Here is a 71911-nt window from a genome sequence, read left to right on the forward strand (position 1 = left end):
CTGCAGTGCGGCCACAAGAGGGAAAGAGAAAAGGAGACGCCCGTACCCAGGTCAGTATAAGTGGGGGGACTATATAATACTGGGGGAGCACACAGGGGGGGCTATATACTACTGGGGAGCACAAAGCGGGGGTCTTTATATTACTGGGGGAGCGCACAGGGGGCTATATACTACTGGGGAGCACAAAGCAGGGGGCTATATACTACTGGGGGAGCGCACAGGTGGGCTATATATGACTGGGGAGTACACAGGGGGCTATATACTACTGGGGGAGCGCACAGGGGGCTATATACTACTGGGGGAGCACACAGGGGGCTATATACTACAGGGGGAACGCACTGGGGTCTATATACTACTAGGGGAACCTACAAGGGGGCTATATACTACTGGGGGAACGCACAGTGGGGCGATATACTACTGGGGGAGCGCACAGTGGGGCGATATACTACTGGGGGAGCGCAGAGGGGGACTATACACTACTGGGGGAGCACACAGGGGGGCTATATACTACTGGTGGAGCACACAGAGGGGCTATATACTACTGGGGGAGCTCACAGGGGGGCTATATACTACTGGGGGAGCGCACAAGGGGGCTATATACTACTGGGGGAGCGCACAGGGGGGCTATATACTACTGGGGGTGCGCACAGGGGGACTATATACAACTTACCTCTCCCTGTGCCTCCTCAGTGCTGCATCGCTGATACGGGACCCCCACTGGGTTTGGGGATTTCAACCAGAGCTGACAACACGACACGGTCGATTGGCCGGCTGCTCAGCCAGTTAGTGACTGGAGAGGGATGGCGCTGCAGTCACTGATTGGCTGAGTTCACAACTCGAAGGAAAATACCTTGCATTGGGAGTCCCGGGACCCTCCCCCCCCCCCCCCCCCCCCTTAAAAAAATAAAAATAAAATACTTGGCCAGACTTCTTTAAAGCAGAGCACAGGCAGGGTGGGGGAATATAATAAAGAAGGTATATTTACCTGACCCAGTACATGCGTCCTGGTCCTGGACCCCATCCAGCAGTTTTTCTAGCTCCCCTGCAGCTGTGTCACGACCCCGCTGACTGCAGGCACTGATTGGCTAAGCGGGCTAAATCCCACCTGTTTGTGATGAGTCGTGACATACCCTGAAGCCAAGAGAAGATGACATCCGGCGGGGTATAGGAGCCCAGTGATGCAGCGCAGACATGGGGGCCAGTAGGCATACTGTCTTTATTAGGTTTCTCCCACCCCCTGCGGGTAATAATTTTTTTCTCTTTTTTTTAAATCTTTAATCTCATTACTAGATACTAGCAGTAATATACAGGAGACTGGATACATACATGGGGTTTATATTATATAGGCTCTAGGTTTCAGGGGGCCCTTGAGCGACAAAGCCTTATTGGCCTCTTTACAGTACAACTTATGCAGTGGAAGGGGAAAAAAAGCAGAAACTACAGACACCAAATGTGATTGCACCATCCTGCAGCTTTGCATTGCAAAGGGTAAAAGCAGTAGATGAAACCCACAAGAATAGCTGGCAAGCTTTGGTAAAACCTGCAGTGCATGTCACCCTGCACTGTGGGGTTTGGTTAGTGGCAGCACTACGCTGCTACTGTAGATTACAGGTGGTTGCTTACTGGCAAATTCAGTATACCAGGTCCGTGTACAAGGGGCAAATATTCCACCGCACTATGACCACTGACATTACCATCATACTGTTCCTAAATTAAGTCCTATACTATGCTATATCCCCCTATACAGTGACCATATATTGGGAGATACCAGCTGTACACAGGCTCTACAGTCTATACAATTGATGACTTACATCCAGTGACTCACAGGGGGCATCTGCTTTGATTCATGTTTCTTTTCCATCTGGGCCTCGATTCTCTGCAGAATCTGCCAGTGAAACTATTTATGTCTTGTACTTCAGTACAATATATTATTAGGCCCCTCTGTACCCCTATATATTAGTTAGACCTATAGTAGCAATTACCTTAGGTAGGCAATCCCCTGTGTAGTTAGCCTCCCATGTTCAGTGTTTAATGGACAACACAGATGTGGAAGGCCTGTAGTGGATTCCCCCTCCTCCAGCCCCTTTGTCTCTAATATGATATTAATATGTGCGGCACTGTAATGAAAAAGTAGTGTGGCGGAGTCATTACAGCGCAGAGCATATTCATAGTTTCCCCGGGGGAGGGGGGCTGGTGTTCCACTACAGGTCTTCCAAGCCTGTGTCGTCTGTAAAACACAGAACATGGGAATAAGGCCTAAGGGCCCTATTCCACCGGACGATTATCGATAACTATTAACGATCTCAAACGACCGCTATTGCGAAAGACCTGAAAACGTTCACTCATTTCCATGGAAGGATAATCGTTACTTATGATCGTAATTGCGATCGTTTTTTCTTCGCTATTTATTCGCTATTGCGTTAGTATCTATTGCGAACGACCGAACGACGTCTTATTCAATGCGAACGTTTTGCGAACGAGCAACGATAAAAATAGGTCCAGGTCTTATAAAGCGATCAACGATTTCTCGTTCGGTCGTTAATCGTTAACTGCATTTCAACCGAACGATTATCGTTTAGATGCGAACGATTTAACGATAATCTGAACGATAATCGTCCGGTGGAATAGGGCCCTAAGGGTTAAAAGGAATTAGATAGCTGTTAGGTGGAGACACATGGTACCTTTCATATTTCCAGCTGTGCTTCCAGGATGTAGAGGCATGCTTTTATTCTCTGGTACAAGGAGTCAAAGAGGCTTTTCCAAGCTCCTGAAAAGCTACAAGCTCCCTTCCCCCTTGTTTGATTGACACCTAGAAGCTGAGTCCCAGCAGGATCAGGGATGGGAGGGAGAGTAAGGAGGTGTTACAGCTTGCTGCCCTTCAGGAGCTTAGGAAAGCCGCTTTGACTCTTTTTACTATATGATAATAGCATTTTCCTACAACTTGGAATCACATAGAGATATATGAAAAGTATCATGTGGCTTCCTGACCTAACTGCTATCTAAGGGTATGTGCACACTGAGCAATTCTTGCAGAATTCTGCGGCAAAAAGCGTGCGGAATTCAGTCCATTTAAATGCAACATTACTCCTTTCCATAGAGCAAAATGGGATTTCTGTCTGTCCGTGCACACAACGGAATTTCTGTGCAAAATTTTCCGCCGCGGATCTGCATCCCACTTGGAGAATTGCATGGGTAGAATGCACTGGCGGAATTCCATTGAACTCTATGGGATTTTCCATGCGGAATTCCACGATCGAAAAAATGTGTGGAATTCTGTAAGAATTGGTCAGTGTGCACATACCCTAACAGTGTCAGCAGTTTGGAACGTCAATAGCAGCTGACAGATTCTCATTAAATAAATAGATGAACACTTTAGACCCGTAGTGCCATAGACCAAAAATTTTAGATGTAAACTTAAACCCGACCGTAAATCTCAAAGAATTAGAATTAGGAGTAAACCCAAACCCAAGCTATGCCAATTAGGAATACAGTGGTATCTTGGTTTAAGAGTAACTTGGATTAAGAGCGTTTTGCAAAAAGAGTTCAGTTTTCCAAAATTGTAACTTGGTTTAAGAGCATTGCTTTGGTTTAAGTGGTTCCTGGTACTGGGTGGGAGGGGGAGTGGAGGAGGGCCATGGTCTGCATAGCATAGTCTCTACAGCCCTATACTCTGATCCAGGAAGTCTCCCTAAGCTTCCAAATCATAGCAGATCCACTTCAGGCTGGGGCTTACTTAAGAGGACAGGACTGTGGAGGTAATCTCTTCATAGCTGTAACCCCTCTCTCCCCAGACAGAGTGCTGCATGTATGTGCCCACATCTGCCCTGCTCATTCCTTCATGGAGTTTCTGTTAGCCCTTGTGTTTCCCATCCTCTTCATTCCTGCTATAATTTTCCTGCACTTATACTCAGCAATAAACACTGCTGCTATAATGTGCCTGCACTTACACTCAGCTATACACACTGCTGCTATAATGTGCCTGCACTTACACTCAGCAATACACACTGCTGCTATAATGTGCCTGCACTTACACTCAGCTATACACACTGCTGCTATAATGTGCTTGCACTTACACTCAGCTATTTACACTGCTGTATAGAAAATGTCCTCCTGCACAGCTCTGATTGGTCCATGCTGAACACACACCCCTTTCCCATTGCTGTCATGTGACCACACAGACCTCTGACAGCAGCCCTGCTTCTCTATTCTAGCCTGTTGTACTACGCCGCTCCATCCTGTATCTACAAACTGCTGCTGTGTTATCAGATTTATGCAGTTACTATACATTATACACCACATGCTGATTGCTATACTGTACAGTAACTTATATATCACATTCTGCTGTTTCTCAGTTTGTTTCATCTGTTCTATGTGTTTTTCAAAATGTAAAAATCATTATTTTTGGAGCGTGGAACAAATTGTCTGCATATCAGTGATTTCTTTGGTAAAAGAGTAGATTTAGATTACAAACAGGGTCCTGGAACGAGTTATGCGCGTAATCCAAAAAACCGCTGTATTACTAATACCCACTCAATGAAACCCCTGGTATAATATAAACCCTGGAAATGGGAGCATGGCAAACAGAGTATCTATGTGAGCACTTCCCTCTTACCTGGCAGGTAAATAATTCATGGTCAGATACGGCTTATTTCACATCATATTTCCCTCTCTCTGTACCAGGCGAGATAAATATTATATGAACAGGCCGAGCAGAGCTCACATATTAACCCTTACTGACCCAAGCTTTACATGTTGAAAACCAAGCAGTCAGTAATTAGTAAAAATCTATTGTTTTACCACAGAAAATTCAGTATAAGGGTCCTATTACACGGAGCGATTTTTAACAATTAACGACTAACGATAAACGGTCGCAAACGAGATTGTTTATCGCTAGCCTGAAATAGTTCATTATAGTACACAGAACGATGGTCTTTAGTTACGATCGTTACTATGATCGTTTTCCTTCTGATCTCAGCAAAACAATAACCAATGTGCAATTACACTGAGCGATTAGTGAACAAATGCGGAACTCGAGCGAACGAACGTGGAATTACAGCGAACGTTTAGCGAACGATTAATGATAATTTTAGGGTCAGATCTAAATCAATGACCAACGAACGATTTTTCGATCGTTGCCTGCAATTACACAGAACGATTATCATTTAAGTTAGAACGATATAGCGATTTTTCGCACGATAATCGGCCCGTGTAATAGGGCCCTAAGGCTATGTTCACGCTTTGTAATGACAGCGGCCATTGTTTGAAACGGCCGATTCAAACAACGGCCTCTGTCTTACATGTTTACTCAGGTGATACCGCAGTATCAGCCGGATGGACATCACTTTCTTTTATTTGGATTGCGGGCACATTTGGGTGTGTCTGCAATCCAATTAACCTCAATACAATGTATGGCCGTGAGCACAGCCATACATGTGAGAACACACTGTGAACAACGGACATTCACAGTCTGCCGGACGGAAATAATTGACAAATCAATTATTTCCACAGCCGCAAGGGAACAGCGGCCGTTAAGCCTAGTATTTTACAACCAAAACCCGGAGTGGATTGAAAACACAGAAAGGCTATGTTCACACACTGTTGAAATGCATTGGATAGCCGTCGTTTAAAGTCCGTTATTTTAAAACAAGACCCATAATTATTGTAAGTAATTTGTCAAAAAATGGCGGCCATCCACTAAATTTCCACAGTGTGTGAACAAAGTCTTTATGTGTTTTCAATCAACTCACGTTTTTTGTTGAAAAATACTGTGTGAACATAGCCTAAAAGTATATACTATAGCTTTTGATAATATGAGGCAGGATGCCCCTGTCCATATCCCGCTCACGTCCTGTGGGCTACTGATGAGCTGCAGATACACCAATGCTTATGCTACTGCATGTAAGCGGGATATGGACAGGGCTCAATGCAATCCAGGCCAGAGGCTTTACCACAATGGAGAGGAGCGGGAAAGAAGAGCAGTGAGGTGTAGCAGGCCTAGTAGATGGGAACCATAGGCCCTGCCTCTAATACTGGGGGCACAGCTTCACTTTTAAGTACAAGAAAATGTCAATCAGCAGCAGGCAGGTAAGTGAAATCTTGAGTAGTTCATCCTAAAGAAATACTTAAAGGGGAATGCCGAGCAGGAACAGTTATCTTAAATTGTGCTCAGCTCAGTGGATAATAGAAAAACTAAAAACCATTTATCCACCCTCCTCACTCGGAAAGGCAATTCAGAGGTGGAGGCGGGACACTGCTACAGCTGCTGATTGGCTGAGTGGGCAGTATCATGTGCTTACCCAAAATACAAGAAGCACGGTCTACTGGGACTGACTCTTTGTTACCCGTAGTGGAACAAGGATGGTAAGTATGTGGTTTTTTTTTTTTTTTTCTGGAACACAATTTTAGATAAATGTTCCCAGTAGGAATATCCCTAATGATAAAAGTAAACAGTATATGGGATGTTCTGAATGTTTCTGATATAGTTTTTCACAAATGTAGTTAATTTCCCACTGATCACTTAATTATTGGCCGATGAATCAAATTGAATGGTAATCTACCTGCAGACATTGCAGAGGGGTAAAGAAAGGGGTGGTGGTGGGGGGGGGGGGTTATCATTCCATAGTATTTTATGGTCCTACAAATGGTTTGATGAGCGGTAATGAAATGTACATGAGAACACTGCTCTGGCTAGTGATGGCTGTTACAGTAACAGCTGTGCTGGGCCTAGTTATCCCAGAAACAGGGTCACATAATGGATGAGGTACTGCTTATGGGGAAAACTGGGACAAGGGCAAAAATGGCATTAATACATACATAGCGCTCCCTGAACACTGTGTGTATGAGAACAGTGGAGACTTAGGGCCCTATTCCACTGGACGATTATCGTTCAATCGTTCGGATTTAAACGATAATCTTTCGTTTGAATAGCAGTTAACGATTAACGACCGAACGAAAAATCGTTGATCGTTTATTAAGACCTGGACCTATTTTTATCGTTGCTCGTTCGCAAATCGTTCGCATTGAATAAGTCATCGTTTAGTCGTTCACAGTAGTGACGAACGCAATAGCGACGACAAGACGACCGCAAGAACGATCATAAGTAACGATTATCTTTCCATGTAAATGGGCGAACGATTTCAGGTCTTTCGTAATAGCGGTCGTTTGAATCGTTTATCGTTAACGATTGACGGTGAGGGGGGGGGGGGCATTAACTATGGTTTTTATTATAAGCTTCTCTTTGTTACATTCTGCCACTTTTATGCTGTGCTTGCTATATGTCAAAAAGTAGGCGGGGCTTACTAAAAAAAAAAAAAAAAAAAAAAAGGGAAGGGAAATGGCCCAACACATTTACTATAATTTACACCCAAAACTAGCATAAACTGTAGCTATAATCTACACCTGCTGATCACCACAGATGCATCAAACTGAATAAGACATTTTCAGAAATTTCTGCCATCAGTCTTCAGCTAAATAATGGCGTGTAACTTAAAAATGCGCTTACTATAGTATTGAGCTATACATAGCCCAACATTCATCTGCAAGCAGCCATTGTTGGGCTAGATTTTGCAAATGAACGCATGGGTACAGAGGCAGCACTACCAAGATTATTGTGGTGTATTTAAAGGGGCACTCTGGTGAAAATCTTTTCCACAAATCAAGTGGTGTACAGATTTGTAATTTACTTCTATTTAAAAATCTCAAGTCTTCCTGAACTTATCAGCTGCTGTATGTTGTGCAGGAAGTGGTGTATTCTTTCCAGTCTGACACAGTGCTCTTTGCTGCCACCTCTGCCCAGAGCAGGAGAGGTTTTTTTTATTGGAATTTGCTACTGCTCTAGACAAATCCTGTCTCGGACATGTCAGCAGAGAGCACTGTGTCAGACTGAGAAGAAAACATAATTTCATGCAGGACATACAGCAGCTGATAAGTATGGGAACACTTAAGATTTTTAAATAGAAGTAAATTACAAACCTATAACTTTCTGAAACAAGTTGATTTCAAAGAAGATGATTTTTGCTGGAGTACCCCTTTAAATAGCCCCTTGTCCCATCCACCTGCTAATGATTGTGGTAAGGCCAGCAGCCCGATGGGCAAGATTAGCTATAAAATTTCCCAGACACCTAATCCTGCAGTGCCATGCATGCACTGTCTACTTCACCAGGTGGGTTCTCAATAACTACTTAATGAATCCTAATAAATGACAGACTGCTGGAAACAGCATGGGCAGCATTAAATTATGGGACATGTTCCCTTTAAAGTGTACCTCTCCACACAGCACAGTGTGCCCCACCCATTTTGTGACGTTATCTAGTCTAGGCCCCTCCCCAGTAATTGGAATGGGCCAACCGGGAGACACAAAGAACTTCCCAAAGGGGGCGGGGCCTATGGCACTAATGTGGACGGAGATATGGGGAACCACATCCATTAAGTCCCGCCCCTAATACACTGTTCACCAACAATAACATGCATCTTATACAGTAAGATATGAAATGTCCAGAATATAAGCTTGAGAATGGTGCTGAGAACTCCTTATATGGAAAGGGGGTGGGACAATATCACTTTAAGGCACATCGGTGTATGCATTTTGCCATGTTGGGCCCTTTAACTCATTTGCTCTTGGGCAAATGTGTTTGGGCTACTTTTGGGGTGGTCTACTCACATAAACCATATGTCAAGAGTAATTGCTGATGTCAGCGTGTGAGTACTAAAGATAAATAAGCTGATAAGTACTGAAAGATGAGTTTGTTGTTTTTTTTACTTGAAGTAAATTTCAAATCTCCGTTGATTGGAAACAAAATTTTTGTTGGCGTACCCCATTAAAACCGACAACTTTGAATGAACGTCAGAGGAGTACAATAATTTTTTGAATCTATTCCTAATTTTGGGTTTACACAGAGAAAATTATTTCTATAGTATGGTCATGTTCACACATTGTATGTTTTGCATAAACCATGGCCGTTGTTGCAATTTGCAACAACGGCCATGATTTATACAAAACATAGGCTGTATTTGAATGAATGAAATCCCGTCCGGAGCGTATGCACATAGTATACGCTCCAGCCGGGATTCCATATGGCTGCATGAAAAACTGACATGTCCGTTTTCTGCACCCACTATTCATTGAACAGCGGCCGGATAGAACATGTCAGTTCACACAATGGAAAGTGCGGCTTCAGCCCCACACTCCATTGTGTGAAAAAGTAAATTGGGATACGGGTGCGCCCGCTTCCCAATTCAACAGAAATGAAGATAATCCGGCTGGTGCTGCAGTACCAGCCGGGATGATCTTCTGACACCGGCCGGGTCACGGAACGGCCAGTCTCATACGCTATGTGAACATGGCCTAACATTATGTTAAATGTAATGCATTTCAAATTTACAAGAATTTCTTCAAATGTATAATTTGGTATATAAGACTCACTAATCCCCCATGTTCTGCTTTGTTTGATAACCTGCTGCCCTTGGTTAAGGAGATTCTGTTAGTAGGCTTCTGCTGTCCTATCTCAAGTTATCATAAACTAGTGACCGAGAAGCTGAACAGAATGATGTATCACTTACATTGTTCTGTGCAGCTGATCCAGAGATCTCCTCCTGAATAACATTGACAATAAGTAGTCCTCTCCATTACGTGCATAAGCTTAGTAGTCCTGGATATTCATGAGACGCAGAAAACTCCACCCACCAGCTGCTGTTTGGCAATTATCTATCCATAATGTGTATAGACAGCCAACTGTCAATCATGAGCTGTAGGGTGGGGGGAGGGGTGTGGCAAGAATCCTATTCTCCTGCATATCAGGAGAACAGCTGAACATGATAGAAATGCTGAACAGATTGATGTATTGCTTCTATCACTAGTTTATGCTGCCCTCATTTAAGGCAGCATAAACCTAGTAACAGATTCCCTTTAAGGCCTGCACTATTGCATGGCAGCAGCAGTGTCACATGTCAGAGAGGAAACCAGGAAGAAATCAGATGCATAAAGAAAAATGGTACAATGATCTGTTTTTTTGTTGTTTTTTTTTTACCAAAAACAGTGTACTTGCTCTCTTTTACATATATGTATGTGGTGCCCATCTGATTATACCTTCTTCACTTTGTATTACTACCCCTTTAATAAACAAAGGCCAAACAGGACAACTCATGAAATTGTAATAAAACAGTTTATAATACAAAATAAAAACAAAAAAACAAAAAAAAAAACAGGGTCATTGAATCTGCACTTCCAGAGAAATCTCTCACAATGTCCATCACTCATCCTTACATGAAATAAAAATCCGCCTCCTCACTCCAAAGTAAGCCTGCCTTCACACACCGCATATTCATCGCAACAACTTCTGCAACTAAAAAGGTTTTCCACAAATCTGAATGGGCTATAAATGGGACTTATGGACCCTATCCAGATGCCAGAAACAGGAGCAGAAGTTTCTGCAAAAAAATCTGCAAAGGCAAACTAAGAAGGATAAAACTCCTGTGCGCGGCTCCGTCACTGTATCTCCCCCATGTAAAGTCTTTTGTCATTGGAAGCCGAGAGAACTGGAAACGAGAAAAAAAAATGCAATGTTACTAAATGACATATGACAGCATTATAATAACCCTCATTGGCCACATGCATCTATTGATAAGGATGATGATCGATAATGCTTTTAGCCAAGGCACCTCTGTCCATGTCAGGTTTTCTATGGGGATTTGCTACTGCTCTGGACAGTTCCTGGCATGGACAGAGGTGGCAGCAGAGAGCACTGTATCAGACTAGAAAGAAAACACCACTTCATGCAGGACATACAGCAGCTGATAAGTACTGGAAGACTGGAGATTTTGAAATAGAAGTAAATTACAAATGTATATAACTTTTACACCAGTGGATTTTTTTTTTTAGTTGGAGTACCCCTTTAATAATAAATAGTATCAGTACCAGTTAGTATCCACACAATAAGCTAAATTTTTTTTAGCCGTATTTAACGATAAATTTTGATTGTATCGTTAAACTACTTCCCCTTCCTCCTGCTGTGTGTATTCTGAAGAACTCTGCCTTACGCAATACTTCCCACTTGTCATTTCTAAAGGTGTCTAAGAGCTGTTATTACTGTAATAACTACAATCCTGTTTGAGTGATATATTGGATAATTATAACATTCAGAAGTCACTAAAAAGGTTCTGTCAACAAACAAAAAGCCTCGAGCCAGAGGCCATGTTCATCCATGCAGGTAACAGAACTCTGAAGTGACATCTAGTATTCTTCAGAAGTGTCAGGTACATAGTCTCTGTATTATACCCCCCCCCCAGGCTACTGCAGGAATTCCCATCTGTAGAGAAGACTGATGGCTTCCAGTCCATCACATGATCAGAAGGACCTTTATCTTTGTGACAGGCAGTCTGCCACATCTATTTACGCATGCCTAGATTTCAGGTGTTTAGCATTAAGCCGAGGCAGGGGCACAGGGCAAAGTAACAGAGTATTAAAGGGATACTCTGGCGAAAATCTTTTTCTTATAAATCAACTGGTTTCAGAAAGTTATATAGATTTGTAATTTACTTCTATTTAAAAATCTCAAGTCGTCCTATACTTATCAGCTGCTGTATGTCCTGCAGAAAGTGGTGTATTCTTTCCATTCTGACACAGTGCTCTCTGCTGCCACCTCTGTCCAGGTCAGGAACTGTTCAGAGCAGCAGCAAATCCCCATAGAAAACCTCTCCTGCTCCGGACAGTTCCTGACATGGACAGAGGTGGCAGCAGAGAGCACTGTGTCAGAATGAAAAGAATACATCACTTCCTGCAGAACATACAGCAGCTGATAAGTATGGGATTTTTTTAAACTAAAGTAAATTACAAATCTAAAAAACTTTCTAAAACCAGTTGATTTAAAAAAAATATATATATATTTTCGCCAGAGTTCCCTTTAACTCACCTCTTCCCATGCTTCTTCAGCCCCGAAATCACAGCTTTGGGATCTCCGGCGCTGCACAGTTCACGCCGCTGCTGCCGATGGACCGAATGGGGTGGGACGCTACCCCAGTTACCGATTGCCTGACCAGGATGTTTATCAGTAGGCATTCTCCTCCCCGACATCACAACTTGGGGGGAAAATGCCTTCCAGTGGGGGTCCCAAGGCCGGTCCCTCCGCTCACGGGTAGAGGTAAGTTTGGACTCATTACATCCCCCTGCCCGTTTTTGAAAATGGCCAAAGTTCTCCTTTAAGTAGTAGGGAGAGGCAGAGGTAAGAACAGAAGTAATTAGGAGTAAACTTTGCTTTGGTCTGGGGGGGGGGGGGGGGGGGGGACTTGCTGATATGTCTGCCTGTATTGGAAAACTGCACATATTGTAATTCTCTTACTAACTCAATTACTTTGGCTGCAAGCTGGCACAATCTTAAGATGGATAACTGCAGGGGAAAGAATTTCTAGTGGTTGTCAGCAGCCTTATGGCAAAGTACAGATCACAGTTTATAGTTCTTTGGTTTATTGAAAAGCTGCAAGGAAAGGTCAACCGAGGACATAGCAACAAGGCAAGTGCAATTCTGGAAGCGATAACCTCTGAGACCACTAACTTCTTGTGAAAGTGGTTTCTTCAGATCAACTGGTGTCAGAAAGTTATTTAGATTTGCCATTTACTTTTATTTAATAATCTCAAGTCTTCCAGGACTTATCAGCTGCTGTATGTTCTGCAGGAAGTGGTGTATTCTTTCAAGTCTGAGACAGTGCTCTCTGCTGCCACCTCTGTCCATATCAGGAACTGTTCAGAGCAGGAGCTAATCCCCATAGAATAGCATCTATCCTGCTCTTGACAGTTCCTGCCATGGACAGAGGTGGCAACAGAGAGCACTGTGTCAGACTGGAGAGAATACACCACTTCCTGCAGGACATACAGCAGCTGATAAGTACTAGATACTTTTAAATAGAAGTAAATTGCAAATCTATAGAACTTTCTGAGATCAGCTGATCTGAAAGAAAAAAAAAAGTTCCCCTTTAAGTAAATGCCATCTATTTACAGCCTGCAAAGGTAATAAGAAAAGTCTCATGTTTTATCCTCACTGAAACGTCAGCGAAAAAGAAATATACAACTATAAACTTACCAACTGACTCTTCGGGGTGGAAGACAACCTCATTGACAGAACCAGCGTGGCCTGGAAGTTTGTACAAAATCCTGCGGGATGTAGTGTCCCAAACATAGACAAAACTGTTCAAGGAGAAGTAAAAGGGTTAAAACCTGGGTTCTTACAATGGGTGATATAAGACAAGGAAGGGGACGGGCACTTACCGGTCTGCTGACCCTGCTGCTATCTTGCTGCCATCAGAAGACCACGAACAACGCAACAAGTTCTGAAATACAAATAGAAGGCAGCCTGTCAGTCTGTTAGGCTCGGCTCTGTCGTCATTCTGGGAAAGTTCCGCAGCAGATATGGTTACCAACCTTCTCAAAATTGTGTACGTTTCCTTGGAAGATCTTTACACATCTTTCCTTTGGGGCAAAAGGCCGAATATCCCATACACGAACTAAAACAAAAAGATAATAATTTTTTTTTTTTACTTTTACAATAGCACCTCTGCCCCTGTATAATAAAGCTCCGTCCACCCCACCCCCTGCTTCCATCTGGTCGGAAGAGGTGCTGGACTATCAGGACTATATGCGAGTACACGCAATATTTTTTAGCAATGCTATATTCATTTAATGCATTCCATTATCTTTGGAAAAATTTTTAACTCCTTACATCCTAAAGACCATGGCTTTTATTTTTCCTCATATAGAGCCATATCATGGCTGTTTTTTGTTTTTTTTTTGCAGGACCTATAGTACTTTTTACAGATACCCTTTATTTAAAGTGTCATTGTTGTATTATTATTATTTATTTATTTTAGAAATCAATAGTCCAGGCGATTTTAAGAAACTTTGTAATTGGGTAAGGCAAATATGCCATTATCTGCATTCAAAAAGACTTTCCCCAGGTCTCCCCCCCCCCCTCTCATTATCAGGAAATCTCGACTCTTTTACATCAGTCGAGCCCTGTGTAACCTATGGAGAGGGGAGGGGGGAGATTAGCAGCAGAAAGCAGAGAACAAAGGATTACACAGTGGGACCTGTGTGAAAGCCGGTATTTTTAATTTTCAGTGCTGACTTCAGAGGAGATAGCCCGGTCATGTAGCTGTAAATTAACTCTTTGTTGTCCTGTTTTAGTGCCTCATGTCCCTCCACCCCTCCTCTCTCCATAAGAGAACCATGAAGACGGGGGAGAGCTTCAAACTGTTTTTGCATGATAATAAACCCAATTACAAAATTTTTTTAAAATTGTCTGTACTATTGATTTCTGAAAAATAAAAACGACAATTAAATTAAATGACAGACACTTTAACCATAAATTCTACTGGGTTTGCCACCCCAAACGATTTCAGTTTATTTTTCAATTGGCTCGTACAGATTATAGGTGACACAAGTGAAAAAGGTTCTTTTTGGTCTGAATTTTTTTACATGAAAAAAACCTGCAATTTTAACCAGGGGTGTGTAGACTTGTGTATATCCACTATAGAGCAGGAGGTTGCTCAAGTCTTTCTGCTCAGATCCTTCTACTCTATTCTCTCACTGCAGACCAGACGTCATTCCCTTTAAGTAAGCCATACATTTGAATGTTGCATCTGGCATCATGTGGAAGGTTCAAGGGTTCAAGTGAACAGCCACAATCATGCTGTGACCACACTATGCATTGAGACTGACCAGACCACTTAAAAAAAATATATATTTCCCCAGAAAACAGGATTTTGCTCAGTCCAGGGGCTGCTCTTAACCCCTAACCACATTAACCCAAAGAAACATTATTGAAACCCACTTAAGTTTTGAGATATTTAGAACCAGATCTTGGACCGTTCACCTAAACCAGGGATGGGGAATCTTCGGCCCTCCAGCTGTTATGAAACTACAATTCCCGTCATGCCTGGACAGCCAAAGCTAAAGCTTTGGCTGTCCAGGAATGATGGGAGTTGTAGTTTTGCAACAGCTGTAGAGCCGAGGTTTCCCGTCCCTGACCTAAAGCTTCCTATGTTTCCACATACCTATTTTTGTGCCATACCTGTGTTATCCATAGCATTCGAGAGCAGGTAAGAGCCTTCAGAACTGAGACTAAGCCCAGTCACAGAGTCTCCATGTCCTCGCATTGTGTACATCAGTTTATTCTGCCTCAAATCCCAAACCTAACATATGGGGGGAATAAAATACAAAACAGCCTGATTCAGGACCACACACTATTTATTATCATATCCAATGACTAAAAGTAAAAAAAAAAAAATTATATAATAAAAATTTTTTATATATATATATATATATATATATATATATATATATATATATATATATATATATATATATATATATATATATCTATATAAAAATATCTTACCTTTATGTCATTATCAATGCCCCCTGAGATGATCTGGTCGCTGGTGTCATTGAATGTGACAGATAAAACCTGATAGGTATTCTGGAAGGTCTGCACTGCAGCTTTTTTCCTGAAATCCCAGAGCTGAAGAAAAAAAATAAAAAAGTTACATCACTGAACAGATTTCATATTAAACTATTTGTTTTAAGAGTTTAGATTTTAGTGTTAAACATAACCAACACCCCCCCCCCCCCCCCCCCGATATGGGCGTCCCCACAATTCCAAGTGCAGGGGGCTGTCTCTACAGTATGAAGAACACCATATGTATCTAAACAGGTAAGTAACCATAAATGACATACATACATATAGCCTATTATTATTTTAGTCTTAGAAAGATGACTGGCAGGAGCAGGTAATGAACAATGGTTGTAATTCTGTACAATATAACCACCAAATAGCATCTGTAGTTCTAATTCAGCCACTGCAGTGCATACACATGCGATTACCCTTAGGGTACAAACACACACAGCGTATACGCAGCAGGTTTGATGCTGTGTTCAGTTATTTAGATCTAATCTGCTGCGTATCGCAGCAGTAAATACGCAGCGTATATGCCGTGTGTGTTTGTACCCTCAGAATCATTTAGAGCACGTTGTCTTAAGAAATAGCAGACAGACGTCACACTTGTCTTCCAACGCGTTTCCCCCTCCTAGAGTTGGCAGCAAGGTGGGTTCATCAGGGAAATAAGGTGTATGCGGGTGGTCAGATAACCAGGTGTCTTAGGTTAATTGTGCGTAATTAAGAGAGTGGATATGATGAGTCCCTCTAGGGTTATCTCCACTGTTATATCAGGGAGGCCAAGGCTAACAAGGCTATAAAAGTTGATGTAAAGACCATTGTCTACTCAACATGCCAAGTGCTATGCACTGCTAACCCCCCCCCCCCCCCCCCCCCCCGCCCCCACGCACACTTGCCAGGTTGACCTGCAGTCTGACCAGTATGAACAGCTTTAAAGGGGTATTCCGGTAATTTTTATTTCTTTCAAATCAACTGGCATCCAAAAGCTATATAGATTTGTAATTTACTTTTATTTAAAAATCTTAAGTCTTCCAGTACTTATCAGCTGCTGTATGTCCTGCAGGAAGTGGTGTATTTTTCCCAGTCTTCTCTCCACCTCTGTTTATGTCAGGAACTTTCCAGAGCAGCAGAAAATCCTCACAGAAAACCTCTCCTGCTCTGGAAAGTTTCTGACATGGCCAGAGGTGGCAGCAGAGAGCACTGTGTCAGACTGGAAAGAATAAACCACTTCCCGCAGGACATACAGCAGCTCATAAGTTATAGAAGACTTGAGATTTTTCAATAGTAATAATTTAAAAATCTGTATAACTTTCTCACACCCGTTGATCTGAAAGAAAATGATTTCTGTCGAAGTACCCCTTTAAGAGAATCTGTCAGCTGCAATTCACATTTCAAACTGCTGTTAGGTCAAGGAGACACACAATACCTTTCATATATCAGTATGTACTTTTATAACCTAGAAAAATGATTTTGTTCTCCTGTGCAAAGTCAGAAAGAGACTTTCCCAAGTCCCTAAATTGCTGTAAGCTGGAACGCCTCCTCGCTCCCCCTCTCCTCCCGATCCGTAATTATGGACAAATTTACGGAACGCTGATTTCTATTGGGCTATTCAAATTATCTGTAGTTTCATAGATCAGTAAACTGTGCAGCAAAAAAATAGGACATATCCTAGTACGGGCCAGAATTGTGGCACAGATTCACCTGTGTGTCTATGAGAGTGTCCGTAAGTTTTGCAGACCTGTAATTTTTATGGAAGTAACGCCTGCAAAAAATACGCATCACCTTCCCAATTTTTGTGGATCTGCAAAAATACTGATTACGGATTTACCACAGACAATTTTTTGTGGATTCAGGACAATTTGGCCTAGTGATCAGCTGAACACTGCAGGTCTATGAACAGAGTCCTCTACGTACACCACAGCAGGAGCATCTGATGCTGAGCAGCTCTTTACTTATGCTCATGGATGACCGGGGCCCTATGACAACAACCCTATGACGTCCATAGGCACAGGTTTTCCAGAATCAATACAAAGCAGTGTACCCACCTTTACGGTCCCATCATCACTGCCTGTACAGATTAGTTGTGGTCCCCGTCTGGCAGGATAACAGGAATTCACAAATGACGTGTGCCCCTTCAGACGCTTCACTCTCTCTCCTGTCTCACAGTCCCAAATCGCAACAGTTTTATCAGTTGAAGCAGAAAACAGCAAACTGGTGGCAAAATAGGAAATACAGGAATTTAGTATCATGTTATCTGCCAGAAAACTCACATAATAGCCACATTACTTTAATGGGGGGTGCTGCAGTACTAGACAAAGTCTCCTGTGAATAAGCCACTGTCAATAAGAATGAAGTGATCGATGAGGGTACTGGACCAACTATTTAATACAAAGGATTGTCTGGACATTAAAAGGGTTTTCTGGGTAAAATGGACTCATGAGCATCACTCATCATCAGTCATTGATTAGAAGGTTGCTGTCACTCACACTACACATTGAACAGAATCTGTCTCCTTTGTGCAACTGCAGCTCATCTTCTGTTCAAGTAAATAGGAGCTGAGCTGCAGTTACAGGTCACCACCGCTACACAGTGAAAGGAGACAAACTACGATCACTGGTTAACGTACCTGCCATCTGTATTATAATGTAATTCCATCACGGCCCCACTGTGACCCTTTAGTGTAGCGTAGTTATCACAGTCTCCATAAACATTCCACAAAACTGCAAAAGCCAAAAAAATAAAAATTAAATCTGAGAATTGAGATTTGATACTGCAGACAACAGATATTGACAGACATTTTTGTCCACCCTCAGAGCTCATATATGTCGAGTGAAATAAGTATTGATCATGTCACCAATTTTCTAAGTAAATATATTTCTAAAAGGGGCTATAGACATAAATCCATCCAATCCACACAAATCAAACTATACGTCATATATATATGTCTATAAATTATGTGCAAGACTATGTTCACACACATTCGAATAAAAGCAAAATATGGCTGTAATTTCAAGTGAAAAATACGGCTGTAATTCCAAGGTAATAATGTGCTCTATTGGGGGAATAAAAGGCACCTAGTATCACCCCATAAACAGCATACTAACAGTGACGTTTGGAGGTGGGAACATCATGGCATATGGCACGTATAACAATACCTATCAATTGGATCATTAGGTTAAACAACGGACGTTCACCTGGAACAGCCGTTGTTTACACAGCGTGTGAACATACCCTTAGAAAAATATTTACTATTTCACCTGTTGTATGCTGATCCTGTCTGTCGGCACTTCACAAAAATAGTATTATTTATTATCATTAGTAGCCAAAACGAACAAACAAACAAAAATTAAAAAAACACTCACGAATCAGCCGGTCAAATCCTGCCGAAGCCAAAGTCACTCCGTTAGGATGAAATTTGCAACAGTAAACTTCTCCTTCATGTCCGGATAACAGCATAATAGGAGCTTGTAGACTGGAGGATCTTGGTGGGCCCTGCAAGACAGCAAAAGCAATAACTACATGGTAATACTACGTTGTTGAAAATATTAAGCTCGCAGGATCCAGGTGTGACTGAGGACATAATACTTACTGACTGTTATACAGTAATATATAGAGCGTAGACTATATATATATATATATTTTAACCATGTAAGTTAAAGGGGGTTATTCGCTCTGGTAAACTACATGTTGAACCATTCTCCCTCCTAGAGACAAATAATTCCATACATAATTCATTCCATACATGTTACCTTATCAGTCTTTTTTCCCCAGTTCTGAGCTGTCACTTTCTGCTGTAGACACAGAAAACGGTGTGTGAGCTGCTCTCTCCGCTGCCCCCCCTTCCCATTTCAAGACATCTCATGTAAACAGTGTTCCTGGCTGGCTGTCTCTGCACTTTGACGCCAGAAGAGTTAATGTGAGGTTGAGTTGCTGGTGATCTCACTGTGAGCCAGCCAGGGGCCCATTTACTTCAGCCATCTCGGAAAGGGAGGAAGAGGAGGAGACAGAGAGAAGAGCAGCTCAGAACTGGGGGAAGGAGACAGAAAAGATAACAGGTATAGAAGGAATAGTTTGTCTCCTGAAGGAGGAATGATTGAACATTTAATTTAACCTGAGCGGATAACCAAATACGAGTTAGACTATCCTCTGCAACTGCAGAGATTGTCAGCATTTCCCCTATAGGGCACAGACACCATACCAGTGCCCATTTGTTTCTGTATTATTTTACATCCCTACAACTTTACTTAATTTGGGGTGGGGGACCTGCTCACTAGGTAGGGAACCCATAGGGCTTATCACAGAGGTGTAGACCAGGGCAGGGGTTGCCCTTATTAACACGACTGCTCCAATGTTCCCTGTGTGATCTTACATTCTATCTACCGACTGTACCTATTGAAGCCCCTATGATAGTTTAGGGGGGGGTTGGCTTATAGCGGCCAATATAGTGCCACTTGTTGTTTCTATGTGTTTTGTGAGGACTGAATCTTTTAATTAAGAAATATTAAAAGTTATGTTTTAAATGTGATATATGTGAATATATTTTGATATGGTGGTATAGCTACATTATTAGTTGATACGATACAGATATCTGTTGTTTTTCTTCCAATTTAGGATGGGAAACTTCCTATAAATGATGGGTATGTAATTGCTAGCTGATTTGTGCTGTTTGACTGCTGAAAACTCCACTGATCCCAAAAACAGAGGTCCCTTATACTCTAGCAGAATGGAGCGGCGATGAGCTCAGCTACCGCTCCAGTCACTTTCTATCGGAGTTCCTAACATAGATGGCTTCAGCACAGGGTGCATGCACACTACGAAATATGCGCGGAAAGGCCGCTGCGGATTCCGTCGCTGGCCACTGCTCGCGGCCGTGCGCATCTCTGCCTGTGCAATACACTCCATTCTAGGCACAGACGGATTCCGACTTCCGTCGAAAGAATTGACATGTCAATTCTTTCGGCAGATGGCGGAATCAGCCTGGCCTTAAAATGGTGTTTAGGGAACGGGCGGAGATGCGCACCGCGAGTGGATACGAGCAACGGAATCCGCGGCGGGTCGTAAGCACGTATTCTGTAGTGTGCATGCACCCTTAAATAGTGAGAGCAGTCAGTGAGCATGTGCACTCCCGCTCCATTCACTCAGGGTTAGGATGGGTGGTCATCCCAACAGGACAAACATTTCACACTGGAATAACCCCTGTAAAGTAACTATGGGGCATGCAAAGGAGTTCTCCACCACAGAGGCCTATGTATATGGAGATCTGCTGTGCTAGATACCACACTATGGCCTCCCAGCTGCAGCAATGGCCTCCCAGCTGCAGCAATGGCCTCCCAGCTGCAGCAATGGCCTCCCAGCTGCAGCAATGGCCTCCCAGCTGCAGCAATGGCCTCCCAGCTGCAGCAATGGCCTCCCAGCTGCAGCAATGGCCTCCCAGCTGCAGCAATGGCCTCCCAGCTGCAGCAATGGCCTCCCAGCAGGTTACAGCTGGCCCCACACACATCAGTGTCTCATATAGTATATATGAACACTGCTCATATAGTATAGGATATTACTGTGTATATACAAGCAGAGCTGATAATATAAGAACAATAGGCTGAGAACAGTGAGGCAGGGATTGGGATAACACCCCCTCAGAGCCCCACACTGCCCCCTCACCACTCACCGCCGCCGCCACCACCACCTCAGTTCGCGGTTTTTTCGCCAGCACCGGGACCAGCTCCATCCCTTTCCGCTTATTCTGTTCGATCATTTTTCACTTTTTACTCTAAAAGTCTCAAGAAAACAAATGAATGAGTGAATAAAGCACCGGGCTCCCAACATGCAACCGAGCCGCACCGTTCCGGCACCGAGAGATGACGTCACTTACCTGAGCCCAGCGCCTCCTGAGGACTGGGCGTGGATTGGCTCCTTTTCGTCACGTGATAGATGGGAAACACCCCCTAATAATCTAATTAGCTGCACAGTGACGCCGGGTGGGAGGGGCTTCGTGCTGTTGTCTCCTTGTAGAGTGGGGACGCTGTTCTTCTATTGGCTACTCAGCTGTGGGTGGGAGGAGACTAAACATGGCGGCGCACTCAAGGTAAAGACTGTTCGGAAGCAGCGCACTGTCTGGGGGTAATCTGGGTGATCAGAGACATCAGGATAGAACACATGTACTGCTCTGTCACACACACTAGTGCCCCCTAGGTGATCGGCTGATCCCAGGGTACAGGTCTGCTGGAACCCTCCTCAGTGAGGTAATCCTGCATGTTGGGGGGAAGCCGCATTCACTTTTATACTGCTGGAACCAGGAGACATTGGGGTGATCCAGGAGACATTGGGGTGATCCAGGAGACATTGGGGTGATGTCTGGAGATGTTGGGGTGATGTCTGGGGGGGATCCAGGAGACATTGGGGTAATACAGGAGACATTGGGGTGATGTCTGGGGGGGGGGGATCCAGGAGACATTGGGGTAATACAGGAGACATTGGGGTGATGTCTGGGGGGGGGATCCAGGAGACATTGGGGTAATACAGGAGACATTGGGGTGATGTGTGGGGGGGGGGGGGATCCAGGAGACATTGGGGTAATACAGGAGACATTGGGGTGATGTCTGGGGGGGGATCCAGGAGACATTGGGGTAATACAGGAGACATTGGGGTGATGTCTGGGGGGGGGATCCAGGAGACATTGGGGTAATACAGGAGACATTGGGGTGATGTCTGGGGGGGGGGATCCAGGAGACATTGGGGTAATACAGGAGACATTGGGGTGATGTCTGGGGGGGGGGATCCAGGAGACATTGGGGTAATACAGGAGACATTGGGGTGATGTCTGGGGGGGGGGATCCAGGAGACATTGGGGTAATACAGGAGACATTGGGGTGATGTCTGGGGGGGGGGGATCCAGGAGACATTGGGGTAATACAGGAGACATTGGGGTGATGTCTGGGGGGGGGGATCCAGGAGACATTGGGGTAATACAGGAGACATTGGGGTGATGTCTGGGGGGGGGATCCAGGAGACATTGGGGTAATACAGGAGACATTGGGGTGATGTCTGGGGGGGGGGGGATCCAGGAGACATTGGGGTAATACAGGAGACATTGGGGTGATGTCTGGGGGGGGGATCCAGGAGACATTGGGGGAATCCCTGGGGGGATCCAGGAGACATTGGGGTGATGCCTGGGGGGGGGGGATCCAGGAGACATTGGGGTAATACAGGAGACATTGGGGTGATGTCTGGGGGGGGGGGATCCAGGAGACATTGGGGTAAAACAGGAGACATTGGGGTGATGTCTGGGGGGGGGGATCCAGGAGACATTGGGGTAATACAGGAGACATTGGGGTGATGTCTGGGGGGGGGGATCCAGGAGACATTGGGGTAATACAGGAGACATTGGGGTGATGTCTGGGGGGGGGATCCAGGAGACATTGGGGTAATACAGGAGACATTGGGGTGATGTCTGGGGGGGGGGATCCAGGAGACATTGGGGTAATACAGGAGACATTGGGGTGATGTCTGGGGGGGGGGATCCAGGAGACATTGGGGTAATACAGGAGACATTGGGGTGATGTCTGGGGGGGGGGATCCAGGAGACATTGGGGTAATACAGGAGACATTGGGGTGATGTCTGGGGGGGGGGGGGATCCAGGAGACATTGGGGTAATACAGGAGACATTGGGGTGATGTCTGGGGGGGGGATCCAGGAGACATTGGGGTAATACAGGAGACATTGGGGTGATGTCTGGGGGGGGGGGGATCCAGGAGACATTGGGGTAATACAGGAGACATTGGGGTGATGTCTGGGGGGGGGGATCCAGGAGACATTGGGGTAATACAGGAGACATTGGGGTGATGTCTGGGGGGGGGGGTCCAGGAGACATTGGGGTAATACAGGAGACATTGGGGTGATGTCTGGGGGGGGGGGATCCAGGAGACATTGGGGTAATACAGGAGACATTGGGGTGATGTCTGGGGGGGGATCCAGGAGACATTGGGGTGATGTCTGGGGGGGGACCAGAAGACATTGGGGGTGATGCCTGGAGACGTTGGGGTGATCCAGGAGACATTGGGGTGATGCCTGGGGGGGAACCAGGAGACATTGGGGTAATACAGGAGACATTGGGGTGATGCCTGGGGGGAACCAGGAGACATTGGGGTAATACAGCAGACATTGGGGTGATGCCTGGGGGGAACCAGGAGACATTGGGGTAATACAGGAGACATTGGGGTGATGCATGGAGACATTGGGGGGATCCCTGGGGTGAACCAAAAGACATTGGGGTGATCCAGGAGACATTGGGGTGATGCCTGGGGTAAACCAGGAGATATTGGGGTGATCCAGGAGACAGTGTGGGAATCCCTGGGGTGATCCAGGAGACATTGGGATGATCCAGGAGACATTGGGGGAATCCCTGGGGTGATCCAGGAGACATTGGGGTAAACCAGGAGACATTGTCCGGATCCCCGATTTAACCAGGAGACATTGTGGGGATCCCCGGGGTGAACCAGGAATCATTGGGGTAATACAGGAGACATTGGGGGGATCTCTGGGGTGATCCAGGAATGAGACATTGGGGTGATGCCTGGGGTAAACCAGGAGATATTGGGGTGAACCAGGAGACATTGTGGGGATCCCCGGGTGAACCAGGAGACATTGTGGGGATCCCCGGGGTGAACCAGGAGTCATTGGGGTAATACAGGAGACATTTGGGTGATGCCCGGGGTGAACCAGGAGATATCATATACTTGCCCCCTCCTGCCGATGCCGCCACAGAGAAATCACTGCGAGTTTAATATGCGAATGAGCGGAGATGAGTACAATGTTCCTGGGAAATCACTTCTCACTGTACAGAGGCCGCCAGACACCGCGATCACGCCCGGCAGCCTTCATTTTTTAATACCGTGATTATTAAACTGTTCTGGTCACCCAGTGTCTTCCATCAGGTGAATCAAGGTCCCAACCTGTTAAAATATAACCTGTCAGATTCCATATATTCCCCATCAGGCCGTTGCTCTATTTCCTCTTGTATCGGTAAGAATTATACCTCTGGGCAGCAAAGAGACGCATGTAGCAGGTGGTTTAGCTAACAGCTACTGAATGTGTGAGGCAATCTTATCACAGCCCGAACAATGGGTTATGGCTGTGTTCACATGTGGTGTTTTTATTGCATTTTCGCAGTGGTTATCCCGCTATTTTGCATTTAAAGGTGAAGTCTGGACAATTTTAAAATCCAGCAGCCGACAGGGGCAGGCGGGAATTTGATAAGGAGTAAGGACAGGCCTTTTCCTCATGTCATCACAACTCGGGGAAAATGTCTTCTGGCGGGAGGGTCTCGAGGCCGGTCCTACCCCTCACTGCAGGCACCGGGAGAAGTAAGTTCGTAATCGTGATCAAATTCCCCCCTGCTGGCTGCCAGATTTTAAAATTGGCCAGACTGCTCCTTTAATTGCAGTAAAATAGCGCCATTTTTGCTGCCTTTATGCTGAAATAAAAAATGCAGCTATATAACATCGAATGCAAAATTGTGGGAGGATCACAACAAAAATGCAACATAAACACCATGTGTGAACGCGGCCTACGGATATCGAAATACAGTCTACTGCAGTTCTACAATCTGAAACTAACAATTGTATTTCTTCCTGCAGACTTGTAAAACATCCGAAGTAGTAACAGACCAAACCGATATTGTAGAACAATGGACGACTTACCAGGATTGTATGAAGTCTTTCAAGGAGAGGTAAATTCTTTGGATGGTGGCGCACAAGAAATCCCATTGAATCAATAGGATGGGCGAAATTTTATGCGGCGCCCCCAGTACAGGTTCCACTTGAAGTTCCGCCCCTTTTTGGGGTACCTTATAGCTGTCATATCCGGTAGTCTGCGGCAAAATGGCTTTTTCAAAATATCTTACTAACTCTTTGAAGTGTAACTGTCATTGAAATTTTTTATTCAGAAATCAATAGTACAAGCGATTTTAAGAAACTCTGTAATAGGTTTTATTAGGCAAAAAGCCTCTTTTTGTACTCAAAAAGCTGTTTTCCAGCCTCAACCCCCCCCCCACCTTCTTATCTGTTCATTATCAGGCAAAGCCGTCTTCATTACAGAGCAGCAAAGTGAAAACGGGTTTCCTGAGCCCATTATAACCTATGGAAGGGGGGGGGGAGTGAGCAGGAAGAGTAGACAAGAAGCTGTACAGTTTGCAGACTGTCTGGGCACATAAAACGCTGGATTCACAGGTCAGAAAGGTCAGTGCTTATCTGGCAGCTTGATGAGAGAAGATTGCAGGATGATGTGTTTTGCGGGGCTTTTTGTCTTCTCGCTGTGCTCGCTCATCCCCTCGACCCCTCCCCTCTCCATGGAGCGTAATGGACACAGAAATTCTGCTTCTTCTGAAGTGGGGGAGGTAGGAAAACAGCTTTCTGAGTACAGAAGGAAACTGTTTTGCTTAATAAAACCTATTACAGAGTTTCTTAAAATTGCTTTTACTATTGATATTTATTGATTTCTAAAAAATGACATTTACGCTTTAATCCCTGGGCCCTGGTAAGTAGGCATGGAGCTGGTGCAGGAGCATGTAGTCAGAGTACCTCTCCTCTAAATGCATGTTTGGCCCCTGGAGTGCTGGGCTAGCAATGCTCCATCAATGTTATTAATCCCAATATCTCTATATATGTAGAGTTACTTGATATAATATGCATCATAAAGTATGTTAGACCATCTTTACATGTATTACTTGTTGTCACCTGTTCGCTATGCTAACATCTAATCATCCTCAGGTTGCTAACGTCACTGACTATGGGGCCTTTATTAAAATCCCAGGCAGCCGAAAGCAAGGTATGGTAGATGGACCGCCCCCCGTCTCACCAATTTCTTATCCTAATCTAAAATAATAACCCAGCATGCTAATGGAATCATGAATTCCAACTTCCCAGGTCTCGTTCACAGAACACACATGTCGTCTGCCCATGTTGAACGTCCTTCTGAAGTAGTAGATGTTGGAGAGAAAGTCTGGGTAAAAGTCATTGGCCGTGAGGTACAAGCCTTGAACATTTAAATCACTCAATTTCTGTTAATATTTTGTGTGTTTTAGTTTAAAGGAGAAGTATTTTTATTAAAGTATTGTATTGCCCTCCAAAGGTTATACAAATGACCAATATACACTTATTACTGGAAATGCTTATAAAGTGCTTTTTTCCCTGCACCTACTACTGCATCAAGGCTTCACTTCCTGGATAAAATGATAATGTCACTTCCTGGATAAAATGATGATATCACTTCCTGGATAAAATGATAATGTCACTTCCTGGATAAAATGATAATGTCACTTCCTGGATAAAATGATAATGTCACTTCCTGGATAAAATGATGATGTCACTTCCGGTATAACTTGGTGATGTCACGACTCGACTCCCAGAGCTGTGGCTGCTGGAGAAGATGATGGCAGGGGGACACTGAGAGACACAGGACACTGGAGGGACACTGAGAATCCCTCTGCCATCATCCTCTCCAGCAGCCACAGCCCGCACAGTTCTGGGAGTCAGGCCGTGACATCACCATGTTATCCAGGAAGTGACATCACCATGTTATCCAGGAAGTGACATCACCATTTTATCCAGGAAGTGACATCACCATGTTATCCAGGAAGTGACATCACCATTTTATCCAGGAAGTGACATCACCAGGTTATCCAGGAAGTGACATCACCAGGTTATCCAGGAAGTGACATCACCATGTTATCCAGGAAGGGACATCACCATTTTATCCAGGAAGTGACATCGCCATTTTATCCAGGAAGTGACATCGCCATGTTATCCAGGAAGTGACATCGCCATGTTATCCAGGAAGTGACATCGCCATGTTATCCAGGAAGTGACATCACCATGTTATCCAGGAAGTGACATCACCATGTTATCCAGGAAGTGAAACCTTGATGCAGTAGGAAGTGCAGGGAAAAAAGCACTTTATGTGCATTTCTAGTAATAAGTGTATATTGGTGGTTTTTATAACTTTTGGGGGGGCAATACAATACTTTAATAAAAATTTTCACTGGACTTCTCCTTTAAAGCAAATGTACCTTTAGGTACATAATTTTTTTTATTTTTTACATTACCCGGTCGGCGCCGACTCGGAGATCCCGGTGGCACAGTCCTTTTTTTTTTTTTAAAACGCTGCCTCATTCCTGTGCTCGGCTCCATTCTCTTCTCACGCACCGGCCGGGCTCTCTGCAGTGGAGGCCGGCCCAGCGCCAAACCCCCCCCCCCCCCCCCGGCTGCGCTGGTCCCGCACCGCCGTCCGGCAACGCCCAGCCAATCAGTGGCTGAGGCTGGGCAACACACTGATTGGCTGGGCGGCAGAGCAAGACGCCGGGACCCTGTGCAGCCAGAGCCAGGTAATGTATGGAGACAGCGGTGCGGGAGCCGAAGGGGTTAAGGGGGCGGCTGCATTACATACACGCAGCGGTTTTTCAGACCACTGCTTGTATGTAGTGATAGGGGCCTTCCAGGACCTCGGCTCGTAGCAGAAACTCGCAGCGAGTTTGTTGCTGCGAGTCGGTATGTGTGAAGGCACCCTTATAGGAATTCTCCAGCATTAGAAAACCATGACCACTTTCTTCCAGAGACAGCATTACTCTTGTCTCCAGTTCAGCTGTGGTTTGCAATTAAGCTCCGTTGACTTCAATGAAACGGAGTTACAAAACTTACACCCAAACTGGAGTGCTGTCTCTGGAAGAAAGCGGCCATGTTTTTTTAATGCTGGATATCCCCTTTAATTCATACTCTATACCTATTCAGTTACATTCCTGTATTGGGTCGACCTGTATATTAGGGTAAATAGATGGTTGAGGTTATATGCTTTCAGAGTCCCAAATGTAGACATTCTTGTTTCAGATAAAAGATGGGAAGGAAAAAGTCTCCTTATCCATGAAGGTTGTGCACCAAGGAACCGGAAAAGATTTAGACCACAATAATGTAATTCTGGAGTAAGTGATGTCAGAAGTCTTCATCCTTATATATCTTTTGTTTCCGTTAACCTCTTCAGGACTGGCTAAAAATGTTCTTTCAAGTCAACTGGTATCAGATAGTTATATAGATTTACTTCTATTTAAAAATCTCCAGTCTTCCAGTACTTATCTGCTGCTGTATGTCCTGCAGGAAGTGGTGTGTTCTTTCCAGTCTGACACATTGCTCTCTGCTGCCACCTCTGTCCATGTCAGGAACTGTCCAGAGCAGTAGAGGTTTTCTGTGGGGATTTGCTCGTGCTCTGGACAGTTCCTGACATGGACAGAGGGGGCCACAGGGAGCACTGTGTCAGACTTGAAAGAACACCACTTCCTGCAGGACATAAAGTAGCTGACAAGTACTGGGATACTTTTAAATAGAAGTAAATTACAAATCTGTATCACTTTTTCACACCAGTTGATTTGACAGAATTTTTTTTGCCAGAATTCCACCTTAACCCCTCATGGTCAAAGCCAATTTTCGATTTTGTGCTTTTGCTTTTTTCCCTTTATGTTTAAAAGGCCATAGCACTTAGAAAAGCATTTTTATGGTCTGTGGGGCTGTGTGAGGTGTAATTTCTTTGCGCCATTATCTATACTTTCTATCGGTACCTTGTTTGCGCATATGCAACTTTTTGACCGCTTTTTATTAAATTTTTTTCTGGATTTGATGGGACCAAAAATGCGCAATAGTGCGCAATAGTAATGGGAATGTGATAATTTAATAGTTTGGGCGATTACGCAGGCGGCGATACCAAATATGTTTGTTTATTTATATTTATAAAATGGGAAAAGGGGGGTGATTTGAACTTATATTAGGGAAGGGGATTTTTTTTATTAATAAAAAAACATTTTTACTTTCATTTTTACTTCAACTAGAAGCCCCCCTGGGGTACTTTTTATATACACAGCAATAATCAGTAAGATCAGTGATGCATTTCCAAGCCGGGATCAGCGTCATTGCGACGCTGAGGCCAGGCCCGGCCAGAAGAATGGATCTCCCTTCCGTGATTGCATCGCGGGAGGGAGATCCGTCCCACTAGACACCAGGGACGTGCGTAGCACAGCATTTAAATGCAGCTGTCAGCTTTGACAGCTGCATTTAGATGCTTAAAGGGGACCTGTCACCCCGGCTGCCGGGGTGAAGCCCACCCGACCCCCCGGTGGAGCCCCTTATACTTAACCCTTCCTCGAAGTCCCGGACCCCATCCCGTCGCCGAGAGACCCCCGTCAAAAGCTGTGTGCACGCTCACCAGAGATTAATCCGTCACCCATAGAGAATGAATGCTCCAGGACCGGGACTGGGGCTTCAAGGAAGGGGTAAGTATAAGGGGCTCCACCAAGGGGTTGGGCGGGTTTCACCCCGGCAGCCAAGGTGACAGATCCCTTTTAATTAGCCGGCGTGGCGACAGGACCCGTGTCGACTAATAGAGGCGCTCCCTGGCTGCAGATAGCAGCCGGGAACGATGCCATTCAGAGTGGGGTCATGGGACGCAAAAGGGTTAAGGGCATTTCACAAATCCGAACTGTCTCACTTTATTTTGTAAAAAACAATGCTTAAATAGGACCTGTCACCCCCCCCGTGCGGGGGTGACAGGCTCCCAACCCCCCGCTAGAGCCCCCTATACTTACCTGATCGCGCCCCCTATACGTACCTGAGATGAGTCCGACGCTCATAGAGAATGAATGGAGCGTCGGACTCACCATTCATTCTCTATGAGCGTCGGACTCTCAGGAGCGCATGTGTCGGGCTTCGGGTGCTGAAATCTCCGTCACCGGACTGGCTCAAGAAGCGGGACCCGTCGTGATCAGGTAAGTATAGGGGGCTCTAGTGGGGGGTCGGGAGCCTGTCACCCTGGCACGGGGGGTGACAGGTTCCCTTTAAGCTTATCCATATGATTTTTCTATAAGGTTTTTTTTTATTTTTTAAACATATTGTCCTTGGTAAATCCTGACATCTCGCTCAGCCAATCAGTGGGTACTGTGTACGGCTGAGTGGGACATCAGGGAGCCAGGAGCCACAGAACAAGCCAGAGCACTGACAGGTAATATCTGCATCGGGCTGCGAGGGTTAAAGGGGACTGCCACTTATATACTCGCAGCGAGATGACAGTTCTATGTAATCCTATTGAAACTGACAGGAGGGGAATCACAGTGGATTTCGCTGCAAACTCACAGTGTGAAATCCGCTGCTATTCTGTTATGCGTGAAGCTACCCTAAAGTAGTTTGTCAATTTGGGGCACTCACCCACCGGAATGTCTTTATGCAGAAGGTTTAGTGTCTCAGCGCTGGCAGTATGAATTCAACCAGTTCTCACATTCTTACTTTCTAGATGCAGTTACCTTGTACACCTCACCTCATTACTCATGGATTGTAAAGTGAGACGTTTTCTCCTCTGCTTCGTCATCAGTACAAGGTGTCTGCATCCAAAGCCACCGGATAGGTGTCCTCCTGTAAGTAAATGTAAGAGCAAAAATGGGTGCAATTACACGTTTTTTATTTTAGACGGGTTATCCAGGTTCAGAAAAAAAAACAGCTGCTTTATTCAAAAAACAGCGCCACCCTTGCCTGTTGGTTGTGTATGGTATTACAGTTCAGTTGTATTCACATTAATGGATCTGAGCTGCAAAGCCCCCACACCCAAACCGAGGACAGGAGAGGTGAAGGGGTGGTGATTTTGGAAGAAAGAGGCAATGTTTTTCTAAGTCTGGATAACCCCTTTAAACTTTCTGCATAAAGACAAGCTGATGGTTAATGGTTTTTTGTTTTGTTTTTGCACTCCCGCACATGCTCCTTAAAACTGCTGTTTTTCTCCCTTCAGGCAAGATGAGCGAAAAAGACGGGAGTTTAGGGACTACAGCAAGCAGAAGATCACACTGGAGGCCGTGCTGAACACTGTGTGTAAGAAGTGCGGCTGCAAAGGTAAAACCTAGAAGATTGTTGGCAGGAGAAGACCTTCTGCTCCATCTAGTGTGCCCAGATCTATAAGTAAAAGAAGATAATGTCCAGCGGCACTCACCATAAAACTTGATCTTTATTCAATATCCAAATGACATACAAACAGTAACATAGAGACACCTCTCTTCATAGCCTCAGCCAACATACAATTCAGAAATGTCTTGAACCCATACTTTCTTTAACATAGGCAAGGGTATTAGGACATCCAGTAACCTTGTCCGGGAGACAAACTCTAATAGATAGGGAGCACACGGATGTCAAGCCCTCTTATCCACCCCATCCTCTACGTTGCTGAAATTGGGCTGCCGGGTAGTACGTTGCTTGTATTTTTATTACTACAAATGTCAAGCTAACTGGTCTGTAGTTACTAGGCCCTTCTCTTCTACCCTTTTTTTGGATGGGTATAACATACACCATACACTCCAATTATTCGGAACATCTCCTGTTAGGAGGGATTGGTTATACAGTTCCGTGAGGGGGGCAGCAATCACTGATGGGAGTTCTTTAAGAACCCTTGGGTGGACACCATCTGGACCCATCGCCTTATTCAACTTTAAAGAGAGCTAAAAACACTTCAGCTGAACCCTTAGGGTATGTTCACACTGAGTAAGATCAGCGGAATCCCACCTGCCTCAGTGTCTCTAAGGGAGGGCTCGCACTTCTCCGCTCCCGCCTCTCTCCTCTCCTTGCAAAAAAATTGACGTGAATTAAATTCCTGCGATTTTACTCCGTGTGAACATACCCTTACAACTAGAGACGATACTGTGTCCAACCATTCTGCGATTACGGACCGTGAGTACGAAGCGTAATTAGATACGGATTACAGCATCTGTAATTTTTGCGGATCTGTAATTTTTGTGGAAGAAACGCCTGTAACGCCCACAAAAGCGTAAAAAAATACGGATGCATTATTTTAAACCATTCCCACTTGGTTAACTATCACCTTCCCCTTTTTTGCTGATCTGCAAAAAATACAGATTACGGATGCAATAGGGACACGTTTTTTTTTTTTTTTTTTTGGTGGATTGTGGATGATTGCAGACATGTTATACAGTCCTGAAAAACTACTGAATGTGTGATGTAGCTGAATTGTCTCACTTCAATGATTGGACAGCCATAGTGGTGGGCATTGGAGATGAATGAACCTCGAGTATGCTTAGGTTCATCTGAACCCGAACTCTCTGCATTTAATTAACGGTGGCTCAAGAAGTTGGATGCAGCCCTACAGCTGTCTGGAAAACATTGATACAGCCCAGGGGTGTAGCTAAGATTCACGGGGCCCCATAGCAAAAAAATTTAAGGGGCCCCCCTCCCCTACGCACAACACAAAGCACTGCACATATAAATATATATACAGTATATGCTCTGTAATGTGGCCAAAAAATAAAATCTCTTGTGGCCAGAGGCAGAATCCTGGCAGCAGCTACAAGAGTGACTGGCAGAGCAGAGAGTCAATGGCTGCTTGCTATGACAGTCCACTGTTTTTACCTATAAGGGCCAATTAGGAGCCGTTATGGTTAAATACATAGGTGCAGGAGCAGACTACCTTCTACTTAACTCCTTATGTACTGCAGTGTGTAAGGAACCCAAAGTTCAGAAGACAAAAATATCTGCTTTACTGCTTGTGCACTGATAACCCCTGACTTCTGCACAGAAGCTGGAGAACAGAGGTTATCAGAGGAGATTTTTGTCTTCTGCTTGTTAACCCTTTTTTTATGTTGCAGCGTGTACACGCTGCACGGGCCCCATAGCAACTGCCTACTCTGCCTCTATGGTAGCTTTGCCACTGATACAGCCATAGGCATCCAACTTCTTCAGCCACCGGTAATCAAATGCAGAGAGTTTGAGTTTGGACAAACCTGATTGTACTTGAAGTTCCCTCATCCCTAGCAGGTATAGTAAAGGCCGAACAGGTCAGTATTCGCTTGTGTAATCAATCTACTGTGACTTGTCATTAAACTGTTAACATAAGACTGGGGGGGGGGGAGGAAAGAGCTAATATTCTGTATTGGTTCTTCTAGGTCACTTTGCCAAAGACTGTTTCATGCAGCCTGGAGGAACAAAGTACAGTTTAGTACCAGAAGAGGATGAGGTTAATGAGGGCGATCACAAGAAAACAGACAAGCATGGCAAGAAAAAAAAGAAGGTACCGCTGAGCTGCTGTTCTAGTATGAGCAGACCGTCCACCATTATATTTAGAGCCTGAGCTACTTGCTGTCAGTTTTAAGCTCATGCTTATTTAGGCGTCTGACATCTGAAGATTTGGTTACAGTCCCTGTATTTCTTAATTTATCCTTACGGAACCTGGCTTCATCCCTATTGAAAGTGTATTCAAGAGCTAGTCTACCTAGTACAATTTGTTCCTTGGTGTGTAATATTATTATGTTATATTATGATGATGAAAAAAATACCACCTGGGCAGAGAGAGTGTCATCATTTGTTTAAAGCAGAAGTCCGACCAGACCTATTTTTTTAAACACGTGCTGGAGAGGGGGAGGATAAAAGGAATAATGTGTTCTTACCTCCCCCGCTCCAGCGCTGGTGGCTGCATACCGCTGCTCCGATCCCTGGGTTACGCCTTGGCCACTGACAGGCTGAGTGGACCGCACATATCACGACCCGGGACCCGGCTCAGACTAGGAAGTGGCTGGAGACCTTGGGACTGGAGTGGCCACCAGCACTGGAGCGAGGGAGGTAAGAGCATTATTTCTTTCATCCTCCCCCTCCCCAGCACTTAAAAATAGCTTTGTCCAGAATTCTCCTTTCCCATTCATGTTAGCCATTTGGCAATATATGTTCCTAATGTCTATGCCCTGTGCAGTAGGTGTGTATATATGTGTATTTATTTATATATATATATATATATATATATATATATATATATATATATATACATACATACATACAGTGGTGCCTTGGATTAAGAGCATAATTTGTTCCGGGAGACCAAATGCTCCCATAAGAAATCACTGATATGCAGACAATTGTTTCCACACCCCAAACATAAATATTTATTATTCTGAATAACTAATAAAACATTCAGAAACAGCAGAATATGTGATATATAAGTTACTGTACAGTAATGGAGAGGATGGGAAACACAAGGGCGGACAGAGACTGCAGGGAGCATGAAGGAATGAGCAGGGCAGATGTGGGCACATACATGCAGCGCTCTCTGTCCGGGGAGAGAGGGGTTACAGCTATGGAGAGATTACCCCCACAGTCCTGTCCTCTGATGTAAGCCCCAGCCTGAAGTGGATCTGCTATGATTTGGAAGGTGAGGGAGACTTCCTGGGTAGGAGCACAGTGCTGTAGACCCCGCTATGCAGACCATGCCCCTCCCCCACTCACTCTCCCACCCAGTACAGGGAGCTCTTACACCAAAGCAATGCTCTTAAACCAAGTCACGATTTTGAAAAACTGTGATCTCTTAAACCAAAACCCTCTTACACCAAGTTACTCACTCACTCTCTCGCTCATTTTTTTTTATTTTTCCTGGCATGAAGGGGTTTTAATGTGTGTGGGGTTGCTTCAGTGTGAGCAGCCCCGCACACATTAATGTGCAATTGTGGTAGTGTGAATTATTGTGATCTATAGTAATAATGGCATTTAACAAAGTCAGTGACAGAAGAAGTACCGGTCACTGACTAATCTGGACCCCCACAGTGGGACTGCAGGGGTCCCGATCACTTTTTCCTGACAGGAGGAGGAATAATAATTGCCTCCGTCCTGTCAGATCAGCGATCTACTCATGTGAGGAAAGCTGATAATATCAATCAGTACTATACGATGTCATAGCATTGATCAGTATAAGCAATCTGCAATCCTATTGTTCGCTTATATAAGTCCCCTAAGAGGACATAAAAAGTGTAACAAAAAAAAACATTTTTTTTTTTAAATATCAAAAAAGCACCCCCTTTCCCATTATACAAATAAAAATAATTAACAAATTTGGTGCGGAATTGTCCAGATCTATTAAAATAAAACAAAATTGTTCCCACACTGTGAACAGCCTAAAGAAAAAGAGGAGATTAAAGATAAAAAAAAAGGAATAAATTATTATTTACACCAATAAGATACCTATAAAAACTATAGAAATGGTGCAAAGAATGAGCCCCCAACCAGACCTGTATAAAATTAGTGTTATGGCTTAGGTGGTGAGGAGGAACATTGGTTCAGTGTGGACATCTGTGCATCAATGACCTCTGGTCACAAAGGAGTTGATGCTTTATTCTTTAGGTCCGCATTACACGGTCCAATATTTAGGAGCAAGCCAGCGCCAACCTGTTAGGTGAGCGCTCACTTGCTCCTCGTTCCCCGCTCGCTGGCGATGCTTTTACACGCCTAAACATTGAGGGGGGTGGGCTGTGGGAGGGGCTGCCCGAACAATCTTTAGTTTGTTCAGGTTGCCCATAGAAGAAGGGGGGGGGGGGGTTGTGTGTATGTGTGTGTATGTGTGTGTGTGTGTGTGTGTGTGTGTGGGTGTAGACCATCTCTATCATTGTCTGGATTTTGGTTCATGCTTTGAAACATTGATCAGTCGACATTCCGCGTGCCTGCTGATCGTTGCCTTTAAACATGAATTATTACACTAAACAATTATCGGCCGGTACAGCCAGTAATCGCCCAAATACATCCGGAAATCGCCTGGTGTGACAGTACCCTTAGCCTCTGCCGTTACGTGATCCTTAGTTCAGTTCTCACCAGGTGTTCCTTTCATCACCAGGAAAAGAAGAGAAAAATGCATCAGAAAGACAAGGAAGATTCTTCCGGATCAGAGAGCTCAGCAAGCGGTTCTGAAAGTTCAGACTCTGAGCCGTCCAGAAAGAAGAGACGTCACACAGAGAAGAGCAAAAAAACCTCAAAGAAAAAGAAGAAAAAGCACAAGAAGCACAAACCGAGGGACTGAGTGGAAGGGTCGCTGTTTACTCTGGTGAAGTTCTGCTGGGTTCAGACTGTTTTATAGCCGCAGCAGGAAGCAGTTTCCCAGGCAGCTGTTCTATGAAGTTTTATGTGAAATTTAAGCTGTCCTGTTCCCATAATCCAGTCCCCGAGGTATATAAAGGATGCAGCCAATAAATAAATAACCAGTGGACCTCTGTCATTATTTGTAACACAGAGCAAACAGCTGCCATATACATTAAGCACCGAGAACCCCTTAAAGGTGACCTTTCACCTCCCGGCATAGGCAGCATACAGTAATGATTGACATGTTTTCAGGGGTCTTTTTTATGCTATAATATTAGCTCAGGGAAATTTACCATAGATTGTGCTCAGCATTACCAAAGAAGAGACAAATATTCATTGGCTGCCTCTGTCCCCGCCTCCAGAGATGATTGACAGAAAAGTACCCATTACTGTGCATCTAATAATCAGGATTAATCTTTGGCTGTAAGGCCTCCTAACATGCTGTATATTATGTGCTAAGTGACAGACTGCTAAAAATAGTGTGTCTGTTACTACCGTCCAAATTGGCAGGTTCCCTTTAAACATCCACCTATTAGTTCATGTGGCCTCTGGTTAAGAAACCTTTAACCCTGTTTAGTCCCCACCCATAATCTAAGCTTGTGTGTAATAGTTTTCTATTACAGGAATTGGTAGGTTTGTCTGCAGCACATCCTGACTTGGGGCCAGTTCACACTGAGCAAACACTGCACAATCCTGAGGCGGAGCTCTCCTGTCCTGTCCGCTGCCGCCGCTCTCCGCTCAAAGAATGAACATGTTAGTTCTTCGAGCGGAGAGCGGCGGAAGCGGACAGGCGCACACTCTCCCATCCACTCAAAGCAGGACACTGAGCGTGGCGGGATTGTCTCCGCCGCGGAATTGCGCGATGTTTGCTCAGTGTGAACTGGCCCATACACTCTGAAGCTGCTGAAAATCCTCCCCCTCCCTTCTGAGACCCAGGTCACATGATCTGTCTCTGCTGTTGCCAAGAAAACTGTAAGATCTCATTTGTAACCCCACCCACCACTGACTTCACACAGTGATCACCAGGCCAAGGGCGGGAATTAACTGCCTCTCCTGAGTAGTATAGGGGAAAGGAGACCCTGTTGTTTCTTCTCTCTCTCTCAACTTTGTCTATGTAGATATAGATATATACTGTGTTAGTGTCTAAAGCAGAAGCAGATTGAGCCAGTGGTTGGCCGATACCTGGCAGTTGGTTCTGATGTACAATGCATGCTGGGAGATGTAGAAGCTAGAAGCCGTGTAGACAAATGGGAAAGGTGTCAAACAATCAGTGGGGGATCGTTGAGTGCACCTATATGCCTTTTTTTATCCAGGGATCCCTGGAGTTAACCTTTTTAATTTTTTTTTTTTTTAATCTGCTTTCTAACAAAGCTATACTTACTTGTATCCAGGTCCAGTCTCCTGAAGCTTTTTAGTCTTGTGCTGGTTGAAAAAAGTGCTGGTTGAAAAAATGCAGGAGACCAAATGCAGGAAGTTCCGGCCAGTACAGAGTGTCACAGCTCAATGACTGCCTTCTCTGTGAGCGCAGATGACCGGGACTCCCTGTGTTTCAGCTTCAGCAGACTGGACCTGGATGCAAGTAAGTATATTCTGTCTTCAGAAAATTATTTAGATTTGTAATTTGCTTCTATTTAAAATCTCCAGTCTTCCAGTACTAATCAGCTGCTGTATGCCCTGCAGAAAGTGGTGTATTTATTCCAGTCTGACACAGTGCTCTCTGCTGCCACCTCTGTCCATGTCAGGTTCTGTCCAGAGCAGTAGCAAATCCCCATAAAAAAACCTTTCCTGCTCTGGACAGTTCCTGACATTGCCAGAGGTGGCAGCAGAGAGCACTGTGTCAGACTAGAGAGAATGCACCACTTCCTGCAGGACATACAGCAGTTGGTTACGACTGGAAGACTTGAGTTTATTAAATAGAAGTCCTTTACAAATCTGTATAACCTTCTGACACCAGTTGATTTGAAAGAAAAAAAAAATCCCCCTTTAAACAAATATCTTATATCTGAGTATGCCATTAAAGATGCAAAAGCTTTTTTCTTCATATATTCCTTCTATAATCTACCTGGATAATGATTACATAGGCCTGACACCTGCAGCTCCCAACCTCCCATGTCTTGTATTCTGAATGTCGTCATCGGGACTTTGTATAGGTGCGTGCATTTACTATCCTCTTTAAAGTTTACTATTAACCAATATGAGCTAGTAAAGTCTGGAAAGAAAAGTTCCTATGACAGAATTTTTATGTTTTTTTTTTTGGTTTTCTTGTAAAAACCCCAAGTTAGAAACAGTCCTATAAAGCTGTATTCACACTATTTAAAAGCCAAAACCTGGATGAAACATCAACAGAAAAAAAAAATATAAATTTGCACACCTTCTGTTTTGTTAACCGGCATTACTTAAATCGCACAGATAACTTGCCGCCGATTCCGTGCGCGCTCCGCTTAACACCATTCTATGCTTGGGCGGATTCAGCCGTCAACCCAAAGAATTGACATGTCACCTCTTTGGGCGTATGACAGAATCCGCCTGATTACAGAATGGAGCCTGTAAGGGCCCTAAGCCTGTGTTCACACTGCATTTTTGCATTTTTTTTTTTTTTTTTTTTTGCAAAAAAAAGAAAAAAAAAATGAATGCATTTGTGTGAATCCATTTTGATCCGTTTTTCCATTGACTTCCATTATAAAAAAAAGGATGAAAAAGCTGATTGAAAAGGAACAGGTTTTTTTTTTAGCATACAAAAAAAAACCATGGTCAACCACATTTTTGATCCACATGGTGGATGCTTTTTGATCAGTTTTTTTTGGAAGTCAATTAAAAAAGCCAAGGAGGTTCCACAGTTAGCTTAGGTTCCACCCAATGTATGGGGTCACCTTACCGTGGTGGGATGGTGTACACTATTTCCATATGGTATGCCATAAGCCTCATTTTTTTTTTCCCCCCGTAGTTGCTTTCAGTGATTTTCATATCTGTTTTGGGTTCATATCTTGCCATCAGCAGTGAGTTGTTCCATTTTTTGTTTATCTGCAAAGTTCGTTGAAACAACTTTAGGGGGGCATTCACGCGTTTTAATCTTTGCATGTCAGAACAGTAGCACGAAGATTTAAACGGTTTGGGAGTTCCCGGCATCATAATGAATGATGATGCCGCTAACTCCAAACTACATTCCGTAGCATCGTCCGTATTTATGAACTGCACAGAACGTATGAATGCCCCCTCACTATTTAACTATTTTATGATAAAAAAAAAACCAGTCTGGTATGAATATTGTTTAAACAGAACATTTTTATTAAGAGTCATTGGTGTATAAAAACACATCAAGATAGGAGTCATTTAGTTTAATGGTATAACTGGGTATCAGCCCATGTAGGTTCTCGCAAAAAAAGTACAATTTCTGTTCAGTGCTTGTGACCTCTTTCACAACGAGGTATAGGAATGGTTATCAGCCATTGATGGTTGTTATAAACATCGACTGCTTTAAACTCTGAAATTCAGGTTTTCAATCCAAATTTATCAGCTTGACCAGATAAAGCAGATCAGGATCTTAATACATTTACATAATACATTCTCAGTACACAAATGACAGGATCGGGATGACACAATGTATGGTCCACCTCAAGGGACACTGAGAAGAACTTATACAAATACTAAATTCGGAATTTTACAATGTTTCCTTACATGTCAGACCTATACTGCCACTGGTAATGCACTATAAGCCCAGTTCCTGAGAAAATGGAGATTGGTGTTTTATATTAGCTTTTTAGACACATCTGGTGTTTGAGAACTGATGATAAAATCTTAAAGGGGAACAACAGTAATTTTTTTTTTTAAATCACCCAATGTCGTAATGTACTTCTATTTAAAAATATCAATCTTCCAGTACTTCTCATCTCCTGTATGTCCTGCAGGAAGTGGTGTATTCATTCCACTCTGACACAGTGCTCTCTGCTGCCATCTCTGTCCGAGACAGGAACTGTCCAGAGTAGTAGCAAATTCCCACAGAAAACCTTTTCTGATCATGACAGTTCCTGACATGGACAGAGGTGGCAGCAGAGAGCACTGTGCCAGACTGGAAAGAATTCACCACTTACGCTTGACATACAGCAGCTGATAAGTACTGGAAGTCTTGAGATTTTTAAATAGAAATAATTTACAAATCTATATAACTCTGACACTAGTTGCTTTCAAAGAGAAAAAAAAAAGTACCCCTTTAAGCAAATATCTTAAAGGGATAAAACAAGCATTGCATTTGCTCCAGGTCTCGGGTATGGATAAAGTGGAAGCAACACACTAAACCACAAAGGTGTAGCCCAGGCCACAATCTGGCAGAAAAATGCATTGTAAACGGATAGGGATGAGCACACTACAGGGGACATGTCCTTTAAACCATATTCTAACTAAAATGATGCCTGTGTGAGAAGTGGCAATGCGGATGAGACGGTGTGAGAAGTGTCAATGCGGATGAGACGGTGTGAGAAGTGTCAATGCCTTAAACTCAAAATGAAGCAAATGTTAGAGGATGAGACAAGTAGAAATGGCTAGCCATAAATAACAGATACCACATTATAGAGACAATCAAGAAGTATATACGCCGCTTGTTTATACCCCTTCAGGAAGCTTTCACGATGGGTTTCCGAACCTCGGATGTAGCAGTCTTTGGCACTGTAGTAGTAATAACTTAGCAAGTTAATAACAAATTCTGCATTGAAAATCCACAAAGGTTTTTAATACTGCTGCTGTAGCCTATTCAGTGCAAGAGGAAACAGGCAAGTCAAGGGTTGAGGTTGTTACGAAGACATTGGACTGAACAATACATTGGTGATACACAGCAGTGCCTGGTTATTAGGCTTTCTCGTAATGACGTGTGCTGACAACATCTCCCAGGGTAAGGGTCTGTTATAAGAGAGTAAAAGAACACTTATTAGTATAATTCTATTAACTACATAGATAAAGCATTGTGTAGTGCAAGAGCCATAGAGATGAGGCCACATTTTTTTCATGTTGGTGTTTCCTACCTCAGTATCTGCTCATTTTTTACTACTGAATACTAATGTTCATTTTTCTAAAAACTATACGTTCCAATATTCAGCATATTTTCTAAAGGTATTTTAAAGAGGAACTCTTGCTAAAATGATAAATTGGCTGTAGGCACGGGGGAACATAATAATGAAGCTCTACTTACCTGTCCCTGTGCCCCCGCAGAACCACGTCACAGGCTTACTGACCACCAGAACCAAATTCTTTCCAGGTTCCAGTGTCGCCACTGGACCCAGCTGATGAATTGCCCACTTAGCCAATCCCACCCTAGTCACTGAATAGACAATCCATCAGCTGGGTTGGAGCAGGAGATCCAGGAGCAGTCATGCAGTGCTCTGGGGGCACAGGGACTGGTAAGTACTGCCACTTTATTATGTTCCCCCCTGCCTGCAGGAGATTTCTCATTTTGACCGGTCTTCTCCTTTAAAGGGCTGGCTGCATGTATAGACACCGCCTAACCTACTAAAATACCAAGACCAAGATGCCACTTACCAAATGCTGCAAAAACAGAAAATATATATTTACAGTTTTTACATTGCCAAAAAAAATAATGCACCCAGACAGAGAAAGTGGACTGCTGCAAAATACAGCATGCAGTTGTGTCTGAGACAGACATGTGATTACAAGCGTGGTCTTATTAGACACTGGTTCTTGCCACGAGAGGGAGTAAAGATCCCCCTCCCCTTCCCCTATAAAATGGTTCTTGGAGGCTATTTTTGGTTGAAATGGTTGACTGCTAGACATAGAGCTGACTCAACAGGGCACTAGACGCTTCTTCCAACTGTACAGTTTTCCCCACTTAAAGGAGAAGTCCAGCAGGGACTTCTCCGGACTCTGCTCAGCCAGTAAGTGACTGAGGCAGGACTCCAGTGCAGTCACTGATTGGCTGATGGGGCATCAATTACCCGGGTCAGGCATTTTCATGACATCATCATAACTCTGGGGAAAATGCCTTCTGCACTGTTTGCAGATTAAGAAGCAGTCGCAGATGGCGGGAACTGGCTGGTGGTTTAAAAAATGGACTGCACCACCTTAGTGGTACATTCACTTTAAAGAGGTTATCCAGCGCTACAAAAACATGGCCACTTTTGCCCCACTCTTGTCTCCAGAGTGGGTGGGCTTTGAAACTCAGTTCCCCTGAAGTACATGGAGCTTAATTGCAAACCGCACCTGAACTGGAGACAAGAGTGGGGCAAAAGTGGCCATGTTTTTGTAGCGCTGGATAACCCCTTTAAAGCACAAGAAAAAAATTGCAAAGCAGGGTAAAGCAAGGAACCTGTCATTATGAAAATGCTACCTAGGCTATCGGCATCATGTTATAGAGCAGAAGGAGCTGATCGGATTGATATATATCTTTATGGGAAAAGATTCAGTATAGCTTGTAATTGATTGATTGAAATCTCCATGTTTCCATGCCAAAGAGTCCAGTCTATTGAGTGACTCCGCCCACTGGACTCCTTATCACAGAATGAGCAGGGATTCCAATCAACATGTTACAAGTTATACTGAATCTTTTCCCACAAAGATATATATCAATCTTCTCAGTTCTTCCTGCTCTATAACATGATGTCCATAGATTAGATGACTGGTTCCCTTTAATATAGACCAGTGAGTTTAGTTATTAATTGCGCTTGCAGCTTGGATGGCAACCAGTGTGGCATTGGGGGACATGTACTATAAAGGCCTATAAAAGCTTCAGGGGTGAGGATAATGTGCACTATAAAGAATAGGGAAGGGTGACCCTCCTATCCTCTTTGCACCACCTGCTCAACCTTCCACCCTTTATAGTGCACCCCCACCTTATTTCTGTTGTGCATTCTGCACAAAGGTTAAGTAACGCCGGGTGATTTGTACAGGTACTGTAGATAGGTAAACACACAGGAGTTTTATTTATGGCACTAGGAATTTAAAGTAACCTTGACACAAGGTTAAAAGGAACCTGTCACGTAGGCCACGCTGTCTTAGCTGAGAGCAGCAGAACATAGAACAGATAACAATTTTAGCATGCTGTTCCGTATGCTAAGATGTACTGTAGGTGAGGAGAACCAAGCAGCATGTGGCCATTTCTACCTCTGCCCCTACCTGACTGTGGATTGACACATATCTCCCAATTTTCTAAGAAAAAAAAAAAAATTCAAAAAGAAAAATGACTATAACTTGTAATGCTGCACTAATGTTCAGGATATTACAATATTACATTCTTCCTGTTAGAGTCTACAGTATTAAAATAAAAGTCCGGCGGGGAAGTAAAAAAATCATTATGAGCTGGGGGGGGGGGGGGGAGGAGAAATAAAAAAGGAGTTATAGTCACTTGTCACTTGCTGCGTCCTGCTCCTGGACCCCGCCAGCTGACGGATGCCCTGCTCAGCCAGTCAGTGACTGGGGCGGGACATCTCTGCAGTCACCCATTGGCTGAGCAGGCTAAATCCCAGCAGTCTGTGACATGGAACCCGGGTCGTGACGTACCCGGAACCAGGGAGAAGATGACAGCCGGCAGGGTCTGGGAACTCTGTGATGCAGCATAGCACAGGCACTGGGATTGGTAAGCATAGTGCCTTTATTTCCCTCCCACCCCCTGCCCATAATTCATTTTTAACTTCTCCTTTAATAGAGTGTTGCTGTACTCACCAAAACAAGTTTGTTGTCATCGACTTCCCTGACCAGCGTGGTCTCCTTCCCATCCCATTTCTGGACATGTTTTAGTTTCCCATCTTCCAAGGTTACCAGAGACTGAAAGACAAAATTACATTATACATGATCCAGGGCCTTTTACTACTGCCATGCACAGTGCTGGGTGTATGTATAAATCAAAGCCACCAAGTAGAGATGTGCTAATCTTGAGCATGCTCCGATCTGCCTGAACCCGATCATTTGCTATTTATTTCCATGTGGCTGCAGAAGTTGGATGCGGCCCTACACTCTCCTCAAACATGGGTTACATAATTTGTCAGTAAGGATATATGTTTATCACAAGCCATTAGTGAAATCTTGGCGTTGTTAACAAGGGTCTGCCTTACTTCACCTGTACTTCACTAACCCTTATGGTTGCCACCATGCATGTAATTTCTGGATGCAAAACACTACCAGGCTATGTTCACACAACGATTTTCAACAAACGTTATTTGGTACTCGTTTTGAGTACCAAATAACAGCTGTTGCTTAACATACTAGGGTGGCCGACATTGCCATGACAGCCATTGGTGCATTATGTGAGTTTAGGCTTAATGATGGCCGTGTTCAACACCCTATTGGGTGCGGCTATTATTAAAGGTCCATTGAATTTTGTTAAAATGACGGCCAAAGGACAGCCAAAAAAATAAAAAAACAATCTGTGTATGAACTACAAAGATTAACGGACGTTATTGAGAAAAAGACGTCTGTGTTTAAAGGACATGAACATTATTTGACGGCTGTGTCAAAAGACGTCCATTATCCAACACACCATGGGGGAGATTTATCAAACTGGTGTAAAGTAGAACTGTCCCAGTTGCCCCTAGCAACCAGATTCCACTTTTCTTTCCTCACAAATTCTTTGGAAAATGAAAGGTGGAATCTGATTGGTTGCTAGGCAACTAAGCCATCTCTACTTTACAACAGTTTGATAAATCTCCCTCTATGTGTAGGCGTCCATCATTCGGTTGACTTTAATGCAGATACTTATAATTTGGTAATAACAAACGTTATTTTAGATTTATTTAGCAGCCAGCTTTGCTAATTTTTTTACACAGTGTGAACATAGCCCAATAATAATCAAGGGTCAATTCAGGTCAGAACCAAATAATCTGAAGATAAACTCTAGATTAAACACTAATGTCCAGATATGTTTCTGAGGAAGCCAACAGGCACATTTTCCACCCATCGTGTAACAGATGACTGCAAAATAGTTTCCATTCCAGACCTCGGAGAAATCCATTTACTTCTTTCCAGAGCCTGTTATGTCACAGGATAAATATATACCTATCTTGGCACAACTTCCCACTTGTCTCTCTATAAAATGCTACACTGATATAGTGGTAGATTGAGCACAGAAGTCACTGTACAATATGCACATACACATACTAGCCACGTTATTATGCACAGTATCCGCAGTGGGCAGCACGGGTAGATCTTATTTCTAACACATTATGCCCCATACACTGTATACACTCTATACGGTAGTTATCCGCCATACTGTATGTCCCACTGTTGTTAGGCTCCTATACTGTAAGTTTTCATGTTGTTCTTCCCCCCATACTATATACCTCCTCCTGAAGGTCCCTCCCTTCTGTGGTTGTTCCCCCATACTGTATACCTCCCTCCCCCCTCTGCAGGTTGTCCCCATACTATATACCTCCCCCCCCTCTGTAGTTGTTCCCCCATATTGTATACATTCCCCCCCTGCAGGTTGTCCCTATACTATTTACCTCCCCCCCCCTCTGTAGTTGTTCCCCCATATTGTATACATCCCCCCTCTGCAGGTAGTCCCCATACTGTATACCTCCCCCCTCTGTAGGTAGTCCTCATGCTGTATACTTCCCTCCCCGCTCTGTAGTTGTTCCCCCATACTGTATACCTCCCTCCCCCCTCTGCAGGTTGTCCCCATACTATATACCTCCCCCTCTGTAGTTGTTCCCCTATACTGTATACCTCCCCCTCTGCAAGTAGTCCCCTATACTGTATACCCCATCCCCCCTCTGCAGGTAGTCCTCATACTGTATACCTCCCCCTCTGCAGGTAGTCCCCATACTGTAAACCTCCCCCTCTGCAGGTAGTCCCCTATACTGTATACCTCCCTCCCCTCTGCAGACAGTCCCCTATACTGTATTCCTCCCTCCCCCCTGCAGGTAGTCCCCATACTGTATACTTCCCCCTCTGTAGTTGTTCCCCCATACTGTATACTCACCTCCCCCCTTTGTAGTTCTTCCCTCATACAATATACATCCCCCTCTGCAATAAGGTAGTTGTTTATCCATACTGTATACAACCCATCTCTGCAGGTAGTCCCCCATACTATATATTTACATCCCTCCTCTGTAGTTGTTCCCCCATATTGTATACCTCCCCCTCTGTAGTTGTTCCCCCATACTGTATACCTCCCCCTCTGTAGTTGTTCCCCCATACTGTATACTCACATGCCCCCTCTGCAGTTTCCCTTATACTGTACACGTCCCCTTCTGTAATAAGGTATTTGTTTCTTCATACTGTATACAGGCTCGGACTGGGCCACCGGGGGGCCGGGGAAACCCCCGGTGGGCCCCGAGCTGGAGTGGGCCCCGCCCCCTGTCAGGGGACACAGGGCTGGAGACTGCAGCCATGTGGTCTCCAGCCAGCAAGCCCAGCCGGGGCCCCGTGCTCCCGGGGGGCCCACTCGGGTGCGGCACCTATCTTTTTAACTGGAAGCGATCGCAACAATCGCTTCCAGTTAAATGTAGTGTGCTGATTGAGAGCGCGAGAAGCCATAGGCTTCCCGCCCTGTCAATCACTCTTGTGACCGCAAGCAGCGTTTGCTTGCGATCACAAGAGTGTCAGTGTCACCTCCGCTCCCGCCCCCGACAGATCCGCAGCATCCTGGGGAAGTCCCGGGCAGCACGTCGCTTCTGAGTTCAGTGTGCGCTGCGGCGGCTGGGACTTCCGGCTGGGAGCGTGTACCGGAAGTCTCAGCCGCCGCGGCGCACACAGAGCTCAGAGGCGACGTGCTGCTTGCGACTTCAACAGGATGCGGCTGATCTGTCGTGAAGAGAGAAGAAGACACCCGCGACCGACGGGGGAGCGTGTTGTAAGGTGAGTTGTTTTTGTTTATTTTTAGGAGGACATCAGGAGAGGGCTATATGGGGGATGGACAACAGGAGGGGGCTATATTGGGGTGAACAACAGAAGGGGGGCTATATGGGGGATGGACAACAGGAGGGGGCTATATGGGGGATGGACAACAGAAGGGTGGGCTATATTGGGGTGAACAACAGAAGGGGGGCTATATGGGGGATGGACAACAGAAGGGGGGCTATATGGGGGATGGACAACAGAAGGGGGGCTATATGGGGGATGGACAACAGAAGGGGGAGCTATATTGGGGTGAACAACAGAAGGGGGGCTATATGGGGGATGGACAACAGAAGGGGGGCTATATGGGGGATGGACAACAGAAGGGGGGCTATATGGGGGATGGACAACAGAAGGGGGCTATATAGGGGGATGGACAACAGAAGGGGGCTATATGGGGGATGGACAACAGAAGGGGGGCTATATGGGGGATGGACAACAGGAGGGGGCTATATAGGGGGTGGACAACAGAAGGGGGCTATATGGGGGATAGACAACGAAAGGGGGCTGTATAGGGGGATGGACAACAGACGGGGGCTATATAGGGGGGTGAAAAACAAGGGGGCTATATAGGAGGTGAACAACAGAAGGGGGCTATATGGGGGATGGACAACGAAAGGGGGCTGTATAGGGGGATGGACAACAGACGGGGGCTATATGGGGGATGGACAACGAAAGGGGGCTGTATAGGGGGATGGACAACAGACGGGGGCTATATAGGGGGGTGAAAAACAAGGGGGCTATATAGGAGGTGAACAACAGAAGGGGCATATATGGGGGATAGACAACGAAAGGGGGCTGTATAGGGGGATGGACAACAGACGGGGGCTATATAGGGGGGTGAAAAACAAGGGGGCTATATAGGAGGTGAACAACAGAAGGGGGCTATATGGGGGATAGACAACGAAAGGGGGCTGTATAGGGGGATGGACAACAGACGGGGGCTATATGGGGGATAGACAACGAAAGGGGGCTGTATAGGGGGATGGACAACAGACAGGGGCTATATAGGGGGGTGAAAAACAGAAGGGGGCTATATAGGGGGATGGACAACAGACGGGGGCTATATAGGGGGGTGAAAAACAGAAGGGGGCTATATAGGGGGTGAACAACAGAAGGGGGCTATATGGGGGATTAACAACAGAAGGGGGAGCTATATGGGGGATTAACAACAGAAGGGGGGCTATATGGGGGATGGACAACAGGAGGGGGCTATATGGGGGATGGACAACAGAAGGGGGCTATATAGGGGGTGGACAACAGGAGGGGGCTATATGAGGGATAGACAACGAAAGGGGGCTGTATAGGGGGATGGACAACAGACGGGGGCTATATAGGGGGGTGAAAAACAAGGGGGCTATATAGGAGGTGAACAACAGAAGGGGGCTATATGGGGGATAGACAACGAAAGGGGGCTGTATAGGGGGATGGACAACAGACGGGGGCTATATGGGGGATAGACAACGAAAGGGGGCTGTATAGGGGGATGGACAACAGACAGGGGCTATATAGGGGGGTGAAAAACAGAAGGGGGCTATATAGGGGGATGGACAACAGACGGGGGCTATATAGGGGGGTGAAAAACAGAAGGGGGCTATATAGGGGGTGAACAACAGAAGGGGGCTATATGGGGGATTAACAACAGAAGGGGGAGCTATATGGGGGATTAACAACAGAAGGGGGGCTATATGGTGGATGGACAACAGGAGGGGGCTATATGGGGGATGGACAACAGAAGGGGGCTATATAGGGGGTGGACAACAGGAGGGGGCTATATGAGGGATAGACAACGAAAGGGGGCTGTATAGGGGGATGGACAACAGACGGGGGCTATATAGGGGGGTGAAAAACAAGGGGGCTATATAGGAGGTGAACAACAGAAGGGGGCTATATGGGGGATTAACAACAGGAGGGGGGCTATATAGAGGGATTAACAACAGAAGGGGGCTATATGGGGGATTAACAACAGAAGGGGGCTATATAGAGGGATTAACAACAGAAGGGGGCTATATGGGGGATTAACAACAGAAGGGGGGCTATATAGAGGGATTAAAAACAGAAGGGGGCTATTTAGGGGGGTGAACAACAGAAGGGGGCTATATAGGGGGGTGAACAACAGAAGGGGGCTATATAGGGGGTGAACAACAGAAGGGGGCTATATAGGGGGTGAACAACAGAAGGGGGCTAAATGGGGGGGCAACAGAAGGGGGCTAAATAGGGGGGTGAACAACAGAAGGGGGCTATATAGGGGGATGGACAACAGAAGGGGGCTATATAGGGGGATGGACAACAGAAGGGGGCTATATAGGGGGATGGACAACAGAAGGGGGCTATATAGGGGGATGGACAACAGAAGGGGGCTATATAGGGGGGTAAACAACAGAAGGGGCTATATAGGGGGGTGAATAACAGAAGGGGGCTATATAGGGGGATGGACAACAGAAGGGGGCTAAATAGGGGTGTGAATAACAGAAGGGGGCTATATAGGGAGGTGAACAACAGAAGGGGGCTATATAGGGGGGGTGAACAACAAAAGGGGGCTGTTTTGGGGCGATGGACAACATAAGGGGGCTGTATAGGAGGATGGACAACATAAGGGGCTGTATAGGGGGATTGACAACAGAAGGGGGCTATATAGGGGGATGGACAACATAAGGGGGCTGTATAGGGGGATGGACAACAAAAGGGGGCTATCTACAGTATATGCGGGATGGATAACACAGGGGAACCATTTATAAGGGGGACAACATAGGGGAGCCATTTATAGGTGAGACAACACAGGGGGGATGTATATAATAGGGCATGCACAGAGGGGGTCATATACTATTGGGCAGTGATAGGGAACCTTGGCTCTCCAGCTAATGCAAAACTAAAGCTTTAGCTGTGGCTGTCCAGGCTTGATGGGAGTTGTAGTTTTGCAACAGCTGGAGGGCCAAGGTTCCCTACCCCTTGTATAGGGGATGCACAGAGGTTGTCATCTACTATAGGGGGACTGCGCATAGGGGGATTTCTACTATAGTAGATGCACATGGGGCCATCTATATGGAAGACTGAACAAGGGACCAGTAAAGGGGCCAATACAGATGTGCAGTGTGTAGAGAGATGAGGATGGTGCCAGAGTGTGAAGCCTAATATGTCTGTCTGGCAGATTCTGTGGATTCGTGGCTCGGAGAAGTTCTAATGGCCCAGGGCAGATGGAGAAGAAAATGAAAAGCGAAGAACTCCGATCAGAGAAGACGTCTCCTGTGAGTCACCTGATGTAACTGCAGTGTAATGTATATGGTGTATAGAGCCTGTGTAGAGCTGGGTCTGCCTCTATATGACTGTATGAGGTGATAGTGGTCTGTGTACAGAGGATTTTATTCAGTAGCAGTGGTGACGGTGTAAGTCAGTATGTGGTGGTACTAGTCAGTAGTAGCGGCGGTAATATTTCCCCCTTGTATACTGGTAATATTGGTCATAGTATACAGGATTTGGTCAGCACCAGTATAGCGGTAATATGTATGGTGATACTATTTCCTCCTATATACTGGTATTATTGGTAATATCAGTCTTGGTATACAGGATCTGGTCAGTAACAGTATGGCGGTAATATGTGTGGGGATATTTGCTCTTTATATACTGGTGTTATTGGTAGCTGTATGACTTTTGTATCTAAGTATAAAGTGTTATCATGCAAAGAAACCTGTCTTATAGCCAATTGCACAGGGCAATTATAGGTAACAAAAGCTCCTAGGAAGCCCCATGTAAAAGTGTCAGAGATCAGCTGACGCGCAAATGCCCGCTAGTCGGCTGATTTGATCTTTTGTGCAGCTGTATAAATCATTGTTGTTGGCCGCACATCTCGGTGTATTCCTGCCCTGCTGATTAGCAATCGTTTGCAGCCCTATGCTGCCCCATATCACACCGTGTTAATGGACCCTTATTAATGTTACCATAGATAAGTATAGTGGCTGAAGGGTGGGCCCCATGAATGATTTCCCCTGGTGGGCCCAAGCACTCCAGTCCGACACTGACTGTATACATCCCCCTCTGCTGGTAGTCCCCATACTGTATACATCCCTCCCCCTCTGCAGGTAATCCCCATACTGTATACATTCCCTCTTCTCTGCAACTCTTCCCCCGTGCATCTCCCCCCCCTGTAGTTGTCCCATGTCGCACGTCTGGTAGCCCATGGCTCATTTTGGCGGTGAGCATGTTGGTACGCCCGATCCACCTTTGTAGCCAACATTCGCTTCCCGCATCAATGGCACATGGTGCACTGCAGTTTCCACATTGCTTATTCACAGTGGTGCCATTTTGGATATGTGTGCACAAAGTATTACACATCTTATATACCCACCAAACCAACTAACGACACACGACTTCCTTCATGAGCTACCCACTGCTGACATCAAAAGTGGGAACTGGTCGCAATAATGTGACCAACTGAGTAGTTACCTAAACGGTCACCAACTTGGACACCTTTGCTTATATACTAGGGGACTGTATTTATAGCAGTGTTCTAATATACCTATTACCGAAATAATCCTTTTACAGACAGGAGCATTGGATTGTAGACATAGGAAATCAATATGCTGCCTTTTCCATTGCTGTCAACTGGATGTATATATCATTGATGGAACATAATAGCGTCTTTATTTTTTTTACCCGCTGTGTTATAAACCCAAACAGGACCAATGGTACTTAAAGAGAATCTGTCACTAGGTTTATGCTGCCTTAAATGAAGACAGCATAAAATAGTGACAAAATGCTGAACAGATCAGTGTATTGCTTATATCATTCTGTTCAGCCGTTCTCCTAATATACACACGCCTTCCCCTGCCCTCCAGCTGCTGATTTAGAGCTGACTGCCAATTAGCAGCTGGTGGGCGGAGTTTTCTGCTCATGAATATTCAGGACTACTGAGCTCATGCACTTAATGGAGAGGACTACTTATTTTAGTTTATGCTACACTTAGATAGGAAGCAGGAGTGTGACGCTGGATCACTGGACCAGGTAGAACCCCTCAGAGTGGATCAGCACAGATGTGATAGAATTCCAGGGTACAGTCATGATCAGGGACCACAAAGTAGTTAGACCAAACAATACATTTTTTAGCAACACGTTTCGGCCCATTAGCTATAACAGGCCTTTCGGAAGCAACTTTTAATATGTCACTGCCCAGATGCAGAGCATACCAAACCTCCTACATCATCTTCAGTCCCCGGCTAAATGACCCCGCTTTTCTTCAGCATCTAATTCTGCTGTGTAAATGGGGTGCAAGGCTTAGAAAACAACGTTGAGGCCAGTGAGCAGTGCTTCTCAAACTGCACGATGAATCCCAATGTGTAGGCACCAATAATGCATGCAGACTTTATTTTATAGAGGTGAACATGTGCTGATCACCAAATCAGATTTAAGGGCATAACTGGCTACTCTTGTGGTTATGTTAAAGGGAAACTCACAGCACGGATATATGCTTATATCTGTGCGGCTGATCATTTGAGCAGTGCATACTCACCCTCCGTGCTGCTCTGTGATCCGGGGTCTTTATGAAAAACAATCTTTATTCCTGGGATGACAGTGTCATAGAGACATGACTGTGAAACTGTCTGCACCCACTCCGCACAGCCTAAGGGTCCTATTCCACGGGCCGAGGAGGGCCCGATCAACGATGTAAACGAGCGGCGATCTGCTAGATCGCCGCTCGTTTATTGGGCCTATTCCACGGCCCGATGATCGTTGAGCGAGAGCTGCAAAGACATCGTTACCGATGTCCTTGCAGAACCATACATTACCTGCAGGTCTTGTTCTCCGCGCTGTCTTCCTCCCCGGGTCCCGCGCGCTCTATCTTCCGAATAGCCGGTCATTCAGAAGATAGAGCGTGCGGGACCCTGGGATAAAGACAGCGCGGAGAAGAAGACCTGCAGGTAATGTATGATTCTACGCTTCTGAAATCGGCGGTTGCCCACCGCGCACCGCTATTCAACCGTAGCGATGTGCGGTGGGGGAACGATGATTTTAGGTCTGGCCCTAAATGAACGATCAGCCGATGAAACGATCATCAGCTAATCGTTCTTCCTATTTTACCGAAAGATAATCGGCCGAATCGGGCCAAATGGGGCCGATCCGGCCGATTATCGTTACTGTGGAATAGGGCCATAAGCCCAACTGCTCTCCATCCGATGCTGTAGCTTTAGGCTGCTGCCAGCCTCCTTTGGCTGTCAGTCATTCTGGAGGTAGTGGGGCGGTAACCTGAAGCCACAGCATTGGAGGGAGACACACCTCCATGACACTGTCAGCCCGGGAATAAAGATTGTTTTTCATGAAGACCCCAGATCACAGAGTGGCACGGACGGTAAATATGCTCTGATAGTGTGATCAGTAATGGGAAACTGACAGCACGCATAGATACATATACTGGGTATAAGACACAATATAAATGTAGATGGGGCAATCTTTGTAATTTTGGCATTGACTTAGTCTACTGGTGGGGCTCAGGCATCTCCATGTTCTTGCTAGTAAGGCCTCATACACACGTTCTGTGTATGGTTCAGTGCACTGTACAGTAACGTGAAGATTTAAACAATTTCAGAGCTCCCAGTATCATAATGATACATGATGCCAGGAATTCCGATAATTCGTTCTGCAGCACACCGTCCGTATGTACAGACCGTGTACGAAACATGAGCATGAGGCCTAATGCTCCAGAAGAAATAACTCCGTAGACTCTGTATTGGAGGACAGGTAGTACAACAACCTTACCTTAACCTTCCGATCGTCTGCGGTGGTCTCATCAAATTCCTCGTTCAACTTAAACTTAACTTCGGTGTTCTTGAAAGTGCTTTGTGTCTGCAGCACAATGAGGTCCCCCTCTAAGCTGATTATAGTTGTGGGTTTGGTAACATTTGCAATTTGTCGAGTGGCGAAGCCGACACCTGTCAAGATAAACGACAATCAAAGAAGAATCCGTTTGCAGCGCAATTGACGCAGGTTTGTATGGAGATCAGTAATATTTTGCCATGATTGGATTTACCCTCATGCTTCAGGCCATTTTTACACAACCTTCACGACAAGGTCAGAGCAGTGAAATAAGGTTGGTCATTTAGTGCATGTGATTCTCCTGGCAAGCCTGTGTTGTGCGTTCTTGGCAAGGACATAGGTCAAATGAAAGATCTTTAATACAAGTGGTTCACATATAGTCCTGACCGTAGCCGAATTATTAAATATATATCTATACTTCTGTAAAATGTTCAAACTTAGAGAGGGAAAATATCTTTACAGCAACCACAGTCCAGTTTCTTAAGCTAACAGACATAATCATTGTGTGCATAGTACTATACAATGTGGTACCATGCAATTTCCTAGGGTGCCAGCTGTGCGGTGGGTAAGAATCAAGTCATTTATTTTCTGTGCTGTCTCTGAATACGTTCACTCTTTAAGGCCTACACAGTGTGTGCTGCATAAGGAACGCTCCCCTCCCCCCTCCAACCGCTGGACATATGTTAACAAAGCACAATTGTCAAGTGACATTGAAGAAGGGGTCTGTAGAATAAATAACCCTTTCTCTCCCACTGAAGTCCCATGCATGAACCTGAGCCTATCCATCCACTGATATAGGAATTATGCAAAATACATGAGCCCAGACAAGGATCTCTTTTACTATGGATTTCCTTTTACTATAAGCATAATATAATGGTGATGGAATACGGATGAAAAAACAGACACATTTGTGTGCATTCATTTGGATCACTTTTTTGAATTGGCTTCCATTATTAAACAAATAAATAAAACGGAGCAAAGTGCATCTGTTTTTTTTTTTTTTTTTTTTTTAAGCATACACAAAAACATGGTTGACCAGGTTTTTGTGTACGCTAAAAAAAAAACACCCGTTTTGATCTCTTTTTTTATAATGAAAGTCAATGGAAAAATGGATCCAAACGGACGCAAATGCATCAGTTTTTTCATCCATTTTTTCCATTAAACAGACAGCAAAAACGCAGTGTGAATCTAATATAACTCTTGTGGAGCTGCCGTAATAGCCCTTTTCCGTATGTAGGTGGGTGATGCCATACCAACCCTTTCCCGGTCCTATATAGCCTCCTTAGCATAGCGTAAACTAAGGAGAGTATCAACATTTACATTTATCCCTGGATTTTTCCAATATGGTGCAAGTGAACATCTGTTTTTGTCCCTAATAATAATAATCTGCTTTTGTCCCTAATTTCCACTAAGTAATAGCTTTAGATGATGTTTTCTGCACTTAAAGGGGAACTTCGGTGAAACTTTTTTCTTTTAAATCATCTGGTATCAAAAAGTTATATAGATTTGTCATTTACTTCTATTTAGAAATCTTCCAGTACTTATCAGCTGCTGTATGTCTAGCAGAAAGTGGTGTATTCTTTCCAGTCTGACACAGTGCTCTCTGCTGCCACCTCTGTCCATGTCAGAAACTGTCCACAGCAGGAGAGGTTTCTATGGAAATTTACTACTGCTCTGGACAGTTCCTGACATGGACAGAGGTGGCAGCAGAGAGAACTGTGTCAGACTGGAAAGAATATACCACTTCCTGCAGGACATACAGCAGCTGATAAGTTCTGGAAGACTTGAGATTTTGAAACAGAAACAAATTACAAATCTATATAACTTTCTGGCACCAGTTGAAAACATTATTTTCATCCGCAGCACCCCTTTCATCTAGTTAAGGGGGACTTACAGATCGGCTTCCATTTTACCAGAGCAATAATAGAAATTAAATCTGAGCTGTGATTGGTGGCTACATCTAAGCGACTCTTACCAAAAGATGGTGTGATAAATCTCCTTCTGTGTTTTCCTGTTTTCATTAAAAAAATCAAACAGGCTGCTAAAGTTCTGTAGCTCCTAGGGACTGCTGTTTTATATCTAGCGTTGCCTATGTGTATTTAGTAATATGTTATATCGGCACAGTACAATACAAAGTCAATAGAGAGTATTAGTCCTTTTTGGTAACTAAATCCATGTGCCTGAAGGAAGGTCAGAGACACGGCTGTAAGTGTATTGTATGTATACACAGTAACTGCTTTATGTGTCCTCACATGTTAGCCTAAGGTCACAGTAATGAAGTGGCAGCTCAGTGGAGTGTGAAAAACTAGTCAGGGTCACTGCGTACAACGAATGGATCCGAAGTGTCAACTGTGGATGTGCCGACCGGCGCCTCACCCCAAATTACTGGCGCCATATTTCTCCTCTATGTGATATGTGCATCATGTATAATCCATGTTTTACAACTGTATATAAAGTGCAGGAGCTGCCGCATGTTATATCTGCGTTACTTCTATTCTACAGGTGTAGAAATTGGAATAGGCACTCCTCTGATATAACATGCATAAAGCCGTCCAGCACGAGAGGAGGCAGGGGCTTTACGCTACGGTGAGCTGATGTTTTCTAGTTGTGACCCCCTGACCGGGCTCGGGGGCTACATGTAACTCGGGATCTCCTGTGGGGTCTGCCATAGTAATGAGGGAACTCACATAGTAACCACTGAAGAGTGCCAGGGTGGAGGAGACAACGTCATTAATTTTTCTTTCTCCATATTTAGTTGGACTAAGCTGGATGTTGTTCAGGGGTACAAGGATGGCACCCTATGTATTAGTGGCTGAACAGCGAGGTTGTTTCAGTATTACTGGCTAGTATATCAGCCATCAGGCCACCATGTGTCCAGGACATTATGAAACGCGTTGTTCTCATGACATTATTGATGTTATCCTTTATGGATATAATGTGCCATACATGTGCTCCCTTTGCCATACATGTGTCACTATGAGCTATACATATGCCCCGATGTGCCATACATACATGTGCCCCCATATACCCTACATGTGCCCCCTTGTGCCATACATACATGTGCCCCATGTGCCATACATACATGTGCCCCCATGTACCATACATACATGTGCCCCATTGTGCTATACATACATGTGCCCCCATGTACCATACATACATGTGCCCCATTGTGCTATACATACATGTGCCCCCATATAACCTACATGTGCCCCCTTGTGCCATACATACATGTGCCCCCATGTACCATACATACATGTGCCCCGATGTGCCATACATACATGTGCCCCCATATACCCTACATGTGCCCCCATGTGCAATACATACATGTGCCCCATTGTGCTATACATACATGTGCCCCTTTGTGCCATACATACATGTGCCCCTATGTGCCATACATACATGTGCCCCATTGTGCTATACATACATGTGCCCCATATACCCTACATGTGCTCCCATGTGCAATACATACATGTGCCCCCATGTACCATACATACATGTGCCCCATTGTGCTATACATACATGTGCCCCCATGTGCCCCATTGTGCCATACATACATGTGCCCCATGTGTCATACATACATGTGTCCCCTTGTGCCATACATACATGTGCCCCCTTGTGCCATACATACATGTGCCCCCATGTACCATACATACATGTGCCCCATTGTGCTACATACATGTGCCCCCATGTGTCATACATAAATGTGTCCCCATGTGCCATACATACACGTGTCCCCTTGTGCCATACATACATGTGCCCCCATGTGCCATACATACATGTGCCCCCATGTGCCATACATACATGTGCCCCCATGTGCCATACATACACGTGCCGCCATGTGCCATACATACACGTGCCCCCATGTGCCATACACACACACGTGCCCCCATGTGCCATACATACATACATGTGCCCCCATGTGCCATACATACACGTGCCCCCATGTGCCATACACACACACGTGCCCCCATGTGCCATACATACATACATGTGCCCCCATGTGTCTTACATACAAGTACCCCCATGTGCCATACACACACACGTGCCCCCACGGCCATACACACACGTGCCCCCATGTGCCATACACACACGTGCCCCCATGTGCCATACACACACACGTGCCCCCATGTGCCATACATACATACATGTGTCCCCCCTCCCAGTGTGTGATATAACCCTAATGATGGCAGCTTCTATTATACACTCACTGGAATAATACAGGACTAACCTCCACCTTATTATATACCCCCCACCCCAGTGCAGAGACACTTCTCCACCCATCCCTACCCTGTACTGGCACCAGCCTCACCCACTCTCCCCATCCATCCTCCCTCAGAGGCATCTCATGCATATACAGCATCTTCTTTAGCACAATATATATTTATACATATACATAGTTTTATTTTTCCTGCCCTCATACTCACCAAGTCCTTTCATGTATTCATCGAAGTTCTTGCTCTCCACCATGCGCCAGGTCCCTACAAATGTGTCCACCATGATGAAAGATGCAAATGTGAAGCCGCAGAGATGATTGTGCCGGAGCTCCGCCGCTCTATATATAGCCTCGTCTGCGATCACGTGGTGGCTGCGCACTGATACTTCACAGCCCCGCCCACCGCATCAGGCGACAGGTTACCGCCGTTCATCATCAGGAGTGATGGGGTGTCTGTGGTTACAGGCGCTGTGTGGAGGCTGGTGTGAGGGGCGACGCGGACCCGGGCGTGTATTGTGGTTTAAAGGGCAGAAATAAGGGCACAGCACTGGGTACCCGGGTGTGTATTGTGTGAGGGGCAGCAATAAGGGCACAACGCTGGGTACCCGGGTGTGTATTGTGTGAGGGGCAGCAATAAGGGTACAGCGCTGGGTACCCGGGTGTGTATTGTGTGAGGGGCAGCAATAAGGGTACAGCGCTGGGTACCCGGGTGTGTATTGTGGTGTGAGGGGCAGCAATAAGGGCACAACGCTGGGTACCCGGGTGTGTATTGTATGAGGGGCAGCAATAAGGGCACAGTGCTGGGTACCCGGGTGTGTATTGTGTGAGGGGCAGCAATAAGGGCACTGGGTACCCGGGTGTGTATTGTGTGAGGGCAGCAATAAGGGTACAGCGCTGGGTACCCGGGTGTGTATTGTGGTTTAAAGGGCAGAAATAAGGGCACAGCGCTGGGTACCCGGGTGTGTATTGTGTGAGGGGCAGCAATAAGGGTACAGCACTGAGTACCCGGGTGTGTATTGTATGAGGGGCAGCAATAAGGGCACTGGGTACCCGGGTGTGTATTGTATGAGGGCAGCAATAAGGGCACTGGGTACCCGGGTGTGTATTGTATGAGGGCAGCAATAAGGGCACTGCACTGGGTACCCGGGTGTGTATTGTGTGAGGGGTTAATAAGGGTACAGCGCTGAGTACCCGGGTGTGTATTGTGGTGTGAGGGGCAGCAATAAGGGCACTGGGTACCCGGGTGTGTATTGTGGTGTGAGGGGCAGCAATAAGGGCACAGGGTACCCGGGTGTGTATTGTGTGAGGGGCAGCAATAAGGGCACAGCGCTGGGTACCCAGGTGTGCTGCACTGTATGCAGTCTGGTGTTCGTGGCAGCAATACATAGTGGGTACTCGGGTGTGTATTGTGGTGTGAGGGACAGCAATAAAGGCACTGCACTGGGTACCTGGGTGTGTAATGTGTGAGGGGCAGCAATAAGGGCACTGTACTGGGTTACCCCGGTGTGTACTGTGGTGTGAGGGGCAGCAATAAGGGCACTGCACTGGGTACCCTGATGTGCTGACCTTTGTAAGCTGAAAGAGTTGGATAGTAGAGATGAGCGAATAGTTCTCTAACGAGTAGGTATTAGAATGAATACTACGCTATTCGAAATACTTGTTTTCAATGGAGCATCCGTCCGAATACTCAGTAAAAATTGGATTCCCCTCCCACCTTCCCTGGCGCCATTTTTGGACCAATAACTATGCGGGCGGGGGGGGGGGGGTGTTAGAGGCCTAGGAGCACTCTGACATTGCGAGAACAGCATCTACATTCATTGGCTGGCTTATTCATGTGACCCCCAAAGTACAAAAACTTGGGACTTCCTGCTCGTTGTCAGATGCCATGTTGGACCTAGACAGGGAGAGGCTGCTGCAGGGAAAGGGAAGTTTTAGCTGATTTTAGTCAGGAAAGACCCCACAAGCCCTTGTTAGGGCTACTAGAACAGGGTTTCTCAACCTGCGGTACGCGTACCCCAGGGGGTACTGGCCGCAGGTTGAGGGGGTACTCGGGAAAGGGGGGAAAAATAAACTTTTTTATTTATTGCCGGGACACTGCTACCCACCCAGCAGTGTCCCGACACCTATCCCCACGGCCGCTATGACCTTCCTCCTTCCAGCAGCAGCAGCTCACGCGCGTTACCGGCATACTTGTGTGTGTGGGTGATGCTGCTGTGGGAAGGAGAGAGGTCAGGGCCGTTCCTATGAGCCAGTGAAACCCCCGGACCCCGCTCAGACACGATAGTACCCTGACTTCCCTTCCCTCCCGGCCCGCACTCTGATGATAGCGGCAGCCCGCCCTCCCCCTGGCTCAGCATCGATTGATCCAGGGATGGAGAGCGCGGGTGCTATGCGCCCTCAGTGTCAGGGGCTCAAGCACCGCAAAGCACCTCCATCGCTCTCTATCCCGGGACCCGATGCTGAGCCAGGGGGAGGGCGGGCTGCCGCTATCATCAGAGTGCGGGCCGGGAGGGAAGGGAAGTCAGGGTACTATCGCGTCTGAGCGGAGTCCAGGGGTGTCACTGGCAGCGCTGGTCGCCGGCTCATAGGACCTCTCTCCTTCCCCTAGCAGCATCACCCACCCGCAGGTGCTATGGGGCAATTGCGCCTCCAACACAAAATTCAACCCCCTCTCTGTTCCTCCTCTCTGCCCCCTTCACCTCCTCTCTCCCCCCTCTCTCACCCCTTCTCCTCCTCTCTCCCACCATCACCTCCTCTCTCCCCCCTTCACCTCCTCTCTCCCCCCTTCACCTCCTCTCTCCCCCCTTCACCTCCCTTCCCCCTCTCTCACCCCTTCTCCTCCTCTCTCCCACCATCACCTCCTCTCTCCCCCTTCACCTCCTCTCTCCCCCCTTCACCTCCCTTCCCCCTCTCTCACCCCTTCTCCTCCTCTCTCCCACCATCACCTCCTCTCTCCCCCTTCACCTCCTCTCGCCCCTGTCTCACCCCTTCTCCTCCTCTCTCCCACCATCATCTCCTCTTTCACCTCCTCTTTCCCCCTCTCACTCACCCCTTCTCTTCCTTTCTCCTACCATCAGCTCCTCTCTCCCCCTCTCTCACCCCTTCTCCTCCTCTCTCACCCCTTCTCCTCCTCTTTCCCCCTTTCACCGCCTCTTTCCCCCTCTCTCTCTCCCCTTCTCCTCCTTTCTCCTACCATCATCTCCTCTCTCCCCCTCTCTCCCCCCTTCACCTCCTCTCTCCCCCCTTCACCTCCCTTCCCCCTCTCTCACCCCTTCTCCTCCTCTCTCCCACCATCAACTCCTCTCTCCCCCTTCACCTCCTCTCTCCCCCCTGTCTCACCCCTTCTCCTTCTCTCTCCCACCATCATCTCCTCTTTCCCCCTTTCACCTCTTTCCCCCTCTCTCTCACCCCTTCTCCTCCTTTCTCCTACCATCATCCCCTCTCTCACCCCTTCTCCTCCTCTCTCACCCCTTCTCCTCCTCTCTGCCACATCACCTCTTCTCTCCACCTCTCTCACACCATCACCACCTCTCTCCGCCTTTCACCTCCTCTCTCCCTCTCCTCCTCCTCTCTCCCGCTTCTCCTCCTCTCTATCCCCCCTACACCTCCTCTCCCCCCCTTCTTCTCCTCCTCCTCTCTCCCCCCTTCAGCTCCTCTCTCCGCCCTTCACCTCCACTCTCCTTCAGACCTCACTCTGCAGCACCTTGGCTCACTCTGATTCTCCTGGCTCAGGGGTTGAAGAAGAGAGAGTTTTAGGATTAGGTGAGCATAAAGTTTGTTTTGGGGCATGGGGGGGGGGCATTATTATGTGACAGGGCAGGGGACATTTACTATGGGGCAGTAGGGAGGGCGGGCATTATTACTATGAGGGCAGGAGGCATTATTACTATAGGAGCACAACAAGGCATTATTACTATATGAGGGCACAGGAGAGGGGCATAAATACTATGTGGGCACAGCAGGGAGGTATTATTATTATATGGAGGGACAGCAGGGGACATTATTACTATATGGAGGGCACAGCAGGAGACATTATTACTATATTGGGGTACAGCAGGGGAACCTAGTATACAGGGGCAACCCACATATCTACTCACTTTACTACACATGACACCATGACTACTGTATAGGAGCCTATAGGTGGGAAAATGGAAGGAAGTTGCTGGAAATGTGCGAAGCCTAAGATGTTCGTCTGGCAGGTTCTGAAGAACTGTAGCTGCAAGAAATCATCATGGAGGCCTTGGCTGGGCGGAGAGGAAAAGTGACACCTCAGATCAAAAAAGATGTCACCTGTGAGTCACTGAATGATGTTTTTTTTTTTTGTATTTCGTAGAACATTATTTGGTAGCAGTGCTCCGAGACAAAAATTTTTTCCCAAGGGGTGACCCCTCACAGACCTCTCTCAGTGCAGCCTTAATAGATAGCAACATTAAATCAACCATCAAAACAACTGGCTACATGGGGAGGTATCTGGCTACATGGAGAAGAGGTTGCTGACTACATGGGGGGAGGTATCTGACTGACTACATGGGGGGAGGTATCTGACTACATGGGGGGAGGTATCTGACTACATGGGGGGAGGTATCTGGCTACATGGGGGGAGGTATCTGACTACATGGAGGGAGGTATCTGACTACATGGGGGGAGGTATCTGACTACATGGGGGGAGGTATCTGACTACATGGGGGGAGGTATCTGACTACATGGGGGGGGTATCTGACTACATGGAGGGAGGTATCTGACTACATGGGGGGAGGTATCTGACTACATGGGGGGAGGTATCTGACTACATGAGGAGGTATCTGACTACATGGAGAAGAGGTATCTGGCTACATGAGGAGGTATCTGACTACATGGAGAAGAGGTATCTGACTACATGGGGGGAGGTATTTGACTACATGGGGGGAGGTATCTGGCTACATGGGGGAGGTATCTGACTACATGGGGGGAGGTATCTGACTACATGGGGGGAGGTATCTGGCTACATGGGGGAGGTATCTGGCTACATGGGGGAGGTATCTGACTACATGGGGGAGGTATCTGGCTACATGGGGGAGGTATCTGGCTACATGGAGGAGGTATCTTGACAACATAGGGAGGTACCTGGCTGCAAGGGGGAGGGTATCTTGCTACATGGGGGAAGGTATCTGGCTTTGCTGGGGTTGTTATTTGGCTGCAGGGGGACATATCCAGCTCCATGGGACACATCTGGTTCCATGGGACATACCGGGCTGCAAGAGGGATACCTAGCCAAAAGGGGCATATCTGGCTCCAGGGGCATATCATTACCTGTCCAAGCTTCTGCCTGCTTCCCTGGCTCCTGAATCACTGACTGCCCACCGCAGCCACCGATTGGCTAGGTGGGCTGTCAGTGACCTGCGACACTGAGAAGCAGATGGGAGCGTTGTCAGGTAAGTATGATCTGTAAGGCCAGGCAGCTAATAAGTTAAATAGGCACTGGCTATATTCTGGTAGCGATAACAGTACAGAGTATCGCAGCGGATTTTGCTGCAAAACATGAGCGTGAATCTACCCTAGGGCAAAGATTATAATCGATTGTATCTCTGGGGGTACTTGGCTGGAGCACCCTGTCACATGGGGGTACTTGGCTTGAAAAGGTTGAGAAACACTGTGCTAGAAGACACAGCACAGTATATTCTGTTCATATATAGAGAGTATCGGCCGGCTACCTGTACAGGAGCTTCTTTATTCACACAGACAGGCAGCTGGTGTGTATTCTGAATGAGCTGCACTGGGTTTAGTTGTTCCTACAGAATAACTGTTGCAGGAAAATCTAAGGGATAGCTTTTTTTGGAGTAGGTAGAGTGTGAATTTAGCTGATTGTAACAAGGCAAGACCCCACAAGCCTTTTCCAGGGGTACTACAATACACAACATAGTGTATACATCTGCATATACAGTGAATAGGCAGGCTACCTGTACAACATATATCTATATTCATACAAAAGAAAAAAAAAAGGCTACGTATCTGCCGGCATTATACGTCCACTTTTCTATACTGTAAACCCCAGTGTTCTGCTTAGCTGCTGTTAGCTACAAATTGTTGCAGTGCAGTACACAGCGCTCTGCAAACAATAAAAAATAAAGAAAAGAAAAAAACGTATCTGCCGGCGTTATACGTCCACTTTTCTACCTATACTGTATATACCAGTGTTTGCTTAGCTGCTGTTAGTTACAAATTGTCGCAGTGCAGTACATAGCGCTCTGCGGACAATAAAAAAAAAAAAATAAATGCACGTATCTGCCGGCATTATCCGTTTACTTCCTATACTGTGTACACCAGTGTTTGCTTAGCTTGCCACAAACTGTCGCAGTACAGTACATAGTGCTCTACGAACAATAAAAAACAAACAAAAAAAAAAAACATGTATCTGCCGGTGTTATACGTCCACTTTTCTACCTAGACTGTATACACCAGTGTTTGCTTAGCTGCTGTTAGCTACAAATTGTCGCAATGCAGTACATAGTGCTCTGCAAACAATAAAAAGGAAACAAAAAAAACCCCACGTATCTGCCGATGTTATACTTCCACTCTTCTACCTATACTGTATACGCCATTGTTTGCTTAAGTGCTGTTAGCTACAAATTGTCGCAGTGCAGTACATAGCTCTCTACGAACATTAAAAAACAAAAATATAAAGAAAAAAAAACACGTTTCTGCTGGCGTTATACATCAACTTTTCTACCTATACTGTATACGCCAGTGTTTGCTTAGCTGTTAGCTACAAACTGTTGCAGTGCAGTACATAGTGCTTTACAAACAATAAAAAAACAAAACTAATTTAAAAAAAAAAAGTATCTGCTGGGTTTATACGTCCATTTTTCTACCTAGACTGTATACGCCAGTGTTTGCTTAGCTGCTGTTGGCTACAAATTGTTGTAGTGAAATACATAGCGCTCTGTGAACAATAAAAAACAAAACCGCAATAAATATTGTTACACTGTGTACCCTAAAGAACTTGCAAAGTTGCAATACATAAAACTTTAGTCAAATCTGTGATAAAAGTGCCATAAAAAAGTAATATGGTGTATGACAGGGCCGGGATAGTGATATGGTGTGTGACACAGGGCAGACCACATGCAGAAATTTCAAGGGAAGGGGATAAAAATTACTGTGGGTACTGTATCCAAGTTCATCAGAACAAACTGCACAAGAAGTATTTTTTGGAGAGGAGGTGAATCATATGATGCTGGGAGTGTTACCTCAAATTAACCTCTTAAGGACCCATGTCGTACCGGTACGTCATGGATCACTGTCACTTAAGGACCCATGACGTACCGGTACGCGGGTCCTTTAAGAGGGCGCCGCGGACCGGCCGCATGCGATCGGGAGAGATGGCCTGCAGAAATATACTGCAGGCGATCTCTCCCTGTCGGCATGGGGGGTTGTTAACCCCCCCCCATGTCGACGATCGCCGCTATTGGCTTATCAGTTCAGATCAGCCAATAGCGGCGATCGGAACCTTTCCGGGTCATCGGTGACCCGATGACCCGGAAAAAATGGCGGTCGGTGCTGTCCGAGGACGGCACCGACCGCCATTACTGTAAAAAGTAATGGTGACCAGGTGCCACTGGCCCGATCGCCGTGAACGGCCGGCCGCTACCGGCCGGCCGTTCACGGCGATCAAAGTCCCCAAAAGTTATAAATACCTGCTCTGCTACCTAGCTGAGGGGTCCAGAGCAGGTATTCGTACATTACTCACCTTTCCCGGGGTCCTGATCGGCGTCTTCCGGGTTCGCAGAGTCCTCGTGGTCTCGTTCGGGTCTTCGGCTTCCGTGACGTCACGTTCGGCTATTTTCGGCTCCAGCGTCGGGTTTTCGGGATTTTCCGCTCTGCTGCCCTCTAGCGGCTGATATGTGTAATACACTTATCAGCAGCTACAGGGATGTTCAGTATGTAATAAAGTTTTTTTTTTTTTTTTTTTCAAATTTTTTTTTTCTATTTTCCGCACCCTATCGCCGCTGAGTGTTGATCAGCAACTCCTCCTTTTTGGCGTAGGGTGTTTTTTTTCTCTATCCTACTGCCACGGTCTGCTTATAAGTGCCGCACATAAGTGCGGCATTTATCAGCAACACCATTTTTGGCATAGTTTTTTTTTTTTATACTTACTGTAAAAAAACACGTAAAAAAGACTACATTACACCACACTACATTGAATAAAGTTTGACACTACACCACTACATACCCCATATACTAGTCCCCGTATAAAGATGACCCCCAGGGTGTTTTCGGCGTCAGAGGGATACGTTATTATTGCCTCCGACACCGAAACAGCCAGTGAGGATAAATGGGGGGGATCCTTCGTTCCTCCATTCATCCTCATCCTCCAGTGACATGTCTGGGGGGTAGCGTAGCGTACGCTGCCCCCCAGACACGTCTTTTCCGCCAGTACCATCCCAATAAGAGATCACGGTATGGCGTAAAATTCTACTAACTCTGTGAGCATACCTCAGGGTACTCTTACAGATTTAGGGTACGTGCACACTGCGCAATGGCGAAGATAAACCTTTGTGCATTCCGCAGCTGGCACCCACCGGCGGACTGATGCAGGCGCGCGTCTCCACCCGTGTCATAGACTCCATGTTATGCTTGGGCGGATTCCATCGTCCGTCCAAAGAATGAATACGTTGGACAGAGAGCGGAATCCGCCCGTGCATAGAATGGAGTCTATGACACGGACGGAGACGCGCGCCCGCATCACTCCGCCGGTGGGTGCCAACTGCGGAATGCACGAAGGGTTATCCTTCGCCATTCTGCAGTGTGCACGTACCCTTAGAGTGTATGAAGGAAGGGACACCCGAATCCAGCCCCCAGATGCCCCCGCCCCCCCCCATCCTCGGAACAAGTGGGAAGATCGTCCGGGAACTGATCTTCCCACTGCTGGATAAAGGTTACCACCTGTACGGGGATAACTTTTATACCAGCACCCCCTCTTCCGCTCCCTCGCTGCCTGAGCTACTGTAGCTTGCGGCACGATCCGAAAATATCAGAAGTAGTAATAGAGCCCTAATATTTAGCAGCCATGGAGCGGACCCAGCACTTCTGGATGTGAAGGACCCCGTATCGCACCAGGAAAACATTTTCCAGGTGACGTCCCCCACACTGGAGAAAGGGAGACCCCAGAAGAAGTGCAGAGTGTGGGGTAACGGGGATCAGGAAGGACACTATTTTCCAGTGTGACGCCTGTCCTGATCCCCCCGGCCTCTGCATACTGGATCGCTCCAAGGCGCACCACACGTCATCGGGGTTCTACATTATCTAAATTCTGTCCCTTATTCCTATTTCAGGGGTCACGTTGATCCAGGGATTATTCTGATCGCCATTATGGAGTCGGGAAGGAATTTTTCCCCTGTGATGAGGCTACTGTCATCTGCCTCACGAGGGGTTTTTGGCCTTCCTCTGGATCAACACAGATTGAGTTTGATGGACACCTGTCATTTCCAACCTTATAAACTAATAATTGGCCTAATACCCCCAAATAAATTAGAATTGTCCCTTTTCCCCAGCTAAGTAGGTATGGCCGCCATTCCCATTAGAGGATGCCATGATGCAATTACAGAGCCTCTGTGCTGCCGGGACAGAAGAAAACCCCCACAAGTGACCCCATTCTGGAAACTACACCCCATAAGGAATCTAACAAGGGGGGCAGCGGGTATATGGCCCCCTGGTGACGGCCACATTTGGGACGTGAAAATGAAAAAAATTGTATTTTTTATTTTCACGGCACATGTTCTACACATGTGCCCGTCACCAGTGGGGTCCATATGCTCACTGCACCCCTCGTTAGATTCCTTATGGGGTGTTATTTCCAGAATGGGGTCACTTGTCAGGGGTTTCTACTGTCCTGGCAGCACAGGAGCTTTGTAAATGCGACGTGGCCTCCGTCCTCCATTCCAGCCTCTAAATGGCGCTCTGTCCCTTTGGTGGCTTGCCCTGTGCCCATATGGCACATTATGCCCACATGTGGGGTATTTTCGTACTCAGGGGAAATTACCCTACACGTTTTGTGTTCATTTTCTTTTTTAACCCCTTGTGGAAATGGAAAAAAATCAAGGCTAGACCAACATTTAGTGTAATTTTTTAAAATTTTTTACTCTAAATCAATAATCTTGTCATGATTTTTTCATTTTCACAAGGGGCTAAAAGGTAAAAAAAAACACTAAATGTGTAGCGCAATTTCTCCTGAGTACGGAAATACCCCACATGTGGACATAAAGCGCCATGCGGGTGCAGGGTAAGCCTCCAAAAGGAAGGAGCGCCATTTGTTTTTTTGAGGCTGGATTTGGCTGGATTGGATTTCGAGGGGCCATGTTGCATTTAAAAGGCCATTGTGTTGCCAAGACAGTTGAAACCCCCCACAAGTGACCCCATTATGGAAACTACACCCCTCAAGAAATGTAACAAGGGGTGTAGTGAGCATATGGACCCCACTGGTGACTGGCACAAATGTGGAACAATGTGGCGTGAAAATGAAATATTACATTTTTTACACTATAATGTTGGTCTAGCCTTGAATTTATCATTTTCACAAGGGGTTAAAAGAGAAAAAAAAACACAAAATGTGTAGAGCAATTTCCCCCGAGTCCGAAAATACCCCACATGTGGACATAAAGCGCCATGTGGGCGCAGGGCAAGCCTCTGAATGGAAGGAGCGCCATTTGGATTTTGGAGGTTGGATTTGGCTAGAATGGATTATGAACGCCATGTCGCATTTACAGAGCCCTTGTGCTGCCAAGACAGTGGAAACCCCCCACAAGTGACCCCATTATGGAAACTACACCCCTCAAGGAATCTAACAAGGGGTGTAGTGAGCAAATGGACCCCTTGATGACGGGCACATTTGTGCCGTGAAAGTGAAAAAATGAAATTTTTCACTTTCACGTCACATTGTTCCACATTTGTGCCCGTCACCAGTGGGGTCCATATGCTCACTGCACCCCTTGTTAGATTCCTTAAGGGGTGTAGTTTCCAGAATGGGGTCACTTGTGGGGGGTTTCCAGTGTTTTGGCAGCACGAGGGCTCTGTAAATGCGACATGGCCCTTGAAATCCATTCCAGTGAAATTCAGCTTCCAAACGCTCCTTCTCTTTGGAGGCTCGTCCTGCGCCCGCTTGGCACTTTATGTCCACATGTGGGGTATTTCCGTACTCAGGAGAAACTGCGCTACACTTTTTGTGTCTTTTTTTTCCTTTTATCCCTTTGTGAAAATGAAAAATTGAAGGCTAGAACAACGTTTTAGTGTAAAAAATACTTTTGTCTTTTTTCACGCCACATTGTTCGGAAAATCTGTGAAGCACCTGTGGGGTCCAAATGCTCACCGCACCCCTTGTTACATTCCTTGAGGGGTGTAGTTTTCTAAATGGTGTCCCTTTAGGGGTGTTTTTTAGGTTTTGGCACCCCAGAGCCTCTGCCAACCTGAAGTGGTACAGTCAGAAATGACCAAATATAATGGAGCCATTGAAATTCACTAGGCGCTCCTTTGTATCTGAGGCTTGTGGTTGCGTCAAATAGCGCAATAGGGCCACATATGGGGTATTTCTATAAACTGCAGAAACGGGGCAATAATTATTGGGGTGCATTTCTCTGGTAATAGGGTCATAAATATGAAAAATATTGGATTACAATAAAATCTCTGCACAGAAAATAAAAATTTTCTAATTTCTTACACACTTAGCTTTTATTTCTGTGACTCCCCTAAAGGGTTAAAAAAACTTTCTGGATGTGCTTCTGCAGAGTTTGAGGGGTGCAGTTTCTGAAATGGGGTGCTTTGTGGGGCTTTCTAAGATACAGGCCCCTCAAATACACTTTAAACCTGAACAGGTCCCTAAAAATATCTGATTTTGAAATTTTACCGAAAATTTGGAAATTTGCTGCTAATGTTTTACGCTTTCTATTGTTTAAAAAAAATGAAAGATCGTTTAATAAATGCCGCCAACATAAAGTAGACATGTTGCTAATGCTATTTAATATATAATTTATGTGATATAACCATTTTCTGTATAAGCAGAAAAGTTTTAAAGTTGGAAAAATTGCATTTTTTCACAATTTTTCACGCTATTTTGTTTTTTTTCATAAAGATTTGTTATAAGTATCGACTCCAATTTACTAGAAATGTGAAGTACAATATGTCACGAGAAAACAATCTCAGAATCAGCCGGATAGGTAAAAGCATCCCGAAGTTATTAATGAATAAAGTGACACTGGTCATATTCATAAAATTTACTCCGGTCCTTAAGGCCATTTCAGGCCCTGTTCTTAAGGGGTTAAAAAAAGCAGAGGGGGGGGAGGGGTTCATGCCGCGGTCCTGCTCAGTCTAGTAACTTGAAAAGAAGCAAGTTATTGCGTTAACTGTGACTCACAGGATTAAAGGGTTATTCCCCCCCTAGAGCCCAATAAATAAAATGCTCCCAAACCTGGCTGCTCTTACTCACTAAGTCCCCCTGAGAATTTTGAGCCATCTCCCGTCTTTCTAGCTGCTTCCGTACCATAGTTACAAGTTTTTTAAAAAGCCGATCTATATCCAACATGGTGCCGGCCAGAAAACTACATCTCCCATCATGCATTGCTTATGCCTGATTGGTCCATGATGTAGCAGAGCTGATATCCACAAGATATAGCGGAGTTGAGTGAGTGCAATAGCGGAGTTGAATGAGTTGCATAGCGGAGTTGAGTGAGTGGCATAGCAGAGTTGGGTGAGTGGCATAGCGGAGTTGAATGAGTGAATGACTCCAATCTCTCATCATGCATTGCTTATGCCTGATTGGTCCATGATGTAGCAGAGCTGATATCCAGAAGATATAGCAGAGTTGAGTGAGTTGCATAGCAGAGTTGAGTGAGTTGCATAGCGGAGTTGAATGAGTTGCATAGCGGAGTTGAATGAGTGACATAGCGGAGTTGAATGAGTGACATAGCGGAGTTGAATGAGTGACATAGCGGAGTTGAATGAGTTGCATAGCGGAGTTGAATGAGTGGCATAGCGGCGTTGTAATAGCGAAGAGTTGTTATAGTGACATAGCAGTGGCATATATCTTCATTATATATCTTCATATAATAACCTTTTACTGTACTGACAAGAAGAACGGCAGATGTCTGTCCCATGTTCTGTCATGATATATCTTATGCATAAAGTGTTGTGTGGACCGGCCGGCCACGGTCCACACAACACTTTATGCATAAGATATATCATGAGCTCAGTGAAGGGGGGGGAGACGCAGGTAAGTGGTAGGGGTGCTGGCACCGGTTGGGGTGCGGGGGGTGCAGGCACTGGGTGAGGTTTCGGGGCAGGTGCGGGCACCAGGTGAGATGTGCCGCAGAAGGGGTGCGGGCACCGGGTGACATGCGCCGCGGGAGGGGGCGCGGATGCCGGGTAAGATGCAGGGGGGAGGGGGTTGCAGTTTGGTGTGCTGAGTGAAGGGGCTGGCAAAGGTGAGCCGCAAGTCGCACGGGGGTCCCGCGTTGAGTTGCCGTGGGCGGCGGGTAAGATGCGGGGCTACTGCGGACCCCGGCCGGCTGCCCGGTGAGATTCGGTGGGTGAGTGAGCTGAGTGAAGCCGCAAGTCGCGCGGGAAGGGGGGGGGCTCATGCAGAACTACAACTCTCAGCATGCACGGAGAGAAGGCTGAGCATGCTGAGAGCTCTAGTTCTGCAAGGGGTTGCTGCACTCACTACAGCCGGGTGAGCCGCAGGAGGGCT

General features: G+C 45.7%; 3 protein-coding genes across 4 annotated transcripts; 1 reads left to right on the forward strand and 2 right to left on the reverse strand.

Annotated features, from left to right (window-relative positions):
* Positions 1–10195: 10195 nt before the first annotated feature.
* SNRNP40 (small nuclear ribonucleoprotein U5 subunit 40) lies at positions 10196–21288 on the reverse strand. The gene is made up of 10 exons (XM_069972621.1): positions 21106–21288; positions 18803–18932; positions 18067–18160; positions 17486–17651; positions 15384–15506; positions 15057–15177; positions 13409–13491; positions 13256–13317; positions 13071–13174; positions 10196–10533 (listed from the first exon to the last, which is right to left on the reverse strand). The coding sequence occupies exons 1-10, from the start codon at positions 21187–21189 to the stop codon at positions 10484–10486; spliced, it is 1017 nt and encodes a 338-aa protein (XP_069828722.1). The 5' UTR covers positions 21190–21288; the 3' UTR covers positions 10196–10483.
* Positions 21289–21421: 133 nt separating this feature from the next.
* ZCCHC17 (zinc finger CCHC-type containing 17) lies at positions 21422–36477 on the forward strand. Of its 2 annotated transcripts, none has more exons than XM_069972622.1 (8): positions 21422–21519; positions 25071–25162; positions 26202–26259; positions 26358–26458; positions 28314–28405; positions 31246–31346; positions 33404–33528; positions 36109–36477. In XM_069972622.1, exons 2-8 carry the CDS (start codon positions 25121–25123, stop codon positions 36289–36291), a joined length of 702 nt encoding a protein of 233 aa, XP_069828723.1. In that variant the 5' UTR covers positions 21422–21519; positions 25071–25120; the 3' UTR covers positions 36292–36477. The 2 variants fall into 2 exon arrangements, with proteins under 2 accessions (XP_069828723.1, XP_069828725.1); XM_069972624.1 differs by lacking the exon at positions 21422–21519 and adding an exon at positions 21656–21676.
* Positions 36478–39612: 3135 nt separating this feature from the next.
* FABP3 (fatty acid binding protein 3) lies at positions 39613–58539 on the reverse strand. The gene is made up of 4 exons (XM_069972625.1): positions 58412–58539; positions 53931–54103; positions 44013–44114; positions 39613–41240 (listed from the first exon to the last, which is right to left on the reverse strand). The coding sequence occupies exons 1-4, from the start codon at positions 58482–58484 to the stop codon at positions 41190–41192; spliced, it is 399 nt and encodes a 132-aa protein (XP_069828726.1). The 5' UTR covers positions 58485–58539; the 3' UTR covers positions 39613–41189.
* Between the last annotated feature and the right edge of the window lie 13372 nt (positions 58540–71911).

This window comes from Dendropsophus ebraccatus, chromosome 5 (assembly GCF_027789765.1).
Source record: "Dendropsophus ebraccatus isolate aDenEbr1 chromosome 5, aDenEbr1.pat, whole genome shotgun sequence".
NCBI lineage: Eukaryota > Metazoa > Chordata > Amphibia > Anura > Hylidae > Dendropsophus > Dendropsophus ebraccatus.

What these genes read in the sequence shown, in the direction of transcription:
- FABP3 (XM_069972625.1), bottom strand. Translation starts at nt 58,484, where the DNA reads ATGGTGGACACATTTGTAGGGACCTGGCGCATGGTGGAGAGCAAGAAC. An exon ending in CAGACGATCGGAAGGTTAAG is followed by an intron (nt 44,115 to 53,930) that starts GTAAGGTTGTTG and finishes TTTGTCTTTCAG; the next exon opens with TCTCTGGTAACCTTGGAAGA. An exon ending in ATGACAACAAACTTGTTTTG is followed by an intron (nt 41,241 to 44,012) that starts GTGAGTACAGCA and finishes CTCTTATAACAG; the next exon opens with ACCCTTACCCTGGGAGATGT.
- ZCCHC17 (XM_069972622.1), top strand. Translation starts at nt 25,121, where the DNA reads ATGGACGACTTACCAGGATTGTATGAAGTCTTTCAAGGAGAG. An exon ending in CACAATAATGTAATTCTGGA is followed by an intron (nt 28,406 to 31,245) that starts GTAAGTGATGTC and finishes TTCTCCCTTCAG; the next exon opens with GCAAGATGAGCGAAAAAGAC. An exon ending in ATGGCAAGAAAAAAAAGAAG is followed by an intron (nt 33,529 to 36,108) that starts GTACCGCTGAGC and finishes TTTCATCACCAG; the next exon opens with GAAAAGAAGAGAAAAATGCA.
- SNRNP40 (XM_069972621.1), bottom strand. Translation starts at nt 21,189, where the DNA reads ATGATCGAACAGAATAAGCGGAAAGGGATGGAGCTGGTCCCGGTGCTG. An exon ending in GCATTGATAATGACATAAAG is followed by an intron (nt 15,178 to 15,383) that starts GTAAGATATTTT and finishes CCCATATGTTAG; the next exon opens with GTTTGGGATTTGAGGCAGAA. An exon ending in GCAGCAGGGTCAGCAGACCG is followed by an intron (nt 13,175 to 13,255) that starts GTAAGTGCCCGT and finishes CTCCTTGAACAG; the next exon opens with TTTTGTCTATGTTTGGGACA.